Source organism: Helianthus annuus, chromosome 15, assembly GCF_002127325.2.
Source record: "Helianthus annuus cultivar XRQ/B chromosome 15, HanXRQr2.0-SUNRISE, whole genome shotgun sequence".
NCBI classification, from domain to species: Eukaryota; Viridiplantae; Streptophyta; class Magnoliopsida; order Asterales; family Asteraceae; genus Helianthus; species Helianthus annuus.
The window spans coordinates 123,131,822-123,194,120 of NC_035447.2; the positions used below are offsets into that span (position 1 = coordinate 123,131,822).

Sequence of the window (62,299 nt, forward strand, 5' to 3'; positions counted from 1 at the left end):
GTTATCCGAAACAAAGCAAGATTAGTCGTTCAAGGTTTTAGTCAGATTGAAGGGATCGACTACAACGAAGTTTATGCACCTGTTGCACGTCTGGAAGCAATTTGGATCTTTCTGGCTTATGACTCATTCAAAGGATTTAAGGTTTACCAGATGGACGTCAAAAGTGCATTCTTACATGGTGTGGTGGAAGAAGAGGTGTACGTCGAACAGCCTCCAGGTTTTGAAGATCCTATCCATCCCGATCGGGTTTGGTTGCTGAACAAAGCTCTCTATGGTCTACATCAAGCACCACGAGCTTGGTATGCAACCTTATCTAATTATCTACTGGAGAATGGATTTCGCAGAGGTCTTATTGATTGTACTCTTTTCATCAAAGAACAAGATGGAGATTAATGTGGGGTAAAATACACATATTTGTCCCGTGTAAATTGTATAATTTTTGTATAGTTTTTGTTTGTTCTTTTTAGCTTTTAGTATTATATTATATTGTTTTGTGTTTTGCTAGGTTCTGGTGCAAATGGAGCAAAAACGAGTAATATGGAAATAACCAGCCACTTGGGCAGAGTGGGGTGTCAGTGACCGAAGTAAAATTGTTGCTATTTTCTGTGAGTGAGTTGAGGCAACTATCTCTATTTTAAAAAGGGGGACTATTATTGCAATAAGCTGAAAGTTGGAAATTCATTATGATAGTTAGAAAAAAAAGCAAGGACTATAGTTGCCAAAGTATGAAAGTGATGTTAATTCCACCACTACAAGACAAAACGAAAGAAAAAATATGCAGATCTTATAATTCTCGTTGAATTAGGAATTGTTGACTTTTTGGGCTGCACATGTTACGTGAGATATGGGCTGTGTTTGTTTTGTGGGCTAACTCATCGTAAAGAGTAAAAAAATGGAGTCGGCTATACTGATTGGGCTGAAGCCCATTTGTTTGGGGCATAATTGGTTGCCGCCGTACGCACATGGAATGAATATAATTGGCGGCACATTATCGACTTTTGGGGGGAATATATTCGATAGCAGACGCACGGCTGCGACATCGAACAGAAGGAACATCAGACGCACGACGCACGGAGATCAGACGCACGAAAAGAGGGACGATCATATATCAGCAAGGGACAAATTCGAAGGATATTTTGGCAAGGTTTTGAGATACGGAATCGTCGGGGATTGAGCGGGAAGCTTGGAAGTCAAGGAATTTACGGGTTCTACCTTGCAATTTCTTTTATTTTCTAGTTTCTTGTTTTAACTTTGATGAATTCTTGTTTGAGACTTTGTTTGATTATTCTTGACACCATGATTCTTGGCTAAAAACCTTTAACTACCTAGGCTAATGACAATAGTTTAATAAAGTTTGGATTTTTATTCGGTTCTTGGCGTGGTTATGGATTTTTCTTGTATTGTAAAAGCTTTGGGAATTTAACTTGGTGTATATGCGTGCTTGACAATTGTTTTATCATTGTTTATTGCTTCGTATAATCGTTGGTGACGGTCTTTATCACATAATAGGGTTATGCTAGGGTTCTTGATTTAGGTGACAGTCTTTATCACGTAATAGATCATTAATCCTTTAGGGTGAAAATCTAGTAAGTAACCTTAGAAGTAATAATCGGTAATTTAATAAAATCAAGTGTTCTACTAATCTTGTCGCTGTGAGGCTCGAGGTTATTAATAGGTCTCGGTTTGGTTTATAGCTGGGTCTAAGAAATCGGTCTAGTCCTTAAACATTCTCTTGTCTATTAAACCAAGATTAAAATCCATAGTTGCCTTAGACTTTCGCGCTGTGAGGTAGATCGTCTTATTTAGGCACTTTCAAGAAACTAGAGGACTGTGAGGAAATCTAGAAAACCGGTAATCATAACAGCCTAGGTAGTGCCACAAGAATCACCTTGAGAGGGATTGAGGGGCTTAGTTGGTATCTTAATAGGTTTAGCATTTAAAGATCCCGGTTCCATACCACAAAACTATCGAATAGAAATCCATTCTAAGTTAAACTTGCGTCTAGCCTAGGTAGTTTTCATCGCCACTGATTAAAGTCTTCGTCCACGTTCGTGTCTAGTTATTTTATTAATATTCTAGTTTAATATTTTATTTAGGATTTTTAGAAACCCCCTAATCAATAAACAATTAGTTAAGTCCGTGTCAGTCTAAGTCTAGATAGAGTCGTTAGCGTAATCAGTAGAGTCTCTTGGGTTCGATACTCGGACTTCCTTAGGCTATACTGCATCGATCGGTACACTTGTCGGTCGTGTGGTTTAGGTTTTAGAGAGTCTTTGTTTTATAAATTTAAAACTTAGAGAGTCTAGTTTAGGGTTTAATTTAGTTAATTTAGTTAAACCACTTTTAGCACATCAGAGATCTTCTACTGGTACAGGTATATGTGGATGATATTATATTTGGTTCTACTAATGATGTTTTGTGTAGGAATTTCGAGCGTATTATGCAGGATAAATTCGAGATGAGTGCTATGGGGGAAATGACTTTCTTTTTGGGCCTCCAAGTGCAACAAACTGAGTCTGGGATATTCATCCATCAGACTAAATATGTTGGTGACATCTTGAGCCGGTTCCAGATGTCTGATGCAACGCCCATCGGTACCACATTGCAGCAAAATCACGGAATTCATCCAGACTTGAAGGGTGAAGCTGTTAGCCCCTCATACTACCGTGCAATGATCGGATCTCTTATGTACCTCACAGCATCAAGACCAGATATAATGTACCCAACGTGCCTGCTTGCCAGATATCAAGTCAACCCGAAGGCCTCACATCTTGCAGCTGTCTAAAGGATTTTTCGTTATTTGAAGGGTTGCCCTGACACCGGTCTATGGTACCCTAGGGATAATAACTTTGATTTGATCGCTTTCAGTGATTCTGATTTTGGCGGATGCAAAATCGACGGCAAATCCACAACGGCTGGATATCAGTTTTTGGGAAATCGCCTAGTCACATGGCAGTGCAAGAAGCAGACGTGTGTCGCTACATCAACGTGCGAAGCTGAATACATTGCTGCCTCAAGTTGTTGCTCCCAAGTCCTGTGGATCCAACAACAATTGCGCGACTACGGTTTTGAATTCCTAACTACTCCTATTTACGTTGATAATTCTGCTGCCTTACAGATCACTAGAAATCCTGTGCAGCATTCAAAGACCAAACACATCGAAATCAAATATCACTTCATACGTGATTGCTTTGATAAAAGGCTAATTGATGTTGTTAAGGTCCACACCGATGACCAACACTAGAAATCCTGTGCAGCATTCAAAGACCAAACACATCGAAATCAAATATCACTTCATACGTGATTGCTTTGATAAAAGGCTAATCGATGTTGTTAAGGTCCACACCGATGACCAACGTGCCGACCTTTTTACCAAAGCATTTGACAAATCAAGGTTTGACTTTTTATTATTGGTAAATGGCATTAAGGTCAAGCAAGAGTAAAACCAACATCGGAAAATCATTTTTGTAAATACCTTTGTGTTTTAAATTTATCTTAGTTTGTTGATTTTAGGGGGAGTAAATCCAAATTTGAAAATCCAAAAATATCGAAAAATTTCAAAAACACAAAAACAATAGAAAAACAAAAATGAGTTTCCTGGCGAGCAAAAGAGAATATGATAGTACATCAGTGGTCTGTCCAAACCTCTTTAAACCTTAAATGAAAAATATGTTAAGCAGCTCTATATAAGATGTATCGGTAGGCTCACAATCATTTTAAAGTGTGCAGGGTGATATAAACCTTAATCGACAGAAGACCAGGTGGGAACCGCTCATTGGCATATGGTCTTAGTACCGAAATTTCGTTTGATAGATTGCCGAGGTTCTGAGATATTCGGTCTTTATGCTGCTTATCATCTGGGTATCATGGTTGTATCTTTTACCGAAAAATAACGGGGACGCAAGTCTAAATCTTCCATGATACTATACATACGTGTACATACTGCATACGACCTCAATAAGTGATAAACAATCACATGTCCAAACAAATTAGTGATAAAATATCACATTTATCCGGGAGTCAAGTTCGTCTCTCTGCTGTACGAAAGTACTGACCTGTTCACGGACTTGCTCTTGTGCCCTCATGCATCGAAAATCAAGTTCCTCATCAATAAGTGATTCTATCACATAGGGCTTGTTTTCAAATCAAAATAAGTGAGAATCTCACATCATATACGGTCAAACAGATGATAATCGGTATACTCACCGGTAAGATGAACTCTCGTGCATACCTTGATACGGGAATATGTCGTGTGTGGATGAACACCGGTCGGTAAATATAAATCATACCTTAACGTATCCCCTCGCCATGATTACATCTGATAAGTTGAGCTTATGTGGACAACAATACCGATAATTGTTATAGGATGCTTATCTTAATATGAACTTATTGAACAACGAGAGCGTTTTGGCGTGACCGTACACTGATATGATTCTCTTACCATCGAAACTCGCAAAAAGAATGTCTGTAAATATTTATTTAATGCTTTCAGTTTCTGCATCTTTGTATATATTTATTTACTGCTTTCTATCGTTACATTTGAAATATTCAAAAATTCCAAAAAGATTTTAGGTGTGTTTTAATATAAACTTTATAAAAGCCAAAAAGATTTTATTTTTATCTTATTTTCGATTTTACGATGTTGGATCTCGAGTCGTCGTTACCTGAAACCTGATTGAAAACCAAATTGACTAAATCTTCATAAACGGTCAAAATTTGCAAGTTTTGAAAGTTAAAAACTAAAATTGATAAATTTATTAAACTTTCAAACTGTCGGACGGTAGTTGATTGAAATATGGTCACATGTGTGTCGCTTGTTTGTGTTAACTATATTCCAAGCGTTTGTTCTCATTACGCGTTTAGATTTCTTGCATGTGCAGATGCTAAAGGCAAGGAGAACATGTTCGATGATAAGCTTCGGAATGAAGACACTACGTGAAGGCACTCAAATGATAAAGATGATCGAGTTGCTGATGACCAATCATCAACACCACAAGGATCTCAAGTATTGAAGATCAAAAGATTCACGAGCATAACTCAAGGGAGAACTTATGTTAAGGGGGAGTTTGTTAACACACTTCCTAAATAAAATGGGGAGTTTGTTGATACACTTTCTGCTTACAAGACGTGAAGACTTTGAAGATCCTCCGACATAGAAGACATGAAAGATGAACCTCATGAGTGGCGTCCAAGGGGGAGTTTGTTAGTACTCGATATGTGGACGCGACTCAGTTCGGTTGGGCTAAGGTTCGACTCAAGTCCAACGGTCACGACATTCCTCCGTCGTACGTTCCAAAGTTCGATACACGAAGTTGAGAGCCAAACATTGAGCACTGGGCCGGATTACAAGATCCAAGCTGAACAAAGTCGACGAAACAAACAAGTCTTGGGCCTCAAATGTTTGGGCCAAAGCCCAAGTCGACGAAACATGTATAATGTCGACGAAACATGTCTGTTTCGTCGACCTTGATTGAGTTTTGTCGACTGCCCTTCTATTTCGTCGTCTGCTCATGCGTTTCGTCGAAGACCTGCTTCTGTTTCGCCGTACCTGATCCTATATAAACAAGACTCAAGACAGAAACAAGTTAGAGACGTGAGAGGCACAAGTGTGAGAACACACACACACGAGAGAACTAGAGAGAGTTTACAGAGTGTATTTGTAAACCTTGCTTTGTAACTGTTTTCAAGTATTAATACATTGGTGTTAATCGTTGAATCTACGTGTCCAGTATCTCGTGTTTCCTGATCTCTATCTCGGTTTGCTATCTCGGTTGGATTCCGCACAATCGGGTTGATTTGTACACAAGGATTAGACGACTAGATCCTCCCCTAGCCGGACCTACACCACCCATAAGCTTGCACACCTAAAAGACTGACGAAGACAATATGCATAATCATTTTGTTGTGCTTTTATGGTGTACTGACGGAGTGACGTGTCACTCACGAACATTAAAATTTTAGCTCTTTTTATTTCGTTTGACCTGTCAAGTTTTTCGCAAATGAAAGTCTTATTTTTTTTCTTAGCCCAACTTGTGTTTTTTAATAAAGTAAAATTTTAAAAAGTTAAACCTAATCTTAACCAAAGAAAGATACATGCCTTTCTTTTCATACCACTAGTTGCATCAAAATAACAAGTTACTAGTAATATAATTATCAAAATAACAAGATACAAAATTAGTCACATTTAATAATTCAAAATGAACCATTTAAAAGTAACGTTTTCTAAATTCAGTAAAATCAAATCCAAAAAAGAAAAGAAAAAAGGACAAAGAACAAGTCTTCAGGAGAAAGAGGTTAACCACCCTAAAATGTGCAAACAAAAAACAACTTTGAAGAAAAAGGGTTGGTTCTTACATGTCTCCAAAATACATCCAAAATTATTAAAGATCCTGTTTATTGTAGATTTTATATCACAAAAAAGGATAAATGTGACTGGTTTGTTGCTCCATTGACCATGCAAAAGTCAAAGTCAAGGCAAAGTCAAATTCAAAGCATCCATCCAGGGATTATTCCATTCACATTCTGCCCACTTGTTGATGCTGTCATTTGGCTTGAACCTATTGCATTATACCTGTAAATTTGGAATTCAAAGATTAACCATATTTTGCCAAATCTTATTATGATTTTTTAAGATCACTGTCATTATCTTTCATATAAATTTCAACTATGCACTCGTCGAATATGAATTATAAATGAAATGGCTAAATTACCCTTCAATATACCGAATCATAAACGTAAGTTTTTTCATCTAAATAAGGAGCAAATAGGAAATCTAAGAAGTTCTAAGATATCCCAATAAAAATGTTGAACCCATTGTTTTCAAAAACTCGAGCGGAATGGTTGGACCAGGAACCGGGCACGTTAGTTGTCCGTTTGTGCTTATTTGAATCACTTTCACTTGAATCCGTCATACTGGTTTTCAAGTTTTTTTATTTTTATTTGTTTTATCTCCTCTCAAAATCTCATTTCTTAATTTGCTACTTCATAATTTATTCAAGGATTCATATTTTATCTTTAATAAAAGAAAAAAAGATAAAAGTATATTTGTTTTATAATATATCATATATTTATATTTTAAACTTTTACATCACCCGGTTTTTGAAACCAATCTAACCTTTCCGGCCAGTGTGCGCGCACTGGTAAGGATTTTTCTCCTTTCAAAATCCCTGATTTATTTGCTACTTCGTACTTTATACTTTTTTCTATTTAAAGCTTTATATTTTATTACTAAAAGAAAACAAAAAGATTAAGTATCTCTATATTTTGTTTTAAGTTATCATATATTTATATTATAAACTATTTATGACGTCATCCGTTTTTTTCAACTGGTCTTGCCTTTCCGATTATTGCACCAGTAAGGTGTCCAATTCGACAACCAGTCCAGTTATAAAAACATTGATGGGAAACTAATTAAGTATACCTCCCTTTGGTCACTAATATTTAAAACATCGATTTCAATTTATATCGCAATACATGGGGAAATACAGATTGATAATCTTGGTCTCGAGAATTACCCGATTTGCAAATTTGTGCAGTCAAGAGGCTGAAAGAAACCTTCATGATCTGGAGGATGTTGTTCCTGGTTCTGATGGTGTTGCCCAAATGAATTTACATGTTCACCTCCTGCCCATGATGGTCCTGCTTGGTTTTCTGCATAATATTCTTCTAGCTGCATAAACAAAAAAAATCTATTTAGTTTTCATTAAATTATTTTTTGAACCGGTTTTCTTTAATATAGTGTATTAAATGTGATTTCATGAATTACTCCACATATGAGTCTCCTTACTTTATTTTGCAAACCTTTGTTAGCTTCAAGCCACATCCTTTCCTGCAAGTTTCATGCATTTATTTGTGACAAGTTATGTAAATTATACAATGTTATGATCCGGATCTTAAATATAGAACTATGATACCTTAACTTGAAGTTCCGAAAGCCGATCCAGCATTGATTGAGTCTACATATTAAGCATAAGATCATACATATGTTGATAAATTTCAATAATTACATACCAATTATGAGTTTTAAAAAAGATGTGGCTCAAGACTTATAAATAACTTCAAATTTATCTGAGGGGGTGTTTGGATGTTTGGATACAGACATCCAAATGCCCCCTAGATTTTGAAGTTTAGTAGAAAGACCCTGAAAATACCCTTATGGACCGGATTTGCCTTAGAGTAGAGTCAAGTTGGCGCTCGAGTTGCTCAAGTTCTTTCAGATTTAGCGGGTTCAAGTCTTCCCCAAAAAGTTGCCTGTGATATGAACATTCAAGATTAATTTACCATATACCAATCTTTTAGTCTTATTAAACTTGTAAACATCGAATCTTTCTTCAGCACACACGCGCTACTTGCCTTTGGTATTGTTGGAGCGACTCGTATTTAGCTTTCAGTTTTATGTACTCTTTGTAGCTGCTTTGCTACACGATCAAAAATAAAGAAACTCATTAAAAGACGACTCTAACTCATATAATCCATAATCTATAGCAACACGAAAAAATTGGAATGCAAATGAATTGAAATCATACCTCGGCATCATTGGCAGATCGGTTAACTTCCATCGAACTATAGGTGCAATTCTGATACCTTTCAAGCATCTTGATCATGCTGAGATATATAAAAAGTAGTTCAAAACAAAGAAAATTTATTTATAAGTAAGTCTAAAGCTCCACAATGCATGAACAAAGTAAGTAACCAATGAGTTTTAGATAGTGGTTATATGAACTATTTGAAATCCAAAAAGTATGTCACATTGATTTGAAACAAGAAAGTAAAAAATCTGTAATAAACAATGTGCTGACACTTAGGGTTCCAAGATTATATATAATAAACAATTTGGTTCTTCAGCCTATGAATTCAGTGAACTTGTAGCTCAAATCCCACCAAGATTTTTGCAAAATAAATAACTACAACATTGATTGAATCAAAAAATCTATTTAATTAATCTTTTTCAGTTAAATGAAGCTTTAACCTTAGATATAAAAAACATGACCTATAACCTAAAGAAAATCATTAAGACATATAAACATTGGTCAACATCAAGATTGATGAATGTTGTGTTCTTAAAAACACTTAAGAACCCAAAGATTCATCGGATTGATGCATCAAGACTTGCATTAAAAACCTTATTTTGTTATACAATTGGATTTTTTCTTTGAAGAACCAAAAAGTAATTTTTTTTATCAAACTAAATTCAAGAAAAAGAAACTATAACTAAAACTAAACATACCCTCCTCATTTTCTTGATTTTTTTACAAACTTTTACTTTCTTTCTTCAACTTACTTTTTATAGATTCATAAAGACAAGATCTACTTAAATCTCAAATCACTAACCCTAAATTCAACCCTAAACAACAAATCTTTAAATAAGCAAAACTCAAACCATTTAACTCATCCAACTTGATAATCTTCTTCTACACAAATAACCACACTAAACTAACAAATAACCACATGATTATATATCTATACATCAAGAAACACAAAACCTATCTCAGATCTACAAAAAACACACACAAACACATAGTAAAAAAAGTGTACTTGGAGGTGCTGCAGAACTCATAAAGCTTCCCACGGTTGGAGAAGATAATAAGAGCCACCTCAGCATCACAAAGTACAGAGAGTTCATATGCTTTCTTCAGCAGTCCATTTCTTCTTTTTGCAAAAGTCACTTGCCTGTTTATCTTGTTTTCAATCCTCTTAAGCTCAACTCTCCCCCTACCCATAATTCTTCAAAATAAAAAAAGTAAAAAAAAAAAAAATCTTTATCACCACCCACTTGAATCAGATCAATGGGTAAAAAAGGATAAGTGCTTTATGACCAAATTAAAAGATTATGAAATTTGATGATGATTATTATGATACTGCAACAAGATTATACATAAAATCTTGAAAATTTTGAACAAAAAAGCACATATACAAAGATGGGTTTGCTTTTAATCTTGAAAAAAAAAAAATAAAAAAAACTTTAGGGTTTTGATGATCTTTTTGTTGTTGTGTAATTGAGACCCAGATATGAAATTTAGGGTTGGTGTTGTTTTTGTTGTTTCTATCTTCAAAGCTTAATGGTTTTTAACCTATTTGAGGAACACAAGCAAGCATTATGTCATTAGTATCCCACTCGCACTCAGGCGCGTGTTGAGGGAGATTAAGAGTGTAGAAGATGGAGGTGAGCGCGTGTGGGTGCGTTTGTGGAGTCAAAGTGAGTTATAGATAAAAGACATCAACATATGTCACCAACCTTAAATAGGTATCACACGTGTCGTTCTATGAGAGGTCAGTATCAGAAAGTGTTTTTGTATTTTCTCTATAGTTTTTGCATTTTCTGTATAGTTTTTTTATGAATAGTTTTGAGTACTTATGGTTCTTTTATCCAAAAGATCTTAAGTGTGTTTATGTTCAAAAAGATTTAAAACAGTATATAGAGAATATACTCATTATCCTAAAAGCTCTAAGTGAGTAGATCAAGAGTGGTTTGGTTTTTATATAATTAGAAAATATTTAGCGTATAAGTTAGACGATAGTTAACTATAAGAAATGACAATGGGCCGGATTTGGGCCGGATATTGTTAATCTCAGGCCCATACCTGATTGTAATTCTTTGTCTCAAACTCGGCCCGTTACACGTCAGCTATTTGTCGGGTAATTACCCATCGGGTATCGGGTATACCCGTTAATTTTTCAAAAATATCCGCTGAGACAAAGGTGCAATTTTTACTTTGATGTTTATATAATTTACCATTTTAATAACTATAACAAATAAAAATATGATTAATAACTTACATATCATATTCAGACCACATATGCCAAACTAAATCAAAACGATTACTTAATTAAGTAATTGTATTATGACTACCTAATTGCATAAAAATCTACATAATAAAGGGTGCTAGCTTCCATATCTAAGGGGAGGTGAGGTGGCAGCGTTGTTTTTCCGTGATGGGATTTTCAACGCGTGATGGGCCAAGAATTTCCACCGCCACCATAAACGAAAACGCGTTATAGCTCCACGAATTCTGATTTCGTTATTTTCTTCACGGTCGTGATGGTTTTTTTGTGAGGGTAATTGTTGGTTGAGGAAAATTGTTGGGTGTGGTGGTGAGTGATGACCATTGCCACCAAAAAAGGTTGTGAGTGATGGATAAATGGTTGATGACATGACGGAACTTAATTGGGTGCTTGTGAGTGATAGAATTTTATCATTAGTGACCACTCCCACCCCCCTAATATACATGCTAAAAAATAAGTTATTTTTTTACTATGCAGCTGTCAAATACATATGCACATATGAATTACTACTTGTCTTCATATCCAAATATGTATTTAAAAAGGTAAGTTCACTTCGAGTAAATGAGTCAGGTATCGGGCTAGTATCACTAAATCTCATACTTGTACCTGTACCCAAATATTTTCCCTTCTTAAGCCCATACCCATCGGGCTTCGGGTATACCCGGCCTGTATGTTTCGGGTTTCGAGTATACCCGTCGGACTTGGGCTTTTTTGCCATCCCTGTTAACTATATATATTTTACTCTATCTAAATCTAATTAATATATGTTATGTTTCATGTGAATTACACTACACTCTCACACTCAAATGTATCGTACGAAAATCATTAGTCACGTATCAACTTTCGCTTGATGACTGTAAATTTATAATGTCTAAATGAATATAACTTATGGTAAGTTAAATTAAACAACATAGGTTTCAATTATAATAATTTTTTTCATGTAATGATTAAAACACTAAAGTTAAATATCTTTGAGCTATTTTTTAATTAACTATGTATGTATGTATGTATGTATGTATTGGAAGTATGAGATATGTACATTACATAATTTGTGTGAATAAAACAGATATTAGCACGAGTCCATATCGCATATGTATTGAATTTTCTAGTAGATCGTACATTTTTTTACACGCAAGCAAAAGTTGATACGTGTGACTGTGTGAGGATATTCACGTACAACATAAATTTTAGGCTTAAAAATCAATAACTTTATTCGAATATTAGATCCATTCATAATATAAAACTTTATAAGACCAACACAAAAAGACAAAGGGACCAAATTAAAGAACTTTAATGATATAAGAGTGAAGTACGACGTTGGTTACACAAAACATACATTTTTAGTGTAACTAGGATTGCGATCCGCCGCAATGCGGCGGGGATTCTTTAGTTATAAGTTATAACTAAGTTGATCTACGACTTGCACGTTATGTTAAACCTGTCAAATGAGAAAAAATAGATGATGTAAAGACGTTCATCCACACACGAACGTTGTGTCGTGATAACTCACAATATTTAGAACGAAACGTAAAAACGTTAAACCAAAGACGCACGTTGCGATGTGTTAAGTCACAAAATTTAGAACCAAGCATAAAGCGAAAAATTTGCGGAAAATGAAAGTATAAATGACCAAAGTTGAAAGTAAAAAAAAGTTGTGAGGATAGATTGCAAAAGATAAAATGTTTTGGGGTAAAAGTAAAAAAAAAAACAAATAGTTTTTGGTAAAAGTAATTTATGAAATACTTTTGGGTGAAAGGTAAAAAAAAAATCAATTTTTTTTTGGAAAAACCCCAAAGCCAAGGTTACAACAACCATATGCATAACCATTTTTCCTTTGAAAAACCCCCCAAAGCACACCTCGCGTTGCAGCAGGGCGTAAAACGGTGTCAAATAATACTAATGCCACACAACCGTCATCGACCACCAACACTAAGTCGACCTAGGATCTGTGTGTTGTGACGAACCTGTCAAACATGAAAAAATAGAGGTAAAAACGTTGAACCACACATGAACGTTGTGCCGTGTTAACTTACAAAATTTGAAACAACACATAAAAAAGTTGAACCACAGCCGTACGTTGCGTCGTATTAACTCGAAAAATTTTGAACTATACGTAAAACGAAAATTTACGAAAGATGAAAAGTATAAGTAACAAAAGTTGTGAAGTTAAATTGCAAATAATGAAACTTTTGAGTTAAAGTTAAAAAACAAATTATATAGGGTTAAAATTACAAAAGGTAAAAACCTTTGTATTAAAAGTAAAAAATTAAGGTTTTTTTTTGAAAAAGTCTCAAAGCACAAAGTACAAGTTGTATTGCATATTTTTATTGCTTATTTATAGTAACTAGGATTGCGACCCGCCGCAATGCGGCGGGGATTCTTTAGTTATAACTAAGTCAATATAGGACCCGCACGTTATGTTAAACCTGTCAAATGGGGGAAAATAGACGATGTAAAAACGTTCACCCATACACGCACATTGCGTCGTGTTAACTCGCAAAATTAGAACGAAACGTAAAAACGTTAAACCAAAGACGCACGTTGCGATGTGTTAAGTCACAAAATTTAGAACCAAGCATAAAGCGAAAAATTTGCGGAAAATGAAAACTATAAAGGACCAAAGTTGAAAGTAAAAAAAAGTTATGAGGATAGATTGCGATAAAAAGTTTTGGGTTAAAAGTAAAAAAAAAAAACAATTAGTTTTGAGTTAAAAGTAATTTATAAAATACTTTTGGGTGAAAAGTAAAAAAAAAATCAATTTTTTTTGGAAAACCACCAAAGCCAACGTTACGACAACTTGCGTCGTATTAACTCGAAAAATTTAGAACTATACGTAAAACGAAAATTTGCGAAAGATAAAATGTATAAGTGACAAAAGTTGTGAAGTTAAATTGTAAATAATGAAAAGTTTTGGGTTAAAGTTAAAAAAACAAATTATGTAGGGTCAAAATTGTAAAATTTAAAAACCTTTGGGTTAAAAATAAAAAATCAACTTTTTTTTTTGAAAACACCCAAAGCACAATGTACAAGCGATAATGCACAAAAAGTTGCAAACTTATATATGGAATAATAAAATAAAATTTAGACCTTATTTTATAACAAACTAAGGTTTTTATTTCTGAAGTATTAGATTTACAATAAAAAAACTATTTGCTTATGATAGTTATTGAAAATTCTTATATCTTACAGATACAAAGGACATGTACCGTAGAAAATTTTAAATAGGTTTTTTTTTTTCTTTTAGTTACTTTTTGGAAATAATTAATAGAAGTGAGTCTATTAAAAGTTTTCTTTTAGTTTTTCTTTTCTTATAATTATTTTTTGTTATAATTATTATAATATTTTATTGTTATAATTTTTTTAGTAGATTTCGTTTTTTGTTTAATAACTTAAAATATGATATTTTTTAAAATTCTAAGTATGTCATTATTGAGTGAAAGTCGGCATTTTTGTTCGGTTTTCTCGAAAGTGTAGAGGTAGTTATGAGGGTGTTTGATGATCAAAGCCATGGTCGGAGTTTAGAAAGTGCGAGAAGTTGAAGAAGAAGTGAAGAAGAAAATGGAAACCACTTTGGAAAAATTTTTGAATTCGATACGGCGAGTAAAAGCTCTATTTGGGGATTAAACAAGGTTTTATAAAAGGGAAAAAATGAATGCTGATGTGACAGCGGTTTCAAAGATCGGACGGTTAACATCTGCCCACATGGCAACCTCTGATGAAAAAGTGGATGACAATTGTTTGGAAACCACTGTTGGACAATAATAGTGGTTGGGAACAGTGAATGAAAACAGTGGCTAATTTTAATCTATCAGTGGATAGACATCAGAGGTTGAAACTAACAGTTGTTTAGTCAATCAGTGGTCAACAAATGAGATGAAAACAGAGGTTGTCTTTCAGCAGTGGGTGAATTTTCAACCTATCAGAGGTTTAAAAAAAATCAGTGGATATGGACAGACTTTTAAGGATTTATGAAAAATTTTCATTTTAAGCTATTTTTAAGGATAATTTTTTTATTTTCTGAAAACATTTTAATGCTTTTTATTCAAGGAAAAGAAGTTTTTGCCTTCTAATCCAAGTTAAACATGCCAATTCTTGAGATCAAACTTTCAAAGGTAGATGTGTCTAATGCTTTTGTTAGCACATTTGCCAGTTAATCTTTAGTTGGAACACGATGAAGAGAAATCACACCTTTTTCATAGCATCTGATGTCAATGTGCATGGTGGTTGAGTGGGATACTAGATTTTTGATGATATTTTCAGCTGCTTGACTATCTAACATGAGAGGAGTCTTCAGAGCAGTTATACCAAAATCCAGTAACTGGTTGAAGCCACAACAGTTGGGCTGTACAGCTTGCAACAACAATGTATTCTGCTTCAGTAGTGGATGTGGAAACATCTGCTTGCATTTTTCTTTGCCAAGACACTAAGCAATTGCCTATGAATTGCCACCCTCCTGATGTAGACTTCCTTTTGGTGTTGCATCCAGCAAAGTTACTCTCTGAGAAACCCGAAAGCTTGACATTCCCATTAGCAGGATACTAGATACCAAGTGTGGGGGCACCTTTTATGTATCTGAATATTTGTTTTTCATAGCAATGATATTAGACTTCCTAGGTGCTAACTAGGATCTGGCACAGTCACATGTTGTAAACATGATGTCTGGCCTTGATGCAGTTAGGTACAATAAAGACCAAATGATGCTTCTATATAAGGTCTGATCAACCAAGTCATCTTTTTCATCAACAGTGACAAGCTTTGTGGTTGCCATGGGTGTACTACATGGTTTGCAATCATTCATGTCAAATTTTTTTTAAATGTTCTTTTACATATTTGCTTTGATGAATGAAAGTTCCATTTTGCAATTGTAACACCCCAAAAACAGGTTTGGAAATCAAACCGCGTTAATAGTAATGACGGGCAAAATACCGTTAGTGGTAAAAATTAACCCGGTAAATATCAGGAATTTAAATAAATGAACTTAATATTAATTGGAAAGAGGATAAATACTTTGAGAAAACAAAGTATATAAAAATGCCCGAGTTAACGGGACTTAAAATATAACGAGTTATAGCTTCCCAAATCCATTAAGTTAACTAGGAATAATTAACCTAGTTAATTGGGGCGTAAATAAGTAATAAAACAAAGAGTTCTAGTCTCTAATAATTAAAATTAAACCTAAGGGACCAAAACCGTTAAAAAGGAAACAAGTTTTATATAATTAAAAGAAAAACACACCACACACACACAAGGTGTGTGTAGATCGATCATCAAGGGGCGACCAAAGGGGCTTAAACCCTAAAACTCAACAAAATCATCAAATTGGATGATCAAATCAAGTCCAAATCGAAATCGAAATCCAAGTACGAATTAGTGATCTCCACTGAGAAAGGAGTCACGAGGTATTTAAATTTATTGATAAATCTCTAGTTAAATTTCTGAGCAAACTTAGAGAATTCGAATTAGATGGTTGCATGTACGTTATATGATGAAATAGGAACATTGTAGTGTCTAGGAGTAAACCCTAGACAAGCATATGTTGAAATTAGGTCTAAATCTTGTGAATTCATGATCACCATTGAAGGTGATAAGTGGGTTTTGACTAAATTCGTGTATGAGATGCTTTTAGGGTTTTGATTGTAAAAAAATAGTGTTATGATGTCAAGAACATGCTTTAATTGAAAGCTGAATTCAAATAGCTTCTTATCAGAATTTACAGCCAAATTGTATTAGCTGTAACCTAGACAAAACATGAAAAAAACATGTGTTTCTTGAGTCTAAAATGTAATTCCAGGAAATATCTTTAAAATCCCACTGGAATCGCATTTTTTCGACGACAATTGAGCGTTTTATGAATTTTTCCGTATCGAAGGTTCAAGCTGCGTTTTCTGGCAGAATTTGCAGCCCATTACGAATGTTATAACATAATTTAGGAATTGAGTTATGATCTCAAATTCTTACTGTAGATAGTTTTAAGTGAATAAAAGAATCGCCAATTGCAATTTCATCGATCGGATAACGAGGAATTTTAAATGAATTTTTCCGTAAGCTGCAGTCAGAAGTGACGAATCTGATTGCAGCTTAGTAAATGAATTTTTACGAATATTTGGTAAAGAGTTAGATCATGAAATTTTAACACAGGGTCTAACCCTCCGAGAGGTACGCCAAACAAAAAAATCATAATTTTTGAAGGCTTGTAAATAGGTTAAACAAGTCACCAAAAACAACCCATTTTCAGTGATATGAAATGCCTAAATGAAATCGCGGTCTGCTTGGTTGTATGTAAAATTTGATTTCATTAAGAGTTCGGGTGAAATATGCCTAAGTGAGTTCAATGAACCAAATTTGCATTTGAATATGTTGATAAGTCAATTGACTTTTAAAAAGTCAAACCGACCAATGATTAGATCGAATGATAATTTTGATATGGTCGACTGATAAATTCGACATAAAACCCGTAGGATGGAATAGTCGTAAACGATTATGACTAATCTAACCGTCTTACGAATTGTGATGATGATAGTTTGACTCTAGACAAGCTAGATGAAGACATGGGAAAAGAAGCCGGTCAAATGGATCGAGTACGCGGAAAAAGGACATAACCGGATGCAAGGTAAGTGAAACTTACACTTCTTGGTAGAATACGTATAAATTCTATAAGTTATGAATACGAGAAGATTAATATTCGAAATACGGGTTCCGACGCGTAATGATACGGGTCGGAACAAATATAAAAGATAGAAACTATGGTTTATGAGAAAGAGGGTAAAAATGGAAATATAGTCAAGCGTCGACTAATGTAAATTTAGCTTAAAAAGGATCTTGAGTTAAAATCCGAAATGGGTCGGATGTGAAAGTGAGAAATTGAAAACCATGTTTTATTAACCTATGCAAATGTTGGTCATACAGTCCAAACAGGTCAAATTGTCACACCCCCAAAATCCACCATGCGGAGTATCACCGCTTGGAGGCGTGACATGACCAGGATCGAGCCACCAATCATATTGAACAACATATTTAAGTAAATAAAACCAACCACAATACAATTGGTGACCAAAAGGAAGTTAACCAAGATCAATTTAAACAGCGGAAGCATAAGACATTAAACCAAAACATAAGTTCATAGCTCATAAGTTTAAAGACCCAAAACATAAGTTTCATAAGTTCATAAAGTTTATTTATTGAGTACGGGACATAACAGTTCGCATCCCACAACGACCACCTCCATGTGCAAGCCCCTTAGTATCTAGCGACCTGCAAAGCATGTAACAACGAGTCAACAACAAAGTTGAGTGAGTTCACGGTTGGTTGTCCATTTTAGAGTTGTTTCCAAAAACGTAGTTTAATCTTAATCAGCTATCCAGCCGTGGGGGTTACCCCATAGTTCGAAAACGTTTCTCAGTTAACCCTCCCATGTCCACCTTCCCTGGCTATCCAGCCCGGCACTCCGGCCGTGGGGGCTACCCCAATATTTAAACTACCAGACTCGTTTATTATATCGACTACTAACAAAGATAAATTGTGCCCTAGCGTTGGTGTCTATCATCACCGACGTGCCATAGTCCATTAGTACACGCCTGTCCGACTGGCACGGTGTGAGGTTTGTTAAACCTAATAGCGCTATTAACTAATGATAAGTCGATATAAAGGGAGGGACTTCGCTGATAGAGTTCTAGTCCAGTAAGTCTAATTCCGTCCCAACAGGACGAGGAATCCCTATTCCTGAACCCATTCCCATTCCCACCGGGAATTACCATGCTTTGTAGAAAAGTGTGAACTCACCTTGGTTTGCTCGGTTAGATTAGTTACTCTAATAATCAGGAAATCAAGCACGTCCTAATAAGGTACAGATAACAATCAATTTCCCATGCACAACACATATGGTTTATCTACCCATTACTTTTATCACATATCACACAATTTAAACGTTAACGCACTTTGTTAAGTTATATATTATTTTACCCTAAAATAATATAACGGTAAAATAACCAAATATTCACACAAGGATTTTAATATACAATATATATTTTAAATATATGTTTATGACTTTTATTTATGAAAGTCAACCTCCGATACTTGGTGTTTTGTTACAAAAATTATGGCGAAGTTTATATTCGAAAAGCAAGTTATAAAATATACTTGTAACGCTTGTTTAGAAAAATATTTTCTAAGTGTTGGGATTTTTAGAAAATTTCGTCAGAGTTTCCTTTGTAAATAGAGGTGTCCATGCTTATAAGCATATCATTTTCTTTTGTACAAATCATTCAAAAATCACCAATCCACAATATACAACTTCTACTTACCAAACTTGTCAAAAACAAGCATAACTATAAACTCATGAACTTGAATATTTATGAAAATATGTAGTAACTTACTAGCATACTTAGTAAGTCTTGTTACCTTAAAATGTGATTAGTTCTTTAAAAACTTTATTTTTAAAGACTTTAAGTGTTTACAACTTCCACCATATTTTCTAAAAATATTTCTTCATGAAAGTTTCTAGTTACACAAGTATTTCTACACTTGTTTATCCACCAAAAATGTGATTAGTTTTTGTAAGGTCCAATATTTAATGAAACTTATATTTTTCACTTGGTTCTTTTGAGAAACCACTCATAGATCTTTAGATCTACAAGATCGTAACCTACTTGATCTTTATTTTTACAAGAAAACATTTATTTATTCAAGTTCATAGTTTATGTGTGGATGATTCCATCATCCTACACATTTCTAACTTTCTCATCTTGCTAGATCATGTTTTTAATCATGATTTAGCAAGACCATATGATGATCCATCAACTACATAAGTAACAACAACCAACAATCATCACAACACATGAATATCATAATTTCTTCATCTTTTAAGCATGCCTTTATCACCAACTAGTTTATGTTCAAGACTTCTTCACAAGATTTATTAGAGTTCTTATCATTTTGATCACTACACATCATTAACCACTTAAATAACATGTAAAATGCAAGGATCTAAGTTCTTACCAATAGCTCAAGGCTAGGGAAGTTCGAGTGAAGAAATGTGGTGGTTAATAGCGAATAGAGGAGGTCCTTCAACTTCCAAGAGCACCAAGCTCCGTTGTTCACCTTCTTACACCTTGAGACACACTTGGAAGGGTTAAAAAAATCGAAAATGGTGGATGTAGCAAGAGGGGTGTTCGGCCGAGCTTCTATGGAGGGAGAGAGAGTGGAGTTTGTTGATTGTAAGTGATGAAGAAATAGTGGTTAGCTAGTGGATTATATAGAGGTTTTTCATCATGCATTATCCATTAGTTCCTTTGTCCCCTAAGTACTCTACCATTACAATAAACAATTCAAAAGAATTTAGTGGGTGTGTCCCACTTTCACAACCGGTTTAGGGGGGGTGTGACAACCCTCACTAAATCAAGTATCCGTACGACTTAATTAATACTTAATTACTGCTTAATTACTGTGCTTGATTGAAATTATGGATAAACTGCTACCTGAATACTGATACATGTACATACTTGCATCATACTCTATTTGTTGTCACTCTATTATTACATGCTGAACTCTAGTGACAACCTTGATGCACCAAAAGCACAGTAGCACTATGAATGGATAACCCATCAAACATGCTGATATAACCAGCATCAGGCAGACACTGCCTCTAAGGCCTGTATGAGCCCGAGATAGTTTACTACACTAATAGAGAGTGTAGGGATAAGAGGGTTGTAGAACTGCGTCACTAGGTATAAGTTATAGTGACAGGATGTGCCTAAAACGTACTTTAAGTACAAAATTCAGCACTTTAATTAAAAATTCAGCATTAAGCTAACTAATAAAGTGCCAAAACATGAGAAAAATATTACTAGATACTTTCCAAAGTGCCGGGAATAAGTTGTGTCACTAAAAATAGTAATAACGACACTTTAAAGCTTTGTTAAACACTTTAACGGATCACTATCCAACCGAACAACCGGACTTTACCCGGAACATAAAAATATTGCCATTTACATTGTTTTTCTTTTTCTGAGCTAGTTAGGGTCCCCGAATACCCTAACACCCGCTATAACGCATAACATGCTAGTAAATGGTTTAACCTCCTAATCACCTAACTAATACTTAACACTTAGTTGGAATTGAACTAGGAGACCCCCCCCCCCTTTAACCGAATTCGGTCCCCAAGGGGACACCCTTGTCCTATATTTGATTAAAATAATCCTAGTGTCTAATATCTTGATGACATTGTAACCCTTGGTTAATGAACATGAAGTTTGTCTATAAGTATATGAACTTAACCATCATATTCATCACAACACATTACACAAAAGCTCTCTCTCTCCCTCCTTGCTCACCTTCGGCCGAACCCACACAACCACACCCAACCATTTTCGAGTCTTGATCAAGCTATTTCAAGTGCACACAAGGGTTAAGGATCTCATACAAGGAAGCTCGGTGCATTCGGATTGTGAAGGACCTCACTTCATTGCTTTTATCCACGCGTTTTTCGACTAGTTTCTTCCCTAGCCTCGAGCTAGTAGTAAGTGACTTTAAACACACTCTTGATCTATTCTAAAGTGGTTAAAACGAACTTTGTCGGTTAAAAGTCATGAACTTACAAGATAACATATGAAAAGTTTACTAAAATAATGAATGTGTTGGATAAAAACTATGAAGATGTGTAAAACTTGTGAGACTTGTTTTATTGTGATTATTTAGTCTTGATCTATACTAGTAGTAGCTCGGATCGTCAGTTAACCCGGTTAGGTCATGTCCATGAAACATGACATAGAATATGCTAAGGTGTGAAAGTGGTTAAAAGACGAACACTACTACGTATCAACATGAACTTGTGTAAAATCAATTTTTCTTAAGAAATAGTGTTCTAAACTAGTAGATCTACGGATCTACAAGTGGTATTTTCAAAGGACCAATCGTCAAACGAAAACATACTTTTAAAACCGGATCTTTCATGAACAAGAGTGATTTTGTAAACACACAAGTGCGTAAACACTTGTGTAACACAAAGTTTCGACAAAAGAACTACTTTCGTAAACATTGACAAGAAGTTGTAAAGACGAAACTTCTTTAAAAACAAGATTTTCAAGAAACCAAATTGATCTATACGAAGATCCACTAAAAATAAAGGGAAGTTACTACATATTTTGGATAAACCGCAAGTTCATGTATTTTTTTGCGATTTATATATATTTTGACTAGTCTGATGGTTTGGATATTGTAATTGTTGATTGGGATTTTAAAAGAAAATAATACGCTTGGAAGCGCGGCCACCTCCAGTTACAGGGGAAACTCTGGCGAAATTTTTCCAAAAACCTAACACTTGGAAACATTTTCATCACAAGTGTTATAAATGTATTTTTAACTCGTTTTCAAAATGTAAATTTCGCCACGATTTTATTTACAACATTTTTAAGTGTCGGAGGTGGGTTTTTCACAAAATAAAAATGTGATAAATATATATTTAGTATATATTTTTCATAACAACACTTGTTAGATTTTTATGATTATTTTGTGAACTATACAAATATTATTTTTAGGGTAAAAATGATATTACCAAATGTTAACGATTCCAAAATAATATGAACGCCTTCACAATAATTATTTAAGTTACAACGGTAATTATTATTACCACCCGATCTTTAAAACGTAACTTATGCATTCTCGTTAAAATACTAATGAATGTGTATTTTGACAAGGATATTATTTTGGAGAATTGTGTGAATTAAAATATAATATTTTTGGGAAGAATATTTATTTTTGGAGTTAGAATTAAAATATATTTTAAGTGAGACTTAATAATATATTCCGAAGATACAGAAACGCGCATGTATTAAAACCCCCATCCTTGGGAAGGAAAATAATTACCAAATACTTACTGAGTGTATTACGAAATAGTTGTCTAACTATTTCCCAAAGACATTAAACCTTAAGCTAAGGCACGACCGTCCGTCTAATAGAAATTAGTACGTGTAGGTCGTCATTCAGCAGATTGATCAGGAGATTTTCTTGATAGAGACGCACCACTATGAGTTGATGTCCCCCTTTTCTCTTAACTGTTTTCAGTTTTCTAAACTGCGGGGGTGAAATACATGTTGCTATGATTACAAGTACTTTTATACATGGTATGGTTAGCGTAAGGAGGGTTACTACTTAGATCATGTGAGTGGGTAGGCGGAAACTTGAGGCCATTAATCCTCATTGTAGGACCGAGGGACAGTAGCGGTAGATCTATCTGGGTGTAGCGAGCCCAGCCCCAGGCCCAACATAACGGACCTCGGGGTGACTTTGTACCCAACGCATAAATCCGATAGGTTTGAGTCTTCCTACTTGCACTTCACACATATCAATGGCCTTGCAAACCATTGGTGATCTCTTTTTCCTCATTTGCTACATACCAGGATTTTTATACATACAAAGGTTTTATTACTCACTTACACATGAACTCGCTCAACATTATTGTTGATTTTTCCAACTTACATGTATTTCAGGGAACTAAAGATCTGGCGCGGTATGTTATGTTTTCCCGCTGCACATGAGTTACGAGGTCATCCAAGTTTAAGGGATGTGACTTTTTCCTGGACGAGTCACAGTTCTTAAAATGCGTTTATATCATGTTGATGTTTGTGTCTGTTGAACAATGTTTTTATGTTATCAGGTTGTAGTTACCGTTGCATGAGTCAACGCCTTACAACAATGTTATGTTACTTATGTTTTAAAACTTAATCAATGGATGATCTTGCATGGTTTTTATTTCATATAGCTTTGTTATGATTAAGCTATGGTATTAAGAAGTCACACCAAAATAAACCACGCTTCCGCAAAGCCAGGGTGTGACAGCTTGGTATCAGAGCTCTGATCATAGCGAACTAGGATTCCTTCTCGAGTCTAGACTATGATCACTAGGGCTCTCACGAAAACATTTTTACACTACATACCACTTAAGTCCAGATCCAAAACGTTTTTATAAACAAATGTTGAGCACATTTTATTTATTATTTATAGGCTCAGTCTTGGAGGCTGAGGCTCGGTCTGGGAGGCCGAGGCTCGGTCTGGGAGACCGAGGTAGTTGTCTAGTGGGACTAGGGAGTCAGTCTGAGAGGCTGGGAGAATTGGCTAGTGGGACTAGGGAGTCAGTCTGAGAGGCTGGGTGAATTGGCTAGTGGGACTAGGAAGAGCAGTCTGAGAGACTAGGAGAATTGGTTAGTGGGACTAGGAAGAGCAGTCTGGGAGGCTGGGAGGCTAGTGGGACTAGGAAGATCAGTCTGGGAGGCTGGGAGGCTAGTGGGACTAGGAGAACTACTTGATTGCTTAATTGGTGACTAATATGTTTACCTGATTATATGATTGATTATTTGTGCATATTTGTGTTTGTGTTACAGACACCATGGATTCATCAGGCACTGGTGAGTCGGACACTACGGGCCCTATGCCCATTGTATCAGACGACCGAGTATCCTCAGAGCATGAGATACACACTTCAGATGTTACCAGCACGGACGAGGATGACTTCCAGCCCTTTGTGTTACCCGATGCTGTCGACGAGCCCGCTGATGGCCCTTTTGCTGGGGATTTACCGCTCGTGGAGATCCCTGCCCCATACCTTTGGCCGCTTATCCTGCTCTTGATATACTTCTCGACGCCGACGTTGATGACGACGTCGATTTGTTTGATGACGAGCCCCTGGAGGATGATATTGAGGGCGAGGCCCTTCTAGCTGACGGTGGTCTTTTGTTGCTCGCGGATGCTCCAGCTAAGGAGTCACCTGCTCACTCACCCGTTCCAGACTCTTTCGAGTCTGTGGCCTCTGCACAGTCACACACTCAGGGTGCGCATCACTTTTCTCACGGTTCAGATCCTGATAGAGCATCATCTGCTGCCCCTGCCCCGAGCTTCGTCTTTGAGCACGACCTTAAGGAGGATTCCAACCCTGTCTTTCCACCTGGGTTCGACCCAAATTAGGACATAGAGTTTATACCCCTGGATCAGCCTATGGAGGACCCGGTTGACCCAGTTGACCTTGCTGACCCTGCGTTTGCTGACCACGCAGATTTTGAGATGGCGTTCGATGACCCGGAGCCTGCCATAGCCCCCGAGCCGGTAGCCGCTCCTAACCCTGTGTTTGAGCATGACCCTATTCATGCTGGCATACCTATTGTTGACCCTGTGATTGCTGATCTACCCGCTGATGATCACCCTGTTGATGCTCCACTACTGGAGGGCGATCATGTTGTTGCTGCAGCTCAGGCTGATGCCCCTCTCATCGCTGATGTACCTGTTGACCCTATTGTAGCTCCCCTACCTGATCCTGTTCCCCTGGAGCCCGATCATGCGCTATTCGCGACCCATATTGATCCCCGTTATGCGCACACCCAGAATGGGTGGATTGACGTTGACGATGAGCTCCCACCTTTTCCCCCACATACCACCGATGCACGTCACATGGATTTCCCTTTTCCGTTCGCTCAGTTCACACCTCCAGCACGACCTGGAGAGGGTTCCTCGGCTCATCCCTTTGGACATGTGCCGACATCTATCCTAGTTGTACCACAGTTTTCTACTGCTATTCCCCCTGTTCCACCATTTTCTGTGCCACCTTTTGCCCCAGCGAGTGAGCCATTCCTTTGGACGTTACCACCTATTATGCCGCCATCCGACCCCTACCATCCTTTCCATATGGGGTATTCTATTGAGGACGTTCTTATGTCGATTGTTGTCCAGCAGGAGGCACTCACACGGCGCATTCAGGAGCTCGAGAGAGCTCAGCCACCGCCGTGCCAGTGTCAGGGTCAGACCCACCCTGCTTCTTCGCAGCCCCCTCGACCGTTGCCACCGGACTCTGCTGCACGCCTTTTGGCACTGGAGTAGCAGATGGCGTCTTGGTTGCGTTCCCAGAGAGCCATGGAGGAGGACTGGCTCCATTTGCGTCGTTTGTTTTTTTCCCATTTTCCCTCTCCTCCACCGCCATCAGTGTAGAGCTCTTTAGTATAGTATGGGTGGACGTTGGTGAGAAGACGGCGATTGCTCTGACCGCACAGCTTTTTGGAGACTGCATTCTGATTCTGACTTTTGTTGACATGTATATGGATGTATTGACACTGATTTGATATTCTTTTTTACTGGGGTGATGTAGCCCTTAGTCGATGATGGTGTGTGACACTATTATGTACTTGTACATTTTACCATGTGGTCTCGATTTATGGCAATGCAATCACAGTATTCTCATCATATGTGATGTTTTGATTGATTATTTATGTTTTATGACATGGGATGTTGTGTGATGGATATATTTATAACATGGGATGTTGTATGATTGATATAATTGTAACATGGGATGTTATGTGATTGGTCTATTTATAACATGAGATGTTATGTACTATTACTATCATTATATACATACGCTTTACTATGGCCTGACCCACGTGAACACATCGTTTAGAAGATGCCGCCGAGACGTCAAACGCCAATGCCTACCAATGAGGCAGAGCTTCAGCAAGTCATCGCTGCTGCCATCGCAGAGTACGCCGCCTCTCAAGGAGGGACTAGTGGAAGTAATTCTGGCAATACTGGCAACAACAATCCACCTCATGGTAATACTAAGTCATTAAGACATACCATGATCCAATTGGATATCTCTAGCAAGGATGCTAATGCCATTCATATGTTATAACGTATGTGCAGGGTGCACCTACAAGCAGTTTCTAGACTGCAAGCCTGTCAACTTTGATGGCACCGGAGGTTCTGTCGCTTTTGTTCGTTGGGCCGAGAAGACGGACTCAGTTCTTCGCATGAGCAAGTGTGCTCCAGACCAGCAAGTTACCTACATTTCCGGGCTATTCTTGGACGGAGCCCTGTCATGGTGGAATTTGCAAGTGCAGACTCTTGGAGAAGCCGCAGCCTACGCAACGACATGGACCGAGCTGAAAGAGCTTATGCGTAGAAAGTATTGCTCTCGCGCTGAAATTCAAAGGTTGGAAACTGAATTTTGGCACCTGAAGATGGAAGGTCCGAAGATCGCAGAGTATGTTCAGAGGTTTCATGACTTATCGCATGTGGTACCTTATATGGTCACACCAGAATTCAAGCGGATTGAGCGCTTCATTTGGGGTTTAGCTCCTCAAATCATAAGTATGGTGACCTCCTCCAAGACTGCGACAATTACTGAGGCAATTGATCTGAGCGTGGCTCTCACTGAGGAAGCTATCCGCCTATACAAGTTTGATGATGACGAGACAAAGAAGAAGGAGACTCACGTCGAGTCATCCGGAGGTAACAAACGAAAGTTCTCGAACTTCAAGCAAGGCACTAGTGGGGTTGTTAAGAAAGGAGAGTCAAGCGCGCCAGCTCAGGTTACAGCAGGTACTGGAAAGAAAGGAGAGGGATATATGGGCACCCAGCCCAAGTGCAACACCTGCCAGCGTCACCACTCTGGCCGGTGTGGTTTAAAAGTATGTGAAGCTTGCGGAAAAAGTGGCCACTCGAAGGATTCATGTTGGGCCACTGTTGGCCGGAGAGGCCAAGGAGGATTTGGAAACAGAAACAATAACCGGGGTGGAAATGGAAATCGCCCACAAGGAAACAATGGAGGGAATGGAAATCGTGGCAACAACGCAAATGAAGTTGGTCATGCGAACCGAAACAACAATAATCAAGCTGGAAATGGAGGTGGAAACGGGCAAAGACCTGGATGCTTTAACTGTGGTGACATTGGGCACTTTAAGAGGAACTGCCCAGAATTGAACCAAACCCGTGGAAGAGTTTTCAATATTGAAGCGAGGGAAGCGCGCCAGGATCCCAATGTTGTTACTGGTACGTTCCCTGTAAACCAACGCTATGCATCCGTTTTATTTGATACTGGTGCCGATTATAGCTTCGTGTCGTTAGAGTTTAAGAATATGCTTGGGTTAGCCGCTAGTAAGTTAGATATTCCCTACTCGATCGAATTGGCTAATGGAAAGTTGGTAGAAGCCAATGAAGTTGTCAGAGGTTGTGTAATCGAATTGGGAGAGCGTGAGTTTGCTTTGGATCTACTACCAGTTCAGGTGGGAAGCTTCGACGTGGTGGTAGGAATGGATTGGTTATCGAATAACAAGGCTGAGATAGTTTGTCATGAAAAGGTAGTTCGCATCCCAACCGAAGATGGTGAAACAATTGTGGTTCATGGAGAAAAGTGTGATACGCCTTTAAGAATTATCAGCTGCTTGAAAGCGCGGAAGTGTTTACAAAAGGGATGTGCTGCCTTCCTGGCACACATTGTAGATAAGAAAGCTGCTGAGCCAAAAATCAAAGACATCCATGTCGTGAGGGAATATCCAGAAGTCTTCCCCTGAGGACTTGCCTGGATTGCCGCCTCAGAGGCAAGTAGAGTTCCGCATCGACTTAGTTCCAGGCGCCGCGCCTGTGGCTAAGGCACTTTATCGACTTGCCCCATCTGAGATGCAAGAACTGTCGACACAACTTCAGGAGTTGTTAGACAAGGGATTCATCCGAACAAGCTTCTCGCCTTGGGGAGCTCCGGTCCTGTTTGTCAAGAAGAAAGACGGTAGTTTTCGAATGTGTATCGACTACCGGGAATTGAATAAGCTGACGATCAAGAATAGATACCCTCTGCCAAGGATCGATGATCTATTCGATCAACTGCAAGGTTCAAGCTTTTACTCGAAGATCGATTTGCGATCTGGGTACCATCAGTTAAGGATACAAGAGGAAAGTATCCCAAAGACAACCTTCAGAACTCGTTATGGACACTACGAGTTCCTAGTTATGCCGTTTGGGTTAACAAACGCGCCTGCAGTTTTCATGGACCTGATGAATAGAGTTTGCAAGCTGTACTTGGATAAGTTTGTGATTGTGTTTATTGACGACATTTTGATTTATTCAAAGACAAAGGCTGAGCACGAACAGCATCTAAGAGCTATTTTGGAGTTGCTGAAGAAAGAACAGTTGTATGCCAAGTTCTCTAAGTGCGAGTTTTGGCTACGTGAAGTCCAATTCCTTGGACATGTAGTAAATAGAGATGGAATCCACGTGGATCCAACCAAGATTGAGGCGATCAAGAATTGGGAGACGCCAAAGACGCCAACCGAGATTCGGCAATTCTTGGGTTTGGCTGGCTACTATCGAAGGTTCATTGAGGATTTTTCAAAAATCGCTCAACCATTGACACTCCTCACGCAGAAAGATAAGAAGTTTGATTGGGGAATCAAACAGGAAGAAGCGTTCCAGCTATTGAAAGATAAGCTCTGCAATGCGCCAATCTTAGCTCTACCGGAAGGTACAGATGATTTCGTGGTATACTGTGACGCCTCGCGTCAAGGATTGGGTTGCGTGTTGATGCAACGCCAAAAAGTTATAGCTTACGCATCGCGTCAACTGAAGGTACACGAAAGGAACTATACCACACATGATTTGGAACTTGGCGCAGTGATATTTGCTTTAAAGATCTGGAGACATTACCTATATGGTACGAAGTGTACAATCTTCACAGATCACAAGAGCCTACAACACATATTCATCCACAAGGAGTTGAATATGAGACAAAGACGATGGGTTGAGTTGTTGAACGACTACGACTGCGAGATAAAGTATCATCCAGGGAAGGCGAATGTGGTCGCCGATGCCCTAAGTCGAAAAGAAAGGATCAAGCCCATAAGGGTTAGGGCTTTGGAGATGACTATTCAAACCGATCTTTCCTTGCGCATTCGTGCCGCGCAGAAAGAAGCTCTTAAGGAAAGAAACCTTGAAGAAGAATATCTCCGTGGGATGGAGAAGCAATTGGTGCCAAACGAGGAAGGAACGTTATGTTTTGAGAAAAGGATTTGGGTTCCTTTGTTTGGTGGGTTGAGGAAAGTTATTTTTGATGAAGCTCACAAATCACGGTACTCTATCCATCCAGGAGCGGATAGGATGTACCAAGATCTTAAGGATTATTATTGGTGGCCTAGGATGAAAGGAGATGTTGCTGTTTATGTGAGCAAGTGTTTAACGTGCGCTAAGGTTAAAGCTGAATACTAGAAGCCTTCAGGACTTCTACAACAACCTGAGATTCCCAAATGGAAATGGGAACAAATCTCCATGGATTTTATTACAAAGTTGCCAAGAACGCCAAGAGGTCATGACACTATTTGGGTAATAGTGGACCGGCTAACCAAATCAACACACTTCTTACCTATCAGGGAGAAGGATAATACGAGCAAGTTGGCTGAAATTTACATGAGAGAAATCGTTACGCGCCATGGAGTACCTCTCTCGATCATCTCTGATAGAGACGGAAGGTTCGTATCAAGGATTTGGCAATCCTTCCAAGAATCTTTTGGCTCACAATTGAATCTGAGCACTGCATTTCACCCACAGACCGATGAACAAAGCGAGCGAACGATACAGACTTTGGAAGATATGTTGAGAGCATGTGCTATGGATTTGGGCGGTAGCTGGGATAAGCATTTGCCATTGGTCGAGTTCTCATACAACAACAGCTACCACACCAGTATTGGTGCGGCGCCATTTGAAGCCCTATATGGCCGCAAGTGCAGATCACCGCTTTGTTGGTCTGATGCAGGTGATAGACAATTGGTTGGTCCTGATATGGTCCAGGAAACCACAGACAAAATCGCACAGATCCGAGATCGCATCAAAGCGGCTCGTGATCGACAAAAGTGTTATGCGGACCGAAGAAGGAAACCTCTAGAGTTTGAGGTAGGTGATATGGTTTTGTTAAAGGTATCACCCTGGAAGGGCGTGGCACGCTTCGGGAAGCGTGGAAAGTTGAACCCGCGGTATATTGGTCGGTTCAGAATTTTGGAAAGAATTGGGCTAGTAGCATACAAGCTAGACTTACCTGCTGAACTGAATGGTGTTCACGATACATTTCATGTATCAAATTTGAAGAAAAGTCCAACTCAAGATACCGTTGTCATTCCCACCGACGAGATTCAGGTTGACGACACGCTCCACTTTGTCGAAGAACCGGTTGAGGTTACAGATTGGAAGGTAAACAAAACGCGCCGGAGCAGTGTCAAGCTCGTCAAAGTTCGTTGGAATGCCAGACATGGTCCTGAATACACCTGGGAGCGTGAGGACCGGATGAAAGAGAAATACCCCCACTTATTTCCCAAGAACCCTGCGACTAGAAGCAGAACTTAAAATTTTGGGACGAAATTTTTCTAACGGGGGGAGAATGTGACAACCCTCACTAAATCAAGTATCCGTACGACTTAATTAATACTTAATTACTGCTTAATTACTGTGCTTGATTGAAATTATGGATAAACTGCTACCTGAATACTGATACATGTACATACTTGCATCATACTCTATTTGCTGTCACTCTATTATTACATGCTGAACTCTAGTGACAACCTTGATGCACCAAAAGCACAGTAGCACTATGAATGGATAACCCATCAAACATGCTGATATAATCAGCATCAGACAGACACTGCCTCGAAGGCCTGTATGAGCCCAAGATAGTTTACTACACTAATAGAGAGTGTAGGGATAAGAGGGTTGTAGAACTGCGTCACTAGGTATAAGTTATAGTGACCGGATGTGCCTAAAACGTACTTTAAGTACAAAATTCAGCACTTTAATTAAAAATTCAGCATTAAGCTAACTAATAAAGTGCCAAAACATGAGAAAAATATTACTAGACACTTTCCAAAGTGTCGGGAATAAGTTGTGTCACTAAAAATAGTAATAACGACACTTTAAAGCTTTGTTAAACACTTTAACGGATCACTATCCAACCGAACAACCGGACTTTACCCGGAACATAAAAATATTGCCATTTACATTGTTTTTCCTTTTCTGAGCCAGTTAGGGTCCCCGAATACCCTAACACCCGCTATAACGCATAACATGCTAGTAAATGGTTTAACCTCCTAATCACCTAACTAATACTTAACACTTAGTTGGAATTGAACTAGGAGACCCCCCCCCTTTAACCGAATTCGGTCCCCAAGGGGACACCCTTGTCCTATATTTGATTAAAATAATCCTAGTGTCTAATATCTTGATGACATTGTAACCCTGGGTGTAGCGAGCCCAGCCCTAGGCCCAGCATAATGGACCTCGGGGTGACTTTGTACCCAACGCATAAATCCGCTAGGTTTGAGTCTTCCTACTTGCACTTCACACATATCAATGGCCTTGCAAACCATTGGTGATCTCTTTTTCCTTATTTGCTACATACTAGGATTTTTATACATACAAAGGTTTTATTACTCACTTACACATGAACTCGCTCAACATTATTGTTGATTTTTCCAACTTACATGTATTTCAGGGAACTAAAGATCTGGCGCGTTATGTTATGTTTTCCCGCTGCACATGAGTTACGAGGTCATCCAAGTTTAAGGGATGTGACTTTTTCCTGGACGAGTCACGGTTCTTAAACTGCGTTTATATCATGTTGATGTTTGTGTCTGTTGAACAATGTTTTTATGTTATCAGGTTGTAGTTACCGTTGCATGAGTCAACGCCTTAAAACAATGTTATGTTACTTATGTTTTAAAACTTAATCAATGGATGATCTTGCATGGTTTTTATTTCATATAGCTTTGTTATGATTAAGCTATGGTATTAAGAAGTCACACCAAAATAAACCACGCTTCCGCAAAGCCAGGGTGTGACAGGGGGGGTGTGCTTGGTTGGGTTGTAATGGGTGGTTAGGGATATAGTTGGAAATCAAGTGTTTAGTTAGTGTGTTATGGTGTGTTATTAAATATATAGTGTGTTAGGGTGTTCGGGGACCCTAACTAGCTCAGAAAAATAAAAACAATGCTTCTAGCATTATTTTGGTGTTCCGGGTAATGTCCAGTTGTTCGGTTTAATACTGTTCCGTTAAAGTGCTTAATTAATCCGTAAGGTGTCTTTTATAATGTTTTTATTGACATTTTTATTTTTCAACACTGAGGAAAGCATACCGGACTATTTAGTAACTTTTCCGTACATTACTAGTATGTTAACAAGCACATGTAAGTATAACACAGAAATCAGAGAGCAGTTAAGTGATCCAGCACAATCATCAAGCACTTTAATTATCATTAATAAATTGTACGGATACATGGAATTATGAGGGTTGTCACACAAATGGTGGTGAAAACACCATTTGACAATATCGGCTAATGATTGTTGTCAAGTCATATGTTAACAGGAGCAATTAGCAATTTGGTAGATTATGACGCCATAGAATATCAGTTAGTTAAAGCAAGGTATAAAACGGGTCTATATATTGACTCGAGCCAGGTACGCGTATATATAGATTTATAGTTAAAAGGACAATGTTGGTCAAAGACATTAGCAAAGGACCTTTGTTGTAAAAGGAGGGACTAAATTGACCAAAACTCCCTTGATGGGTAAATCGGGCAAACGACCCTTAGAGGCCGTTTAGAGACTTGTATTGTAATTATGTAACCCTTAGATGCATGTAAGAGTTGTAGGCGTAAACTTCGTAGTTCAAAAGCCTAAAAATGGTCATTTGCGTGAAATGACTAGTTGAAGGGTAAAATTTGGGAAGAAGGGGGTTCATTATGTTAAATCCACCACAAAATAGTTGTGGTGGATTATATGTAGTTATTTAGATATGGAATTTTGTATTGTCGAAAGAAAAGGGCAAGTTTTAGACTAAATTGCTTAAATTCCCTAAACGGGTCAAAAACAGTTTATGCACATAGCCTACGAACTAGTCGCGCAATTTATAAAAAAATTAGTATTATTACGAACCTGAGCTAAAGATTTTGGGTTAAAATACACTAGCGTATGTATTTTGGTTGTTTAAGAATCAAGTTGGTGGTTTTAAATACAACGGGTCAAAATGTTGATTTTGAATAATAAGCCGATTGCTTAAAAATTTGGAATTTTATTAGTTTGAATGTTGAATTTTAACTCCATATGATGGAGAATTAAATTACGAACGCGTAGGAAAAGGAATCGCGTAAAACGGACTTGTAGATAAAAAGTTAAGACAATCTCAAGTTTGATTTTTGTTGAAAATTGTAGCTGGGCAGAAAATGCAGGTTTTAGTAATGAACCCGCTGGAAATTGGGTTCCCCCGCGACACGCGATGAAGGACTCAGCTTGGGGCGTGACACGCGACACATTGAGATGGGTCTCATGCGACACGCGGAAGACATCAAAGTTGGAAATAATTATTTTGTTTGATTATTCGTTGCTTAGAACTTGTTTAGACTTATATTTAAGTTATCAAAACTAACTTTTATGTTGGTTTTGATCATAGGTGAATGCCAAGATGTCCCGGATGAAGATCAAGCTCATTGAAGAACCGAACACGATCAAGATACAAGCTTCCGCACATGGTTTCGTCGTCATTTAAAAACGACGAATTTGTACATATTGTATTGTATTGTTTCAAATCCGAAAATGTTTTAATTTAACTGTATTTTTCAATGTATTTGTAATTATAATTACATGTTTACTTACGTAAATAATATGAAAACCATAAAATAATAGCAAGGGTGTTACAGCAATTGCTTAAGTTGGAGACCAAGAAAGCATTGGAGTTCACCCATGGCAATCATTTCAAACTCTACTGTCATGAGTTGTCTAAACTCTTCACACATGGAGGTACATGTGCTTCCAAAGATGATGTCATCAACATAAATTTGGACAATCATCAAATCTTTTCCGCTCCATTTTAAAAATAGTGTTTTATCAATTTTACCTCTTGTAAAGCCTATGGAGATTAGAAAAATGGAAAGAGTTTCATACCAGGCCCTTGGTGCTTGTTTCAAGCCATACAAAGCTTTATTGAGCTTGTAAACATGATCAGGTTAAAAAGTATCTTCAAAACGAGGAGGTTGGCAAACATATACCTCTTCCTGTATTTTGCCATATAAGAAAGCACACTTTATATCCATCTGATACACCTTGATGTTGTGGTTGACAGCAAAGGCTAAGAACAGTCTGATAAACTCAAGTCTTGCTACAGGAGCAAATGTCTCATCATAGTCTATGCCTTCTTCTTGTCTATAACCTTGAACCACAAGCCTGGCTTTGTTATTGACAACAATGCCCCTTTCGCCAGTTTTGTTCTTGAAGACCCATGGAGGTACATGTGCTTCCAACTCTACTCTATTGTCATGAGTTGTCTTAACTCTTCACACATGGAGGTACATGTGCTTTCAAAGATGATGTCATCAACATAAATTTAGACAATCATCAAATCTTTTCCGCTCCATTTTAAAAATAGTGTTATATCAATTTTACCTCTTGTAAAGCCTATGGAGATTAGAAAAGTGGAAACATACCAGGCCCTTGGTGCTTGTTTCAAGCCATACAAAGCTTTATTGAGCTTGTAAACATGATCAGGATAAAAAGTATCTTCAAAACCAGGAGGTTGGCAAACATATACCTCTTCCTGTATTTTGCCATATAAGAAAGCACACTTTATATCCATCTGATACACCTTGATGTTGTGGTTGACAGCAAAGGCTAAGAACAGTCTGATAGCTTCAAATCTTGCTACAGGAGCAAATTTCTCATCATAGTCTATGCCTTCTTCTTGTCTATAACCTTGAACCACAAGCATGGCTTTGTTATTGACAACAATGCCCCTTTCGCCAGTTTTGTTCTTGAAGACCCACTTTGTGCCAATTGGACTTACATCCTCTGGCAGCGGTACAAGTTCCCATACTTGTTGTCTTTTGAACTGTTGGAACTCTTCTTGTATGGCTTCTATCCAACTATTGTCTTTTAGTGCCTCTTGGTACTTGACTGGTTGATGGAGTGATAGAAAGCCTGCAAAAAGACAAATGTTTTGGGATTGACTTCTTGTGAGAACCCCTTCTTTGATGTTGCCAATAACTTGTTTAGGTGGATGAGATTTAAGGAAGATTAGATCCCCCTTGTATGGAACAATGGCATTGAGAGGTGAAGGCTACAGATGTGAATCATCTGAGAGCTAACATCTGTTGGCAATTTTGAAGAACCAACATCTGTTTGAAATGGAGGTGGAGGAATAGGAGGAATGGGTGTGGCATAATGTTGATTTTTATCCATTGTTGATGGATTTTTATCAATAAAGATTGGAGATGATGAAGTGGCAGAGTTTTAATCAACAACTGTTGATTCTGCAATGGCAGAGTTTTGACAGCTATTTTGAACATCTGCTTCTCTGATGGTGGTAGTGACTTTGTATTGTGGGATCACAATATCACATCCATTATCTTGTGAGAAAGATTGTGGGGTACCTGCAGGGTTAGTCTTGACAGACACATCTTCAAATGTAAATTAAGGTCAAACAGTTTAGCAGGGTTTGCTGGGATTTTCAATGATGAAAGTTCATTGAACTTTACATTGAAAGTCTCTTCCACACACCTAGTCCTTGTGTTAAAAACTTTATAGGCCTTGGCAGTGGTTGAGTATCCCAGATGGTAACCACAATCCGCTTTGGCTGTAAATTTTGAAATTGAATCTTTTAGGTTTAAGATAAAACATGGGCAGCCAAAGATTTTGAAATAGGAGACTAGTGGTTTGATTTGAATAGAGTTTCATAGGCAGTCTTTTGATGCCTGGGGTTGATTAAAACTTTGTTCTGCACATAACAAGCAGTGTTTACAGCCTCTACTAAAAAAGTTAAGGGTAAACCTGAGTCTACAAGCATTGTTCTGGCAGCTTCAATCAAAGTTCTATTTTTTCCTTTCAACCACCCCATTCTGTTCTAGTGTTCTTGGGATGCTGTACTTCCTTACAATCCCTTTTGCCACATAGAACTCATCCAACTCCTTGTTTCTAAACTCTATTACATTATCACTTCTAAAGATTTTTACTGGCAAGTCAAATTGCTTTTCAACCTGTTTAACAATGTCTTGCAAGATACCTACAGTCTCATCCTTAGAGTGTAAAAAGTAAGTCCATGTAAACCTAGAAAAATCATCAACAAACAGATCCATGTGCAACATTTGTAAACAGTTAGTTGTTTTGGACTCTTCAATGGACTTGTAAGAGCTTTTATGTTGTTTACCTTTTAGACAGGAAACGCAATGCTCAGAACAAGTAAAAAGTTTTTGTGGAAGGCCTCTTACAAGGCCTTGTTTTGAGAGTGTGGTGATAGTCTTAAGATTTGTGTGCCCAAGTCTCATGTGCCATGACTCTATCTCTTTGTTAGCGGCAGCTGAGAACAGACAAGAATCAGCCATTGGGTTATCTTTTGACATATTAACCACATACACGTTGCCACTCCTTTGAGCAACAAGCTGTGTTTTACCCCCGGCTATGATTTCTTTAATCTTTTTATCCATTTACAATCTTACAATTATCCTTAGTGAAGAATGACCCACAGCCCTTGTCACTCATTTATGAAACACTATGGAGGTTAAATTTAAGGTTGTCGATAAGACTGACATTTTCAAACATGAGCTTCCCAGCCTGCACTGTCTCTGACCCCAAGACCTTTCCTTTTGAATTGTTACCAAAGGATATATCACCCCTCCATGTTTTTTGAAATGTTTGAGTAGGTCTCTACATCCTGTCATGTGCCTGGAACCTCCACTATCTACATACCATAAACTATCTAAGCATATAGAAGCTCCCTGCACATCAAGTAACAAATTAGTTTAGGTGGGTCTCCAAAGCCAAGATGGCTTTGGATGGGGTCACAGATAGGTCAGCCTCAAGTCTAGGAGCATGAATAGTGGTTAAGTCAGGGGTTTGAACAGATTTTTGAGCATTTTTCTGTAACCACTATTGTGGACCATCTCCTGTCAGATGTTGATAACCAAAAGGATGCCTATTCACTTTGGGATTAAAGGGTCTTTTGTAGGCTTCATAAGCATGAAGGAACTTTTGGTATGATGGTTAACCATGTCCTCTTGGGAACTGGTTTGATGGTGGTGCATCTGTCACTTGTACTCTCTCGGAGCAGAGGTTTTGTTCAACTGTTTTGTAATAGTTGTTTGGACAGGCACAATGGTCTGTTTGTTTTTAGGAGTAGGTATTTGTGGACTCTCCATTGTATTAGTTGCATACTCTTTTCTTTTAACCTCAAAAGTTTTGAGATACACACACTGTTGAGTAAGATGATTGGTTTTCCACAAATTGTGCACTTAGGTGCAGGCTCAATGACACTTGTTTTCTTTACATCATAAGCTTTAAAAGAAAACAATCTTTTGTAGCATGATTTCTTTTCTCACAAAAATCACAAAACAGGTTCTTAACCTTTTCCCTTATCTTCCTCTTTTCAACTTCCTTTTCAACAGAGTCTTGAACCTCTGTTGGGATGTCTATTAGAGGAATGACTTTAGCCTTGGGTGCTTTGATACCTTCAATTGTGAAAAAATCCATTGGCTTAAAGTTTTCAAGTATGTCACATTCATCAGATCAGGTGGGTTTGAATTGATATTTTTCTATCTCTTCAAAGGTTGATGACCCTTCTAGTTTTTCTAAAATGATTTTGTTTCCATTTTTATTAATCACTTTTATCTCTTGACCAACCATGTTTGTTGGAATCAGTTCAACCAAGAAAGATTCAATTTCATGAGTGTTTTCAGAAGTTTGGTCATGTTTTCTAAATCCAATGCCAAACTTCACATTGCTCTTGATTTGCTTTTCCAACATCAGCTCATAACCTTTACAAGACTCCACCCATTTTTCACAAGTGATTTGGGTGGACTCAAGCTCCTTTTTGCAAACCTGGTATTTTTCTACCATAGTTTGGAGTTGGTCTTTGGTTATGTTGTGTTCATGTTTTAAGCTGCTGATTTCATTTTCTTTGTCAAACAATTTGTTTTTCAACTCTTTAAAAGTTTTCTCAAATTGCACTTCATCTTTTAAGATCTTGTTTCTAAGGTTTCATTCACTTCTTTTATGTTAGCAAAAGCAATAATGCATTTATCTAAACACAAAGGTTCTAACAGAGGTTCAACTTCATTCTCTTCTAACATATGTTCACCAACAATATTTGATGTAACCACTGTTTCAACAACTTTCTCAACCACTTCAGATCTGGACTCTACTTCCTCAGATTCTTGCCCTTCTGGTATTGACTCTAATGCCATGAAACAAAATTCATCAGGAGAAACATCAGGATTAGCAATTAGATCAAAATATTCATCAGCTAAGTCCTTAGGCATACTGCTCCGATCAACAAAGCCCTGTGTAAAGAAAATTTGTTGACTGGCCTCTACTGGAGCAGATGTTTGTGCAGTTTGTTGTGGCGCAATTTGCACTTGAACCTGGGGTGCAGGGGCTTGAACATTTTGAATCTGTGGAACAGTGGTTTGGATATACTGCACAGGAATAGTGTTTACAGGATGTGCAAAATGGGCAGTGTTTTGTATATGAGGAGCAGGGGTATATTGGGAATAGTGCACAATGCTTTAAGTGTTTTGAGGTCTTGGACTAGGGTGAGTGATAATTGGTCCACTGTTTTGACTCCTACATTCCCTAGCAAAGTGACCAAGCCTATTACACTTGTAGCACTTGATTTTTGACTTATCCAGTCCCACCTTTAAATTCCCATGCAATCCTGGAAACTTCCTACAAGTTCTTTTATAAAACTTGCTTGTTCTAACACTTAACAAGGCATGCTGATGCAAAATGTCCATCTCTTTCAGATCTGTGGGATCAAAATGTTGAAGGATTCAGTTCAAAGGATAAGTTATCAGAGACCTGGTTTCCCCGTTAGCTGTGAAAGCATAATTGGGTGGGTAAGGCTCAGAGTTGAAGGCTCCACCTTACTACCACCATATGACTCTTCCTGACCTAAAAGTGTTGTGTTACCAAAAGAGTAATCATCACCCACTTTTCTAGATTCCTTCAACTTCTTTTTCTGGTTCAGCTCTCTTTCATATGTGAGAAGCCTACCATGAAGTTGGGTTAGACTTAAATCCTTGAACCCCATAGAATTTCTAGTCACAAAGGCTATAGTGTCCCACTTTTCTGGTAATGATCCAAGGAACCTACTGTTTAAGGTAGATTTAGCATATTCAACATTAACCAGTTTTAGCTCACTAACCAGACAACTAAACCTTTCAAACTGCTCGGTCAATGACTCTCCCTTAACTTGATAGAATGTTTCGTATTGTTGGTTTAAAACCTCTCTGTTGTTTTCAATAACCTCTTATGTCCTACCAAATTGCTCTTTGTGTGCATCCCATAGCTCTTTAGCACTGTTACAGTGTAACATGCCAGCATATATGTCATTGGGTAGTGTTGTGGCCACTATACTGAATGCCTTAGCATCTAACACAATCCTCTGAAAATCATGCTCAGAGTAATTTTGACGACTTTTAGGTACTTGGACCTTGGGATCTTCTGCACTTGGCACCATTGGAACATGAGGTCTAAACATGACAGACTTCCAGCAACCGGTGTTTTGCTGTGCTAACATGTGGCACATCCTACGTTGCTAGATATTGTACTCAGATCTGACAAACATAGGTGGCTTGTACAACGTGCCGGTGTTGTGAGGATCTTGTGATTGTGAAGACATTTTGGTTGTTTTACAAAGTTTTTTATTAATCAACTTTGAATGTGATTAAGCTTATACTCTGTTTCTCAACAAATATGAACAACAGAATTTCAATGAAATTGAGCTAATCTTTTATGTCAAATTGATTATTAAATCGAATTTGACTGACCTATGCTTGGATACCAATTGATAGGATCTGAGTTTGATTGATTGTGTTGTTTTTATAAGATGATAAATGATTGACGATAAACAAAAGAGTGATATCAGCGGAAATGAAGAAAAACTTTATAACACAATCAATGGAAGAACAACTTTCATCATATATGCTTTTAATCAAAAGATTGTTTTTACACAATGTTTCAACTATGCATGCATGAACTACTATCCCCCCCTCTGCCTGAGCTCACAAGTGCTAGTTCGTACAAAATGCAAGTGTGTTAAAGAGCTAATAGAACAGTACAGGCACTGTCTATTCATAGTACAATCCTAAACACTATAGCATCTTGGCTGATGTCACCTAGACAATGATAACTAACAATCTTAACAAACTCTAAACATTGCTAATTACAAAACACTGTTACATTAAACACTGATTAATAAACTACTGATGATTCTATCCGCTGATGGGCTCAACCACTGATGAAGCTTAAGCAGTGCTTTCCACAAAGGGTGATCAGTCCTTTGACTTCCAACAGTTCATTGACTTCTTCAGAGGATTGGTCTTCAACAGACTTTACATATCATCAGAGCTTTGTATATAACAAACTTTAGAGATCAGCAGTTGTTAGAAATCTCTACCATTGGAGGGAATAGAGTTCAAAACACTGCTATTCAGGATCAGTTGTTGCAGAGTAGTTTTGGCTTTTTATCATCTGTTCTTTAGGAAGGATCACATGAGTCAACAACCGAAATATTTTTTCCACCAGTAGTTTGAATGTAGTCTTTTGATGGTTTTGACATCTGAAGGATCAAATGTCATCGTATCAGTGGCCCCACTATCAAATATCCAAGCCTCATTTAAACTTTTACGGCTTGTAGCCATGTTTATTTCCCCCTTTTTATTTTTACACTCAGGCCCCTTTAGTGTATAAGAGTTCAAAGGGTTATCATCAAGTAGTTTAAGTACTTCAGGGGAGAAAAATTCAGGTTCATAAAACTAGAAGGGCTGGAACTATAATTTAAAGGACGATAAGAGAGGTTTGAGTTATACTTCTCAAACCTAGTACCTGTATCATCTCCTTCAACGTCAGAGGCGGTAGCAAGCCCCCCGAACCCTCCTCCGCCACTAGTGGCTTTGGGTTGAGCGCCGCCGTGACCGGTATTCATGTTCTCTCCCTGGTCATCTCCAGCCTTTCTCCCTTCTTTGTTAGTTTTCTTGGAGCCATCGGTCCACCATTCCGGAAACCCAATGATTTCAAAGCATTGTTCTTTTGTGTAACGATTCTTTCCACAGTGGCTACATTAAATTTTGATTTGTCAATGCATGATGAAGCTTCAGTCTACCCCTGACTTGACCGGCGAGACCCTCTTAACATTAGCCCTAATCCATCTGTGACCTCACTCAACCGCTGCCAAGCCCGATGCCACCCCTTATGTCTCGTTGTGGTTTTTTCCTAAGATGTTCAAGTGTGCAGTCTCCTTCCTAACAGCCGCATATGCGCCTTCCGCTGAAGGAAGTGGATCCCAACACAGTATTTCCCGTTTCACTGGGTCATATTTGTGATCCAGACCATTCAAGAACAGGAATAACTTCTGTTCAGCCCTAAGTTTATTGTAGAGGGTGATATCAGCAGCACACTTCATCGGGTTTGGATCACGGCGGTCGATTTCTCCCCAAATCCCCTGCATCGTAACCCAAAATTCTTCCACCATGTTAGACAATATATTTTAGATAGTATTTTTATATTTACTATTCTTAAGGGTATCTAAGTGTAATATCTTTTCCTATATGCAGGACATCTTGTAATTGTTTTTATGTAATAATAACAAACATTAATCTGTGTTAATATGGTATCACAGGTAGGTAATTAACCTAACCCTAAACCCTACCTACTGTCAGGCAATTTGTTTTTCTTTTTCATAGCACCCCTGCAGTCGATCAACTTCATGCAGTAATTTATCCAAATCCCAAGTATGAAACATAAGATTTCATTGGTTTTGTATTTGTATGATGGTCGTAGAGGCACATATGTCACAATATTCCAGCCGTAACCCTACAGTTTATCGCAATTTCTGTTTCCTTAACCTTGCTGCCAACGTAGTCTATACCCATCACAACCATGGCTATGATCTCTGCCTTCACAACCACTGAAAAGACATCCCATAATTCCCATAAGTTTGCTTTTTAACTCTCACCCACTAACTATGGATTCTGGAAAAATATGATCCATCCATTCTTAATCACCAACTATCTATTCGGTTATATAGATGGAATAATTCCCTGCCCACCATCCCGTACTGCTGCCACCACTGACACCACATCTATGGACAACCCTAGTTACTCAAATTGGGTTGCCAATAATGCTCATGTTAGAATGCTTCTTATCTCTATTATATCTGAAGCATCCTTCCAACATGTTTAAGGCCTAACCTCCCGTGATTTGTGGCTCTCTCTTGAATGAGCATATGCACCACACAATTCTTCCAGATAATACACACTAAAAACTCAACTGTTAAAGCTTGAGATGAACGTGCACAGGAATACGCTACTGCTCTAGCCAATATTGGCAAACCTTTCAAAGACAAGGACTTGGCTATGCTTGCTGTTGCAGGCCTATGTGAAGAGGATACCGGTTTAAAACAGAATCTTCTCGCACACTCTCCACCTGTGACATTCAATGAATTGTATGGTTTGCTAAGTGACCATGATTACATGATTACTCGTCACACCACTGCTACTCCTCAGGCATTCTGTCACGGCCCCCGACCCGGTTTGACTCGTTTCAGGAGCCGCAGGACAGAAATCCCGTGGTATTTTAATTTAGGCGACAGCGGAAGTCTTTTTAAAACAGGATCTTTCAATATTTAAAACTGCACGTTACATAATTTAGGGATAAAACCCTGTAATTTACAATAAGGTGATTTCACTGGGAAATCTTTATTTTTCAAAACATGTTTCTTTATTTATTTACATTGAGCCACTTCTCTAAGCTGGTAGTGCTCCACGACACTTTTCTTAGCTCACAACAGATTACCTGAAACATGTTTGAAAAAGGTTTTGTCAGCGGGAAAATACTGAGTGAGTTCATTCAGGTTTGATAAAATGATACATAGTTATTAATTACAGCATAAGAGTGATTACAATGGTTTATATCTTATTTTTATCTGGCGTCGTGTCACAATGGTGACGATGGTCATACCACTATTAGGTCAATGAACCTAAATAGTGATGATTATCCCTAGTAGGTCAATGAACCTAACGGGAGAAAATTAGTAATGTGCACAATACCCCAATAGCCAGTGATTCAAGATATCCACGACTTAGTCCCTGTAATTATAACTTTTGAAAATAATTTGGAGTATTGTAAAACAGTTGATAAAAAGAGAATGACTCACATTGCAGATTTAACGAGCAGTGTATAAGCCTACTGATTAGCCTTGATTAACCTAATTTAATTCACAATACACGCAATTGGGGTTAGTAACTAATACAGCAGTTACGTCAATTCACGAGATTAAACCCTCACAACGATTAACAAAGTGCAATACTTAATAATTCAACGGATTCACAACGAATAACAGAGCATAGTCCGAATTCGAACAGCGCTCAAATATTCAAGTTGAAATCACGACGAATAACAAAGTATAAGCTCAATTTGAGCAGCACTTAAACAATCGTTGGATAGTTTCAATCGATCGGACGTTGAAGCGTAATAGCAATCGAGTTATTACCCTGATTGCGGCAGCGATTCGTGCGGTGTGTGATTTGTAGTAAACGATGTATAACTTCGTCTACGAAGTGAAGTTTCTCGTCGAATTAACGCCAAATTTCAAGTCCCAAACCCCCTATTTATACTGGATTTTTGCACCTCCCGCGTGTCGCGGAAGAATACGTGGCCTGTGCCGCGTATCGCCTGGGGTGACAAAGTAGGGTAGGGTAGGTTAGTCACCTGCCTAGCCTTGCTGAGTCGACAGTTTCGATAAATTCTACTTAGACAACAAATTCGAAGGATAATCGTCAACTAGGTTTTACCCCCCCTGAGTTTTAGGGGCCCTGATCCTGATTCCGATTGTTCTGAAAATTTTAGGGTTTATGTAGAATTACTTGGGTTTCTCAATTAGGGTTTCCTTAATAGAAAGTTACCATACTAAGTATTGATTTTAGTGAGAGTTGTTACACATTCACGGCTGTCTTTGCTAGTCCTGCACCTACACCCTCAGGTAAACCCCAAAACTCACAATTTGTTGTTGTCCAACAAATGGCAGCCCAATTAGGGTATCAACTCAGCCCTCTAATTCAACAAACCAGCCAATCTCAGGCCTTTATGGCAAGTCGATCATTAAATAATAATCGTGCCAATAGGCGTGGCACCTACCATGGCAATTATAACAGAAATCAGGATAACTCTCGTGGAACCGGTGGCCAAAATCGCCAACCATCTTTTGCGTGGGCATCTATGCAAAACACAGTCTATGTTCACTGTAACCGATGCGGTATAGGCCACATCCCAGCTTAGTGCCCCAATACATCATGTTCCCCCTCCACAAGTAGTTTATCACAACAAAGTTATGCAGCAGACTATGCAACTTTCTCCAGTATTGGCTCCCCATATGGTTCAATTGACTGGAAACCTGATATCGCGGGTAATGGCCATGCCACTCCAGATTTAAAAAATTTGGATCACTCAGAAGCTTATAATGGTAATCACTCACTTCATGTTGGCGACGGTAATCCCCTTCCCATTTTTCATGTTGGTTCTTCAAAAATGTATTCCCCTAACAAAACTTTTAAACTCTCTAATGTTCTTCATGTAACCGCACTTAAAAAGAACTTGCTATCTGTACAACAATTTTTCTTAGATAATGATGTTTTCTTTGAGTTTCACTCGTCTTTTTTTTTTTGTTGTGAAGGACGAGTCTACACGTACCATCCTACTCACAGGTCCAAGTGATCAAGGTCTTTACACGCTTCGCTTGCCTCAGTTTAAGTGTCTTCCATATGTTTCTTTCATAGCTACGAAAGCATCCTCAACAATTTGGCACCATCATCTTGGACATCCCCATGCTCGTGTTTTTAATTCTATTATTTCTAGCAATTCATTACCTGTTTCATCTCATTTATGTCGTAATTCGTGTTCTGCTTGTCAAATGGGGAAGTCCTCCAAATTGTCTTTGAACCTTTCAAATTTTCGAAGTAATAATATATTAGATTTTGTTTATTGTGATGTTTGGGGTCCTGCTCCATCACTTTCTTTTGATGGACACAGATTTTTTATGTTATGTGTTGATCATCACTCCCGATACATGTGGTTTTACCCATTGGCTAAAAAATCTGATCTTTACTTAACTTTTAAATCATTCGTTCTTATGGTGGAAAGACAATCTAACACTAAGCTTAAAAATGTACGAACAGATTTGTGGGGGGGGGGGGGTGAATTTCGCAACCTTGCACCATTCTTCCCTCACTTGGTATTATCCATTGACGTTCGTGCCCACACACAAGTGAACAAAAAGGCATCGTCGAGCGTCAAAACCGTTACGTTGTTTAAACGGGCCTTGCCCTTTTGGCTCATTCTAACACACCCGTTTTTGGAGCTTTGCCTTCAAAACGTCGGTTTTCTTAATTGATCGTTTGCCTTCTCGAAGTAACTACAACAAATCACCCTTTGAACTTGTTTTCAAACGACCACCAGATTACTCCTCTCTAAGGGTATTCGGATGTCAATGTTTTCCCTATCTACGGCCATAAAATCGACACAAAATGGATTTTTGTTCCATTCCATGTGTCTTTCTCGGCTATAGCCTATTACATCATGGGTATCGGTGTTTGGATCTATACACTGAACGCGTGTACATTGCGCGTCACGCTTGTTTTAATGAAACCCATTTTCCTTTTCAACCTAAAATCCCTCGACCTACCACTGAACCTACCCCTCTGTCACACCCCAACTGATGGCGAAAACATTGGGATGAGATGAAAACGAGATTGCAAGAGACTTCATAACACTATGTGACAATATAATTCAAATTCAAATTTCATAAATAGACTAAATGTCATACAAGGATTCAAAGAAAGATAACATTGTTCAACAAAACATAACATCAAATGATAAACTAAATTTAGGTGTGTATCTAAGTCCACCTAATCTTTGGTCTTCATCGCATCATCATCAAACTATCAACCTGCAACATGTATTAAAATATATCAACAAAAAGTTGGCGAGCATACAAGTTTGATTACATAGCATAATATAGACTAAAAAGTTACTCATATCCAACATGAATCACAATATGCAAGTTACTAGTATGCCTAGATTGTGTAACAATATGTTCAAACCCAAGTTCCAACGCGTTTAATTTTGCCTATCCCAAAGCATCGTGGGAGGTTAACATGTTTAACTTAACAATACCCCAAGTCTCTTGGCCGGTGCGTTAATCCTATAGCGCTATAATTGTTAAGGTAGGCTAGCAAAGTTAATAAGCATATATCAACACAAATAGTTTACATGGCATACGAGATTAATAAGCATCACACATAGTTCATGTTTCAACAATGGATAGAGTTTGTTTAAAATAGTTTCAAAGTGAAGTATAGTTTGTATAGTATACATGTTGCACCCAAAAGTGATTAAAAGGAAAAGGGATCGAGTATGCTCACGGTTTTGCAAGCTTTCCTTCTAGAAATCCCGCGAGTGATGTTGGTGGATGGATTAGTTTGGAACACCTTGTCCTTCTACACGAGGAAAACATAGGTGTGTGACTTTGGGGAAATCGGAAGATTTAGATTAGATATTTTAAATAACATGAAAGTAAACATAACAAAATAATCATCTAACACCTATGACACTTGTTCTTGACACTATGAAACTCTAAAAGAGTCTAAATGTTTTCATGGAACACGGTTCCATTAGAATCGTGACAAGTTGTCAAGGCCTAAGACGATACAATCTACTAGCTTGACGAATGTCCATTAGTTCATCACCAAGAGTTCGATTATTTGGTTGTTACATAAGTAATACATAGTGTATATAATATCATATATGTCAAGTATGAGGTAGAAGATTAAAGTCTTCATTTAGGCACCTCTAAGTATCATTGAAATCATGCATGAGGTAGGAAGAATGAAGCTTCCATTTAGGTACTTCCATTGTTCACCACTACACTTGTTATAACCAACAAGGAAGGTCATGAACTTACAAGAAATAATGAAATATGAACATCTAATATATGGGAAACATAAAAAAGTGAGTGGATTTTTATGAAAGATAGCCCAAGCTAGTCTAACAATCACACATACATCAAGCTTTAAGCTTGAACACTTGATGTGTACCAAATGCAACATATAAATTACATCAATCGTGGCATAAAACTAACCCCTTTTTAGTACTAATGTTGGAAAAAGTGTGTTTTTGTCTTCCTTTTGTATTTTCAGGATTAAATGAGCTCAAATGAACAAAAGAAGCAAAAGGCAGCTAAATCTAACATAAATACAAGAAAATGAACAAACGTGGCATGCCTGACCCCCCGACAGCTTCTTCCCAAGCAAAAACAAGAGAACAGAAGGCTGAACATGCCACGTGCTCAATGAGCATGGGGGCGTGCCCAAGTGTCAGTAGAAAAGACAAAGTTGTAGAAGCTTCTATCACCCACCACGGGGGCATGCCCAGCGGACACGGGGCCGTGGTCAACTCTAAGATTCACAGAATCTGAGGAAATCTTGATAGTACAGATACGCTTCTGCACACGGGGTCGTGCCCAGCGGACACGGGGGCGTGGTCAACTAATGCAGACGAAATGCAATGAAAGAAGAAAGAGAAGAGGGATGGACACGGGGCCGTGCACGAGCTTCTGTTCAGGCTATAAATAGGGGTGCTTGTCTCATTTGTAAACCATCCCTTGGCACACCACCTCTCTCACACTTCACCCACACTCCACCACCACCACCACAACACCATCATCCACCACCATCATCCATCATCAATCATAGAGTGTGTGAGTAGTCTCGGGATCCAAGATTGATCGTAAGAGTTCTTGACAATCAAAGGCCATGTTTGCCTAAGTCTCTTACATCACTTGGTGAAGACAAGCATTTAGTGTAATACTTTTTATTTTTAATCTTTTCGTACTTTTTATTTGGTTATGTATTAATGACTTTAATAACTAGTTTCTTATGTTGAAGGTGAATCTTCCTTATCATTTGTCCGTGGTGTCTTGACATTATTTTACTGTCTATATAAAATAAAAGATTTTCACCATTCATATCTCCACGGTCTATATGGAGATATGTTGGCTACCTGGTCGGGGGTTAAGGGAATGGTTTGGTAAGAGTCTTGCCTTATTCAGTGTATAGATTCTGAAAGGACCTGGGTCAAATTTAGTAGGACCTCCTTCATACCCAATGGTATTGGATGGCGGGGGTCCAAACTATTTGATCCTCTCATATGTAAGCTACTATTAAAACTTTAACCCGACTACTTAGGACTGTATCCCTGCTGACTCAGACTACTTAGCCGAGGGTAACGTCACCTTCAAAAGAGGGGCCTACCATATTACGCATTAATAACTTAATTAATTATCTTTCAATAATCCGACCCTTTAGGATTGTATCCTTGCTGACTCAAACTACTGGGTTGAGGGTAACGTCACCTTCAAAAGAGGGGCCTACTACAATAACTAAGATAATCTCTTGAAAAGTGCAAAAGTGCGGAAATAATCAAAGGTTACACTAAAGGCGAGTCCGATCCAAGTGATTCATCTTGTCTATCTGTTTTTATTTTTATTTTTATTTTCAGCATTTTAGTTTTTATTTTCTAGTTTAAAACATTTTTTCCAAATTTTTGATTTGATTAGACGTTGAGGATAAACCGGTATTAAAAGCTCTTATGTCCTTGGACGACCTCGATATCTTACCAACACTATACTACGCTCACGATGGGTGCACTTGCCCATATGTGTGTTTGGTGTTAGTAAATATCGTGTTTTATAAATTTAAAACTTGACTAAAATGGTTAAAAAGGGCTAAATATATACATAAAAATATAGTACACCACACACGCATCAAGTTTTTGGCGCCGTTACCGGGGACACAAGGATTTTAAGAAAGCTTAAAATCAACGACCTAATCATTTTTTTCTTATTTTTCTATTTTTAAGATTTTTCTTAATTTTTCAGCTTCTGCAGAACTCAGCACGGGCCGTGCCGCTGAACACGCCCCGTGCCCAATCTTTGTCACTGGCAATCATGTTTTAAGTCAGACATTAAGCTGAACACGGGGACGTGCCCAAGTTTCAGTTACTGAAAACAGAACCATAAGATCCCGACGGTTGGTAATTTCTGACACAAACATGAGTGATACTGATATTTTTTACTTTCGGCACTCTTATGGTACGTGGTGTTAAATATGTGGAGGCCCCCATAAAGAATTAGAATGTTATTTTCTAAATTACAAACCCCACTATATAGACCCATTGTTTTCCTGTAGCCTTAAGATGGGCGAAAGTAAAAATAATCCCTATCTCTCCCTCGAATGCGCTCAACCGGACCTTTTAGGAGAAATGCTTCTTGATGAACTATTTCAATTGGAAGATTTAATTCTTAATTGGTTAAAAGAACTTGAGTTAGACTTTCTATCTCAAGACGATACCCAAGAAGAATTGGTGGGATCACATTCGAATAAAAAAAACTTCGTTGTTCCTGATATTACCTCTAACTCTAGCGAAGACTCGAGCGATAGTCGTCCCTGTGTCGATTGTGTCATGAAGGACTCTCCATCGACTTCGTTCGGTGCATACATAGACCTGAGCGATTCGGTATACACATTCTTTAACGAGAGCCCGAGAAAGGGTTGGACTTGTCCACCTACATTTAGCATAAGAATCACCCTCACCGATAACCTCTTGCGTTCTCGTCTAAATTTAGAGCAATTAAGGTATCTCAGGCACTTCGGTGTTGTTCCGTCCAGTAAGGAACCACCCGATCTGGGTAATTTCCTTAAAAATAGACAAACTTCATAAACAGCCTTTTGACACGGGGCCGTGTCTAGGTCAGCACACCCCCGTGTCCACCAAAAGATTCCTTTCTGACTTTTTGTCAGAATACGGACAAAATGTGTCAGGATCTTGTCTTCACACGGGGCCGTGTCCAGCTGACACGTGGCCATGTCCAGCGTGTTGTCGTTTTCTATAAATGCAGCCAAGAATCCTGCATATTTGGACCATTCCAGGGACAGAGATTTGTTGGGATATCACACATACCATCCTAGGTATTTTCTAAAAGAAGGTTCTCAACAACCATCTTATCCTTTCCTCTTTTATCCATTACCTTCTTCTTCATCTTTCTTACCTCAACACCTCCATTGAAGCTTGAGATCACCATGATTCCAAGCTTTATTGTGATGTTTGTTAGGTTTTTGTTCAAGGAATCTTCTTAAAAATAAGTTGTACAATATTGTTTTAAGTTATTTCTGCTAAAAATGCTTCATAAGTTGGAAAAATAATTTGAAACTCCAAGATTCCTTGTTCCAAAAATCTGTAGAAAGGTGAACACGGGGTCGTGCTCATTGAGCACGGGGCCGTGTCCAAAGTTAATGTTTCATTAAAATGAACTCTTTTTGGTTTGTTTTCGTAGAATGTCAAGTCAAAACAGTGGAACCTCTTCTGCACATTCTAGAAACAGTCGAAGGGAAAGAAGGTCTTCAACTGAAGCAACTCTCGTACGCTACGTAATGGCATTACGTGAAGCTCTTGATGAGATGACTTCGGTAGAGGATGTCCTTATAGACCGTATAAATTATCTTACGGTGGGGTTGGAAAACAGTTTTCAAGAAATCAACCTGTTGCACCAGAGGTTGAACATTCTTGTAACACCTCCCATGGAACCAATCCTCCCTCAAGAGGATTGGAACCTAGCACTTGGAGTCAACAATCCTACCGGATGGGATGATATTCCAGCGGAGCCTCCTCTTGAATATCTATAAGAAGTCCCTGTGGAAGTTGCACCTCCTCAAACCGACGCCAATGAGCCCGCCTTTCTTCTCCCAAGGGAGATAGAGGAATGGTTCGCCGACGTGTGAGGGACCCATATCCGGAGTAAGAAGTTCTTCGAGCCACAATCAACCGAGGGAATTATCTTTTCGGAAATTTTGCTAATAAAATAAACTTTAGGCTAGAACTTCTTAGTTTAGACTTCTTGTGTTTCTTTTGACCTATTTTAACTTATTAGGATTATTATGTAATTCTCTCTATGTTTTAATGAATGATGGTTTTAATTCGGTGTTTGGATGATGTTGTAATGGTTAAAACACACTCAGGATGGTGAAGGATACCAATGGAAACTTGCACCAGCACCCCATGCATAAAAACAGAACATCCCGAAAATTTTTCTTCGTTATAGCAAGTTCAGCACGGGCCGTGTCCACCCAACACGGCCCCGTGCTGCACAATCTGCAAGAAATCGCCCAGTTCAGCTAACTCTACACGGGGCGTGTTCACTGGACACGCCCCCGTGCCCAGGCTTCTGTTTCTTTTCACAAATTTCTGTTACTGGCGATTTGAACACGGGGCCGTGCCCTGACACCACAGGCCGTGTCCAGACGCCCAGTAACATAAAATTTTGCTTTTTCACACCTTTTTACACTTTCAATCAACCTAAAAACTTATTTTTGGGACACATTGAGGACAATGTGTAATTTAAGCGTGGGGGTGGGGATTCTAAACCTTGAATTTTTACAAGTCCTAATTACAAGCTTTACACAAAACTCTATTGGAACCGCTAATCACCCCAATTTTTTTTCAAAATTTTTTCGTTTTTTTACTTGTCTTGGTTTAAGTTGGGAATTACAGGTTTTAAAATGGTTATGTTTTTAGAAATTTACAACCGATAGCGTCGTGATAAAAAGAACCAACATAAGAAAATTATGAAACGACATGACAAATCTGGTTAAAATTTGATTATATATACTTGATCACATAAAAAAACCCCTTCCCACAAAAGTGAGTTTTGAGCCTTTATTGAGCATACAAATACATATCTTTAAACTAAATGCTCGGGTTTCTTGTGTGAATAGCCGCTTGGTTTCTTACAACTCTAGAACTTGCCACGACGATACATTCCCGGTCCTTACCAACTTAAACCCGAGTAAGTAAATGATGGAGACATTAGGACTAACCCTTTTTATTTCTACACCATTATTTTTCTTTTTTTTACCACCTACCCAAAATCCCCCTAGTTAACCCCTTTGAGCCTAAACCTTTTCATTTCTTCACCCCAAAACAAACACCCTTTTTACCCACCAAAAACCTTTTTCATTTTAAACCCTTTATTTTAATAACAAAGCTCGGTTTTTCTTATGACTTCCTTATAAAAAAAAATAATATGATAACGATGAAGCCAAAAGAAATAAACAAACAAGTTTATAAAAAAGAACTTTGTTTGAAAGAAATGCTTCATCAAAATAAAAAGTTATTAAAAATAAAAAAGGTCTTACGAAAACTGTTGGTGCATATGTCTGTCGACTTCGTTTTGTATTGAGTCTTGTAATAGATTGAATAGATAAAGTCATGTAGTTCGAAAGAATAGGCATGTTCACGCGAAATGGCATGTTCACACGAAATGGCATTTTCACACGAAATGGCATGTTCACACGAAATGGACCATTTCGTGCGGAATGGACTTGTACCATTTCATGCGGAATGGAATGCCTATATATAGTGTGCTTGATCATTTCGTTTGTAACTTGGATTCTGGTAGCGAAGCTCTGCCGAAGTGTCTCCAGGTCGTGTAAAGCTTTCATATCAATACAAGAGACAGTTTAAGTGATTCTAAGTGCATTACAAGCTGATTTAACATCAAAACGTCTGTTTCCGCCTCTCGTTTTGATCAAAAACTTTTCTAATAGACTCATTTGGTCGTTACAACGATCCTACAAGTGGTATCAGAGCTCAGGAGGAAGAGTTCTTACCAATTCACCTTGATTTCATCCAAAAATCTCACTTCTACTCACTTTCTTCACATTTTTTCAAAATTAATCGAGATTTTATGGTTAAAATGAACCGATTTTCATATATTACATGCGAAATATAGTTTTAATCAATCCTTGAACATATCAGACCCTAATTCATCTTAAAAGTTGATCAATTTGTCAAAATTCTATCCGATTGTTTGAACATGTCGCCATTTCGCATGAGATAGAAATCCATTTCGTTTGAATATTGTTATTTCGTGTGAAAATACAATCCATTTCGCACGAAATGGTCATTTAATGGAGCCATTTCGCACGTAGTGGTCATTTCGCGTTAAAGTATCCATTTCGTTTGAAATTTGATTCCAGGTCATACGTAGTGGGTCAAATCGTTTGAGAAAGAGTCAACTGTTCTTGGATATCAGTTTGCATCAGTCCACGTGAAACAATCGTAATTGAATAATACCAAGTTTGTCAGCCCACTATATGATAAATCACGGCCCAATCAAATTTGAGTTGTGAGTTAATGATGTCGGGCCATGTGATGCATATATAGCGGTCCAATCAAATTTTTTGAACACTTGAAGATTGTCGATTAAGTGGATATTGAGGTCCAATGAGTATTTAGATATCATAAAATTGTCTGCTCATTAAAGTTTGCATGTGATCATTGAATTGATGTTGTCGGCACAATCAAGATATTAAAATCAAGTGATATCACGTGATTGATTGACGGCCCATGTGAACACATTGATCAATCGGCCCAATCACAGTTTTTCTATTACAATCAATTGTCGGTACATGATTTAATAGGCAAATCGATTTGTCAGTTGTGCATGTGGTTCAATCTACATCATTCAAGATATATTTGGTTAAGGTTGCATGTGATAAGGTTGAGGTCCAAAAGAATTAATTGGGAAACAACAGTTGTCGGCCCAATTGAGTTTTAAAGCATTAGTTCATTAATTCAAACGGTCATTTAAAGGTGTTAAGCCCAAGATACTCACAGTTTGCGGCCCAATTGAATCCATTTCTTTTTGATTAGTTCATTCATTCAGTGATTATACCCGGAATACATTGAACGAGTCTGCGAATCTTCGACACGAGTCCTAGATCGATTCAACCGTCACACACATTCACATATTCAGTTCGTTTAAACTGATCATTTGTTTTTGTTTTCTCCAGGTGTTTCACGAGGTGAACCAGTTTGTTTGAAAGCTTGTTTGAGAAATCCTTCGATACCAAAACATGGAAACCGAGTTTTACAATGCGTTTGCTACAACTCCGGGTACTCCGGTTACCGTTGCTTAGAGTGTAACCATGGAAAATGAAACCAGAACGTTATAGAAACCTCTAAAACTGATGGGCATTGAAGAATATCATAGTTGGAAAGAACGTTTCGAGAATTGGGTTCAAGCAAATCATCTAAAGTCATGGGAAAGTATTGAAACTATGTATGCTAGACCACTGTCTGATTTGGGAGTTGCAAAGATTATCTCGGAATTTTCAGAAAAAGAGAGAGATATGTACAAGGCAGAAAAATGATGGTCAGTTTACTTCAACAAGCTGTGAAAGAAGATATTTTTATATTACTTCAACACGATGGTAGTGCTTACTCAATTTGGGATGCACTTCGCAAAAAATTCAAAGGAAGTGCAGAGATGATCAAGAGTAAAAAATCATTACTGAAGAAAGAATTTGAATTGTTTACAAGTGTGCCATGTGAAACTACAAAGACTCTCATTGAGAGATATTGTCATTTAGTGCGCTCAATGTCTCGATTGGAAATTATTAAAACTCCAGAGGAATGGGTTGAGAAATTAGCATATGCGTTACCTCAAAAAGAATGGGGTACATACCTCATGATTTTGAAGAATTCCGGAGAATATAGTAGATTGTCGATTGCACAATTCATTGAGAAACTTGAGGGACAAGATCTTGAACAACAGAAGATTGCTAGAATGAACAATTCAAGTGGTCAACAAGACTTCAAGTTGTATTACAAAGGTAATATTCAAAATGTTGAAGCTTGTCCGAAGATACAAACCGCTTTCAGCGCAAAGAACTCATCCGGATCACTCAATCAAAGCTCAAACAACAACAGTGGATTGTCTTCATATCCAAGTGTTAATCCGAATGTTTCAACTCCAAATCATCAGTTCCAAAGCTCAAACAACAGTAATGGTCATGTGTTACACTGTAACATCGCGTTGAATCTTCAGAACGGTCAAAATTTCTCTGAAGAAGTCGCTAAAGGTCATATGGCATTCCTAGCTACAGTGTTAGAATCTTATGAGGGTTTGGTTGTAGGAAGAATCGGAAATCCTATGCTTACAAAAGAGGATTACGATCAGATTGATGCTGAGGAAATGGAGCTTATGGATATCAAATGGTGTTTAGCGAGCGTGTTGAGGAGAGCTGAGAAATTTAAGCAGATTACCGGAAGAGATGATTTTCGTGATGCTAATGTTTCTACTTTAGGTTTTGATAAATCTAAAGTTACTTGTTTTCGATGCAAGGAAAAAGGACATTTCAAGAGGGAATGTACCAATCGAGAAGCAGGTGGAGCTCAGAATCCATTCGGGAACAATGATTATTATCGGAAAGCGATTTATCATCAAGTCTCTCAACAGCAGCATCAACAACAACCATCATCATCAATACTAATCAAATTGAAGATGGAAAGAAGAAAGCTTATCTAGTTAATCAAGATGATGAAAAAGTGGCAGAAGGTTTTAGCTGGGACAAATACATTCCGGCTGATTCAAAGTTTAGAGCATTCATTGCACAAATAATTCAAGAACTAGAATTGATGAAAGAGTGGATGGATGTGTTTGCAGATGATGAGAAAAGTCAAGATGAAGAGTCTGTTTCTTCAGATGATAGTTCAGAAAAGATACAAGTGTTTGATCAATCATCAACTGATAGCAGTGATGATGATAAAGAACTTAATCAAATAAACATTGGAAAAACTCATTTATCTCCTAAAAGTTTCAAATTTTATTTTGCAGATAAATTGGAGAATCTAAAGGAGAAACGAGTTGCAAAAGAAAAGAAAGAGGCAAAATGTGAGAATTTTGATTAGAAGGTGAAGAATGAACAGAGTGAAGAAGTTAAAGTTGCTGAGAAGGTGGTTGAAGTTGAAAAGATAGTCGAAGTTGAAAAGATTATCAAAGTTGGAAAAATTGTTGAGATTACAAAACCGTGTCTAAAATGTTTGGAATCATGCAAACATTGTGAAGAAAAAGATGAGAAGTATAGTGAGCTTGACAAGATGAAAGAAAAATTATTATTTGATGTTAAGTATGTGAAAGAATCGTATGATGTTTTGAACAGAACAGTTAACAGTTTGCAAAAGACAAACTCAGAAAGGGAAGATGCTTTGATTATGATGAATGCAACAATGATGTCTAAGCAGAAGGCTATATATCATTATATTGAGGAGTGTGCAAAATTGAAGCAAGAGTTGGAGACTGAAAAGATAGAGAATGAAAGAATCAGACGATTATTGCAAAGTTATTCAAGTTCTGATTATTTGATTGATAGAATTGATCCAACTATTGCAGGTTTTGAAGTCTTTCAGGACAAGAAGATGGAAGAGAAGAATACTGGTAAGAAACAAAGTGTCAGTTATAACAATTATCCGCCTCCGATTTGGGAAGGGTATTCTCCCAGAAAACTAAATGAGTAACAAGTCAAAAAGGCTGTCAATATAAAGTTAAAGTCTGAAACAACTGATGAGTTGCCAGATAACATTGACGTCACATTCACATCGTTTGACACTGATCATGAGTTTGAGTTAATAAAGAAAGTTGTCGATCAGGTGTTGGATAAGGATGAGGAGTCAGAGTCAAAGTCTGAATCCAACAGTTCGAGTTGCATTCAAATTATCAAAAAGTAATTTGAATGATGAAACATTCAAAGTTGCATATACTTTGAATGATTCAGACAAATTATTTTCTGATGAGGAATTTCCAATAAGAAGTGTTCAAATTGAAAAGATTAAAAAGGTTTTCAAATTAACAGAAATTAATATTTATGAAATAAAAGATGTAAATCTCACTGAAAAATCTAAAAAATACACTTCAAGAGTTCAACAAAGATTAAACAAGAAAAAAGGTTACAGTTTGGTTTTGGTTTTCAAAAGAAACCAAACCATAACAGTAATTTCAAAAAGAAAGGTTTAGGTTTTATTCCACCGGAAAATCATAAAAATGAGAAAATTTCTAAAACAAAAACAATATTTGTTTCAGGGTCAAGTTCTGAGGAAGAAGAAAAGAGATCATTTTGGAAACAGTCGAACAAAGCATTTCTTGCAGAAAAACAAAAGTTTGAAAGGAATGGAGTTAATTACAAAAAGGAAATAAGAACCTGTTATAGATGTCAAGAAGTTGGTCACATTGCCTGGAACTGTCCTAAGGCAACCAACACAAAACAGGAAGTTGTTTCTAAACTTAAAGAAAAAGTTGTTGATAAAACTGAACCACCAACTGAAAAATTCAAAGTGTTTAAAAATTTTACATTTAATGTTGGTGAGAGTTCAAAAAGATTTCGAATGTGAGATCTGGTGATGAATCTGACTCGTCAAAGTCAGAGGAGCCACATGTTGAGGGTAAAAGTGATAATTCAGTGCCGCCAATGGATGATGTCAACTTTCCACCATTGCAGGCTGAAACTTTAAAATCAAAGGTTGGTAAAGTGGAAATTTCGAATCAATTCTATTCTGAAAAGAAAGAATTTGATGTCGAAAAGGCTTTTAATGGGAAAGTGAAAAATATTTTTGGAAAAATGGTCGATGGTAGGGCCAAAGGGGTAAAACAATTTTATGAAGCAAAACGAAATGTTCAAACCCCGAGTGAGACTGAAAAGGTCACACCCAAAGCTAGTCAGGCTTGGGTGTCTGTATTCCATATGTAAAATCCTGACTTGCCGGAGCTCCCAAGTTGGTAATCGTGGAGCAGGAATCGGCATCTTTCTCAAAACTAAAAAATTGTCATATTTTGTTTTACAAGTGATAATGTTGATAAGTTCCTACAAGTGAACCTTCAAGTGGTTAATCAAGGTCATTAAGTTGAACTTGATGTAACTCTCATATAAGTGGTTGAAAGAACAATGTGATGAAACCCCTAACCTACAAGTGGTTTGTGTAAAATCAACAAAACTAATTTTCCGGAAAAACCATTTTGATTTAAATAAACTTAAGTGTTTTGAAATCATAATGGGAAAATAGTTTGTTGTCAGGGGGAGTTCTGATTGTTTACGCCAAGTGGATAAAGAATTGAAGCAATTCACATCGGTTTGTCAAATTTTCTTTAAATGGTTTTGAATTTTAGGGGGAGTAAGAAATTTCAGAAAATCCAAAAACATTAGAAAATTTGAAAAATCCAAAAACATGAAAAAAACAAAAAATGAGTTTAGTTGTGAAAAAGAGGAAATGATAGTACATCAGTGGACTATCACAGCATGCTAAAGAATTGGAAAGTAAAAAGTAATAAACGATCTCACTGCGGATATGCCAGTAGGTTTTTACTCATTCAGTAGATTGTTTTTGAGATATAAACCTAAATGTCATAACTTACTTATTTCGTGGGGAACATCTATCGGATATATGGGTAACCCCCGAAATCTTGTTTGAAAGACTTTCTATTTCTGACATACTAGGTCTTTGTGTGTGATGATATCTGGGGTATTATACCCGGACTTCTGATTTTGCAGAAGCAATAGCCTAGTCTCGTATAATGCTCTGCACTGCTTTAATCGTAAAGCCCACCCTCAGCATAGAAAATGATGAAACATTGAAAAATCCTAATCATGTGCTGTTGAAGAAAAGATCCCCAAACGGGACACACCGAAAGACGAGCCATCATCTCTTTGTCTGAACGGAAGTTCTAACCTGAGCTCTCATGGTCTCGCATTACCCGTTTACAGATATCATTAGTGTACATTCACCTGTAAGACTGAATATAGAAGTCTGGATACGGGAGGATATTCTGAGGTGGTACACGCGAATAAGTTTAAGTGCTTAAAACACTAATCTCGTATCTCGGAACAGTTGAACTTTGTGTGAAAATTTAAGTGGATCAGTATATTGACAATCTAAGTGAATCATTTAGAACTTAAAATGTTTAAAGCTTAACGGTGTTAGTGATTTGTCTCATAAACTGATATGATCCTCTTACACAAACTCGCAAAAATATTGTTTGTAAATATTTCTTTACTGCTTGTTAAAATCCAAAAAGATTTTAAGTGTGTTTTAGCATAAAATTTTGAAAAATCCAAAAATATTTTATTTCATCTTATTTTTGACAACTGATGTTGAAAAGCTGAGTTTCAAAATTCCAAGTGCTAAACATGATGAACAACAGGGTTGGGAGAGTTTGTTGAAATGAGATTTGATTTTGAAAAGATTAAATGGTTCATTAAGTTGAAGCCAAATCTGAATGTTCTAAATACAAGTGGTAAGACAAAATTAAAATTGTCATAATATAAAAGTCTTATGTTTTGGGTAGAGATTTGTGCAGATCCCCGTGTTTGATCCTGTTGCTACGGAGAGCCAGGAATCGTTCTTGAACTTGTGAAAGTGCTATGTTAGATTGCGATCCCGGAACAATTTAAGGGGGAGTCTACTAGCAAAGGGGAGTCTGAAGACAGTAGAGCCAGTTTCTGATTATGGAACTGTGATCAAGACAGAAGCTGATGTTGCTAATGAGTGAAAGAATAAGGAGATTGAATATTATTAGATCAACATCCAAGGGGGAGATTAGCTGCAGAAGCTGATAAAGAGAAGAGAAAAGATTGAGGATGCTTACAATGTCAGACACTTTGGAAAGAGCGTGAAGACTGATCAAGACTGAAGACTCGTCAAACTGAAGACTCGACACCGAAGACTTCGTCAACATCCAAGGGGGAGTCTGTTGGTGCATATGTCTGTCGACTTCGTCTTGTATCGAGTCTTGTAATAGATTGAATAGATAAAGTCATGTAGTTCGAAAGAATAGGCATGTTCACGCGAAATGGCATGTTCACACGAAATGGCATGTTCACACGAAATGGACCATTTCGTGCGGAATGGACTTGTACCATTTCGTGCGGAATGGACTTGTACCATTTCGTGCGGAATGGAATGCCTATATATAGTGTGCTTGATCATTTCGTTTGTAACTTGGATTCCGGTAGCAAAGCTCTGCCGAAGTGTCTCTAGGTCGTGTAAAGCTTTCCTATCAATACAAGAGACAATTTAAGTGATTCTAAGTGCATTACAAGCTGATTCAACATCAAAAACGTCTGTTTCTGCCTCTCGTTTTGATCAAAAACTATTCTGATCGACTCATTTGGTCGTTACAACGATCCTACAAAAACCGACGCTTTTTACGCCTTTCGCCCTTTTTCTACTAACCACTAACCCAACCACCTACCTTTAACCCAAGCCTAACCCTTCACCCCAAAAGTCCTCTTGATATTTACAAAGGTATATAGTTAAAAAGGAGGAGGATTGATTGCTTGGCAAACTTATGGTAGGAGTAAATTCCATGCCGCTCTCGAGTGATTCACTAAAATACATCTTCGGCCGAGTGTTGAGTGATCCCCCGTGAGGTATGTGAACTTGTATATAAATGGAATTTTATAAAGGCATGTTATGCCCTAATAAGTAATTTATCTTTTGTAATGTTTTCAAATAAATCATGACGAATAGGATTGTAAGTAAAAAAAATAAAACCTAATAAAAATCTTGGAATCCTGACACTCTATAACAAGCCCAAAAACCTTCTCTTCTACCCATTCCATTTGGGAGTGAAAAACCACATTATAAAGAGTTTTGCTTGAGGACAAGCAAAGATTCAAGTGTGGGGGTATTTGATGTATACAAAATGCAACATATAAATTACATTAATTGTGGCATAAAACTAACCCTTTTTTAGTACTAATGTTGGAAAAAGTGTGTTTTAGTCTTCCTTTTGTATTTTTAGGGTTAAATGAGATCAAATGAACAAAAGAAGCAAAAAGGCAGCTAAATCTAACGTAAATACAAGAAAAGGAACAAACGTGGCATGCCCGACCCCCCAACAGCATCTTCCCAAGCAAAAACAAGAGAACAGAAGGCTGAACACGCCCCGTGCTCAATGAGCACGGGGGCGTGCCCAAGTGTCAGCAGAAAAGACAAAGTTGTAGAAGCTTCTATCACCCACCACGGGGGCGTGCCCAGCGGACACGGGGTCGTGGTCAACTCCAAGATTCGTAGAATCTGAGGAAATCTTGATAGTACAGATACGCTTCTACACACGGGGTCGTGCCCAGCGGACACGGGGGCGTGGTCAACTAATGCAGACAAACTGCAATTAATGAAGAAAGAGAAGAGGGATGGACACGGGGCCGTGCCCGAGTGTAACGCCCTGCGTTTTCATAATTTCCCTATTTAGAAACCATTGCTTGGATTTCTATTTTTGGAAACTTTGTATTCTTGTAATCGTTCCTTTCTTGGTAATCATTATCAAACCGAGACTTGGATCATTAATGAAGCTTGTATTTTGTTACATTTATGTTAAACACACTCTATGTATGCTCGTATGTTCGATTTGGTGAATCAATCGATGTTTAATCGTTATTCTTGGAAACTATGTGCGAAACTTGTAATTAATCTAAACTTATGCATTGAACGCCTTTTGAACGAGAACGATACTTGGTTATGACATTTATACGCTTAAACATACTTTGGTTATGATCATCATGCTTAACTACACCTTATACTATGCTTTTATATTAAAACAAGTCCCCAAACTCTCAAGTTTGCACCTAAAAGCATCAAACTCAAAACTTCAGGGGCTAAATTGTAATAAAACGAAAGTCTGGAGATCAAGGGCGCCGCGTGACGCGAGGCTCCTTGGCGTCACGCGAGCCCCTGTTTTCGGCAGACTTGTGTTTCTTTCAAATTTTGCACGAAATCCCAAGTTCTAATCTCACCCAATCACCTTTAATCCACCTCT

General features: G+C 37.8%; 2 protein-coding genes across 2 annotated transcripts; one reads left to right on the forward strand and one right to left on the reverse strand.

The window, feature by feature from the left end:
* Positions 1 to 6,279: 6,279 nt before the first annotated feature.
* Positions 6,280 to 10,039, reverse strand: LOC110912395 (agamous-like MADS-box protein MADS2). Its single transcript, XM_022157091.2, has 8 exons — positions 9,535 to 10,039; positions 8,526 to 8,604; positions 8,353 to 8,417; positions 8,151 to 8,250; positions 7,914 to 7,955; positions 7,787 to 7,828; positions 7,515 to 7,669; positions 6,280 to 6,571 (listed from the first exon to the last, which is right to left on the reverse strand). Exons 1-8 carry the CDS (start codon positions 9,717 to 9,719, stop codon positions 6,487 to 6,489), a joined length of 753 nt encoding a protein of 250 aa, XP_022012783.1. The 5' UTR covers positions 9,720 to 10,039; the 3' UTR covers positions 6,280 to 6,486.
* Positions 10,040 to 24,765: 14,726 nt separating this feature from the next.
* Positions 24,766 to 25,930, forward strand: LOC110914155 (pollen-specific leucine-rich repeat extensin-like protein 4). Its single transcript, XM_022158968.1, has 2 exons — positions 24,766 to 25,500; positions 25,907 to 25,930. Exons 1-2 carry the CDS (start codon positions 24,766 to 24,768, stop codon positions 25,928 to 25,930), a joined length of 759 nt encoding a protein of 252 aa, XP_022014660.1.
* Positions 25,931 to 62,299: the final 36,369 nt, after the last annotated feature.

Bases quoted from the DNA above. Each gene is read 5' to 3' on its own strand.
- LOC110912395 (XM_022157091.2), bottom strand. From the start codon at position 9,719: ATGGGTAGGGGGAGAGTTGAGCTTAAGAGGATTGAAAACAAGATAAAC. The intron at 7,829-7,913 runs GTATCATAGTTC...TGAAACTTGCAG, and splicing joins TTTCGGAACTTCAAGTTAAG to GAAAGGATGTGGCTTGAAGC. The intron at 6,572-7,514 runs GTAATTCTCGAG...CCAAATTTACAG, and splicing joins TGCACAAATTTGCAAATCGG to GTATAATGCAATAGGTTCAA.
- LOC110914155 (XM_022158968.1), top strand. From the start codon at position 24,766: ATGGAGGACCCGGTTGACCCAGTTGACCTTGCTGACCCTGCGTTTGCT. The intron at 25,501-25,906 runs GCACTCACACGG...GGGGTGATGTAG, and splicing joins CGATTGTTGTCCAGCAGGAG to CCCTTAGTCGATGATGGTGT.